General features: G+C 33.0%; 3 protein-coding genes and 1 pseudogene across 8 annotated transcripts; 2 read left to right on the top strand and 2 right to left on the bottom strand.

Moving 5' to 3' along the window:
- Nucleotides 1-4,899: 4,899 nt before the first annotated feature.
- LOC103487269 (germin-like protein subfamily 1 member 17) lies at nucleotides 4,900-6,943 on the bottom strand. Its single transcript, XM_008445532.3, has 2 exons — nucleotides 6,751-6,943; nucleotides 4,900-5,592 (listed from the first exon to the last, which is right to left on the bottom strand). The coding sequence occupies exons 1-2, from the start codon at nucleotides 6,881-6,883 to the stop codon at nucleotides 5,054-5,056; spliced, it is 672 nt and encodes a 223-aa protein (XP_008443754.1). The 5' UTR covers nucleotides 6,884-6,943; the 3' UTR covers nucleotides 4,900-5,053.
- Nucleotides 6,944-33,919: 26,976 nt separating this feature from the next.
- On the bottom strand, nucleotides 33,920-41,278 carry LOC103503268 (probable methylenetetrahydrofolate reductase). The gene is made up of 8 exons (XM_051081754.1): nucleotides 41,015-41,278; nucleotides 37,965-38,011; nucleotides 36,658-36,769; nucleotides 36,151-36,231; nucleotides 35,888-36,065; nucleotides 35,027-35,361; nucleotides 34,659-34,811; nucleotides 33,920-34,084 (listed from the first exon to the last, which is right to left on the bottom strand). The coding sequence occupies exons 1-7, from the start codon at nucleotides 41,276-41,278 to the stop codon at nucleotides 34,728-34,730; spliced, it is 1,101 nt and encodes a 366-aa protein (XP_050937711.1). The 3' UTR covers nucleotides 33,920-34,084; nucleotides 34,659-34,727.
- Nucleotides 41,279-51,461: 10,183 nt separating this feature from the next.
- On the top strand, nucleotides 51,462-56,520 carry LOC103487266 (U11/U12 small nuclear ribonucleoprotein 48 kDa protein). 6 transcript variants are annotated; one of them, XM_051081643.1, is made up of 6 exons: nucleotides 51,463-52,908; nucleotides 53,641-53,755; nucleotides 54,133-54,240; nucleotides 54,503-55,119; nucleotides 55,228-55,280; nucleotides 55,378-56,520. In XM_051081643.1, exons 1-5 carry the CDS (start codon nucleotides 51,554-51,556, stop codon nucleotides 55,256-55,258), a joined length of 2,226 nt encoding a protein of 741 aa, XP_050937600.1. In that variant the 5' UTR covers nucleotides 51,463-51,553; the 3' UTR covers nucleotides 55,259-55,280; nucleotides 55,378-56,520. The 6 variants fall into 6 exon arrangements, 4 of the variants coding, with proteins under 4 accessions (XP_050937600.1, XP_050937598.1, XP_050937597.1 ...); XM_051081641.1 differs by having other exon boundaries at nucleotides 51,471-52,908; nucleotides 54,130-54,240; nucleotides 56,069-56,520; XM_051081640.1 differs by having other exon boundaries at nucleotides 51,471-52,908; nucleotides 54,130-54,240.
- On the top strand, nucleotides 53,195-53,305 carry LOC127148329 (U6 spliceosomal RNA; annotated as a pseudogene).
- Nucleotides 56,521-72,089: the final 15,569 nt, after the last annotated feature.

The raw sequence follows: 72,089 nt of genomic DNA, 5'->3' as shown, positions 1-72,089 counted from the left end.
GTTCATAGTTAGCTCAGGGTTAAAATTAAGTTACCTAGGTCATCATAATTGAAATAGTTAGTTTATATAGTCAACAGTGTTATAACTTAAAAGTGACTATTTCATGGTTTCAGTCTTGTGTAAACTCTTTACATAGGATGCCACCACTCCCATGTCTCTACATAAACGATTCAGGATCACATCGTTTGTACTAACTATAGAGCGAGTTGCATCCATAGTATTCGGAATAAGGTGCCCAACCTTATTCATATACTATAGACTGTTTGGGCTATAGACTCAAACTTGATCCACATTTATGTCTCTACATAAAGTTCAAGTCTACACCAGATAGCCTCGGGACCTTTGTTAATTGGATCCAAGATTATAGTATTCTATTTTCACTAATAAGTCCTCAATAACCACTTTATTCAATATAATATAATTTTAACTACAAACTACGATTTTTAGGACATAAATTCCAACACATTTTAGTGGCCACTATTATCTCGCATAGCATGTAGAAGCTAGGCGAGAAGAGTCAAGTCGTCTATTTGAATCTACTATGTTTCTTTTGAAAGACTTGTGTACTAAGAATCAAATGTACCCCTGCGATTTGTTTATCAAAGAAGCTTTCTCGTTTCATTCAAGTTCAAATTTCGCATTTAAATTTGTGGTTTAAGTTGTTCTACTTACTAGGCGTTCAACGTGCTATCTCACAGAGAGATACGTGTTGAGTGACTAGGAGACACACCTTCACTTGGTCGCATGAGGTGACATTTAGGATGGGACGTGACGTGATCTAAACGATCGCTTACCATCGCAACACAATCGTTTAGTCTGGCCAACACGATCATTTAAATTTGGACCTATTTTTCCATTGTTTAAAAAAAACTACACGATCAGGTGAATATGATTTAAACGATTGCTTACCATAACAACACCATCATTTAGCATCATCAACACAATCGTTTAGATTTGAAGCTCTTTTTCCATTGTTAAAAAGAACTACATGATCATGTATGATGATCGTTTAGAAGATGATTACATACGTGCGTATGGACAATTAATCTCGCGTGTTGACTGAGGCATTTTTGGTATTTTCCATTGTGAGTCTATATGCTTTTTTCGTTTTTAGAATTGTTTTATACGGTGTAAATATTAACTGGTTTGTTATATTGTTTTAAAAGACCCCTAGTTTTGACTTAGTTATCAATATTAATATTTTGGGTATGTTCTTTTCTAACTATTACTATTAACATTTAAATACTTTTAGTATATATTTATCTTCAAAATTATAATTTATTTTCATATAGCTTTGCATATGCATTGTAAATGTCTTGTATATTTAAGTGTACATACAAGGCTTACTATTTCGAATTTAGATTAGTACAAGAATTTGAACCTCCCGATTACCTCTATCACATTATGTAACAAATTTAATTGCATAGATGAACCATTTTAATGGCCCAAAATGTAAAATGTATTAGGAAATAAATCAAATCTCCTAAATCTCCTTTCATAATTTAAGCCCCTAATCGTAAATTATTTATAATTAATTGTTATTATTTTCTACCATATTTATCTCATTGTAATTGTATAAGTGTTAAGATCTATCAATGAAAATAATTAAGTAATTCAGTATAATTTCTTTTACAGTCCTTATATGGTATCAGAGCTTCTCTCAAACTAAAGTTTTTTCTACATACCTCTTCTCAATGGCCACCTCCAACTCCCAAAATGATCCAATCACCACTGAAATTCCTACCAATGTCATTTCTACAGTACCATCACTATAAAATCAAATTGTTCCTACTTCTACCCTCTTCTTGCTATGGAAGTACCAAGTTTCTTCCAGTCTCAAAGCTCATTCCCTTTTTGGCCACATTGACGATTCCTTTCCCTGCCCTCTAGAATTCTTACCTACATCGGCTGCTGAAACCAATCCAAAACATCTTCAATGGCTCTCACGTGACCAAGCCCTCATCACCCTCATGAACGCAACCTTATCACCCTCTGCCCTTCCTCATGTCATTGGCTTAACCTCTTCCAAATCATTATGGTTGTCTCTAGAAAAGAGATATTCTTCCAATACCAGAGTCAATATCCTCGACCTCAAATCTTCACTTTACACCATTAAAAAAATGTGTCTGAAACAATTGAACAATATACTTCTCGAATCAAAGCACTTGTTGGCAAGCTTGCCGCCGCCTTTGTTTCTCTAGCAGAAGAAGAAATCTTAATTCATACCTTAAATGGTTTTTCTGCAGCTTTTAATGCCTTTCGCACATCAATTAGAAGTCGAAGTGGCATCATCTTCCTTGAAGAGCTTCACACCTTACTCATCTCAAAAGAATCCACCATAGCAAAATCATCTGCCATTGAAGCTTTTCCCACTGCCATAGCTACTGCACAGAATTTTCACACATCTCATGGAAGCTGTGGAAGAGGAAGAAAGAATGGTAACCCTAATTTTATTCCCAAAATAACTCTCAATTTTGTAGGTCTTCAAGAAATGGATCAGGTGGATTAAATAATTATGGAGAAAATAATTATGGGCCACATGGCGTCAACAACATCTCACAGCCCAATTACCATCATTCAAGGCCCAATTATTCCAACCCAAATCGTAGGCCATCAAATTTCTCTCCATCTCCCTATTCTAATTTCTCAATTCCAGCCAACTCTCACAGTGGGCTTATTCGGCCTATTCCTACACATGGGTTTAATTTTGGCAATGATAATAATTCTCGAATTTGACACATATTTTGTCAAATATGCAAAAAACAAGGACATGAAGTTCAATCGATTGTTGTAATCGCATGAATTTCTCCTATCAAGACCGACACCTACCCTCCCAATTAGCAGTGATGGCGGTAAACTCTATGAATTCTCAATCTTCTGAAAATACTAATAATTTCTGGTTATCTGACAGTGGATGTAACATTCATATGACGAATGAGTTGACAAATCTTAACCTATTTAACAATTATAATGGTGAGGAAATTGTCACAGTGAGAATTGACCGACCTTTAAATATTCAAAATATCGGCAATGGTAAACACTCAACTCCTTCTCATACCTTTAATCTTTTCAAAATACTCCATGCTCCACGACTTGCTATAAATCTCTTATCTGTTCATAAATTTTATCTTGATAATAATTGTATTTTCATTTTTTTTATGCTGACTGGTTCCTCATTCAAGATAAAGTCACCAGCCACACTCTGTATACTGGTACCCTATTTCCAATATTTCTACTCTACCCGCACCTGCCATGCATTCAAAAATTTTAAATTTTTATGCAAAACAGGAGAATTCATTATTATGACATTTTCGTTTGGGTCAAGTTCAATTTTATCTCACATTCGTCTTTCTCTGTCTTCTTCTCTTTCTATTTGCAATTGCACTAGTTGTCTAAAAAAAATGAAAAAATTACTCTTTCTTATGTCTTTATCTACTTCTCTTGCACCACTTGCACTTGTTCACAATGATGTTTGGGGTTCATCTCCAGTAATCTCTCTTAACGAAAATCGATATTATGTCAGTTTTATTCACAATTTTAGCTAATTTACTTGACTCTTTCCTATTGCTTATAAATAAGATGTTCCTTCTATTGTTCAAAAATTTGTTTTCTTTACGGAAAATCAACTATCTCAGGAAATGAAAGTTTTTCAATCCGACGGTGGTGGCGAATTCTTCAACAATTCTTTGCAATTTTTTTTTAATCCAAAGATATTTCTCATAAAAAATCATGTCCTTATACCTGTGAACAAAATGACATTGCATAATGTAAACATCGTCACATTGTTGAAACTGCAATGTCTTTAATTTTTTATTCCTCCATTAATCTTGAATTTTGGCCTTATCCCTTTTTTACTGCAGTTTTTCTTATTAATCGAATGTCTTCACCCTCTCTTCAAATTTCCCAAATCTCTCCTTCCATAATTTAAGCCCCAATTGTAAATTAATTGTAATTACTTGTCATTATTTTCTACCATATTTATCTCATTGTAATTAAAAATAATTAAGCAATTCAGTATAATTTTTTTTACGATCCTTATAACATTACATAATTCTTTAAAACAAAAAGTCAAATAACCCTTTGATGATATTCATGACTGCGTGAAAATATACATTTCCCTTTCCTTATTGATTTAGGTTTATCTTTTTTCTTCTTCTTCCTTCCACAACTCTCTTCTTCAGCATATCACACAACTGCTCCATCTCTGACACAATACAATTTCAAGCCTAATCTCCAACGCGACTTCTCCATCTCCGCCTGCGGAGTGGCTTCTCTAACACCATCCGCAGGACCTCAACGACACAAGAATCGAGCCACACCATGCAACAACCCAGCAGAGAGCGAGCCGCTAAAGATGAGCAAGAGTGACACTACGGAGACCAAGCATGACACCATGGTTGGGCGAGAAAGACACCGAGCGGGACAACAAGAGATTGGGTGAGAGGGAGACTGCTTTTTCCCGTGCGTTAGAACATATTGTTAGCTAATTCCACTCGAATTTGACATCACCAAAGGGTCGTCATTCGACATTTTTTCCAAAAATTGAGTCATTTGACACTTTCTCCTTGATTTTCAGGTCAATCATCACACGGAGTCTTTATATGCAGCTTATGTGTATTTGTTTTTAGATTTGTTTTTATTTATTTTCCACAATTATTAGTAGGGTTAGGTAGAAGCTAAAGGTTATTTCCAAAAAATATTTACACTGTTGTTCTGCTTTTGGAAAAGAAGAATGTACTATATATTTTTCTATTTATTAGCCTGATTTTGTTAATAAAATTATATTCAAGAGAGAAAAAACTCAGGAAGTATTCGATGATAGCCGTATACTACATAAAATACGCTGTAGAAATTCTTTTGAAAAAGTAGTAGGGGCAAGAAAAAATAATACCAAACCTCTATTCCAAATATTATATATATTATTATGTTTGCCAAAAAAGCGACGATCACAACACAAATACAACACAAGCAATAGAAACTTATAGAGATAATCATAAATTCAAATACATGATATGCATTATTAAGAAAAAGCTATACTTTGTAAATTGTGTTTTTAGGCTTTAAATTGTTTCATGAGAGCGTGAATGACATTGTTGTCAACTTGGAAAGCCTTGGTGAGAACATCAATCGAGATTGGGGGATCCGACCCGAAAACAGCATTAGCAATGGTAATAACACCTGGGTTTTGGCTGCTAAGTCCAGCAAATGCAAGAGCTGGGTAATGTCCAACATTAAATTGAAAGTGAATGAGGCCAACAGGGAACACAAAAACATCTCCTTTGTTCAAAACTTTTGTGAAGAGTTTGTTGGGATTGGATGTGACAAAGCCAACGAGGAGAGTGCCTTCCACAACCACGAGAATTTCTGTGGCTCTCGGGTGGGTATGGGGTGGGTTTAGCCCATTCGGGGCGTAGTCAATGCGAGCCAAAGAGATGCCAAGAGTGTTAAGTCCTGGGAGTCGGTCTACGTTTACAAGAGTCACGTTTGAGCCTTGTTTGTTCATGGTGTTTCCAGCTATGTTGAGCCCACGAAAAAGAAAGTCTTCTGCTCTCACAAACTTTGGGTTCTTGCAGAACTTCCCATTCACAAATACTACATTCAAACAAAAACCATGGAAATATATTTCAATTTTGAGTTTATATAAATACTATATTAACGTTGGGACCTATTTCATGTTGATTTTGCCTCCATTGAGAATTAATTTATTTTTTATTTTTGAAAATTAAATTTACTTCCACTTAGGTAAAAAAAGAGTTTAGTTTTTTTGTAAAATTAAAAAGAAAAAATTATATAGAAACAAGTTGGTAACAACTATTATTTTCAGTTTTGAAAACTTTGGTGGGTTACTTACAACCAGTCGCAAAGCATGAAAATTAGAAAATTAGAAGATTAGAGGTGAAACGTGTTTGTATTTATAAGCTTTAACTTTCAAAAACTAAAAATTCAAGTTAAATGATTATCAAATCAGGCTTTTATTTTTAGATTTACTTTATTCTAGCTTTTTATTAATTTTAGAATTTTATATTTATTTTCTCTCCATGGTTCCATTATAGCTCTTCACCTATATTAATAATATATATATATATATATATATATTCTTTTGGCATAGTTTTGAAAAAGAAAATTTTGTTTCTAAGATGTGAATTAATAATGGTTAACTAAATATAGAAACTAAAGTATACCAATAATGCATATAATCCTAATTTTAGAAACCAAATTGTTATTAAATAGACGCATGGTCCCAGGTTTCTTGTTCGATCTAATTTGTGAAAAATGTATCTAATATTACAAAAGGTAGAAGTTAAAGGGTGCATTCTCTGCCTGATCTATTACCACTAACTTCTTTGTTTTTTCTTCTTCACAGTAAGAAAATAATTTTCTAATCAATTTTTTTTAATTTGGCCTTTTATATTATATATTAAAAAAAGATTATTTTGACTCAACCAAATAAACATTTCTAAATATAATAAAATATACTAATTATATAACAAAATATTAGATTTTATCAATCACAGACACTAAAGCTAATATGACTGATATAATCTGAAATTTGTTATATGTTTATAGATATTTTGTCGATTTTGTCATTTTTGACAATTACCTTTGAACAAACGAGAATAAATTTTTAAAAGCGTTATATTATATATAAAAAAATAATTTTAAAAATGAGAAATAAGAAACTTGTTGAAGTTACAATTTAGTTTATTAGAATGAAAGATATGAGATGATAAAATAGAAATAAAAGTATACCAGCAGATTTAGGCTCATCAACTGCAACACAAAAGTCCTGAAGAGGACTTGGATCAAAAGCAGAGGCAACAAAAATTGTTTCTTGCAAAACCAAAAGAAAAGCAGCTGAAAGAAAACCAACACTGATTGTCATTTTTTTTCTCTCTTTGTTTTTTTGTTCAATAGGTTTTTTTTTTTAAATTGTTTAATTGATGAGAAAATTTTGTAATGGATTGAGTTGCATTTATAGAGATAGATGGGATTGAATTGGTCAAGCTTTTTTCATTGGAAGTAGATCAAAAGCTAAGAAAATTAAATCTTCCAACTTTACCCACTCAATTGAATAATGTTACAACCATGAACCTTTCTTCAACTACTCCATTTAAATTAGTCATTAGTTTGAAAGTTATGAATACTAATTAATCTCTACCTAAGATTATCAAAATAATAAGAATAATCATCTTAACCTAACCGAGATTTATAATTTTCATTTATAAGCTCCCAGCTTGTTCAAATAAAGTTGGGTTCTGATAACTACGCATTTTTTATATGTTTTTCCTACTGAACTTTGTATTTAATATAGTACGATTTATGAGAAATAAGAACTAACTCTATTGTTAAAATGATGAGTATAATTTAACTGACATAGTGTTTATATTATCAAAGCACATATTACAAGTTTTAGTTCTAATTCAATATGTGCCTATGAAACAAAAAAGGAAAAGAAAAACCAGCCCAATTGCCATTCAAAAACTGTGTCAAAATCAAAATATAATCATATATAACCTGAGATTACTTGACTGTGTTAAGAATATTTGAATATGATAGATATTTAATGTTAACACATGTTCTATCACGATAAACTGTTGTTGTCATGAAATTTCAAGTAATCTTTTGTTGTGATAGACTTTTATATATATTATCAGTATAATATCTATCTTGATAGTTTGTTGTTTTCTTAAACCTTCTCATTACACACAATAATTTTCATCACCAACTAGTTTTATTTTAACACAAAATACGAAAAAACATTATATAACTTTCATATATAAAAATAAAGTTAAAACATTTTTAGAAAGAAACTAAATACAAGAAAGCTATCGAATGACCTTGAACGAACAAATACAAGCAAACTAATAATCAAATTTGGTAAATCTTTTTACAAATAAGACAAATAATATAAGGTATTGCCACGAGTAACTATATTATTACGAGTTTTTGTCGCTATGGTAGCTTCACCATTTCAGTGAGTTCATGCAACACCTAATAAAATACCAACATTAAACCTTAATTAGTTTAACACTATAAATCAGTCTCAAACTACAACAAAGTGTTTCCAAGAGTTAAAAATAATAGTTAGTAGATTTGCTGTGAAACTCACGTTATGGAATAGAAGTTGTGAGGAAGGAGGCTGTTAATTATTAAGTATAAGGCTTAGACGTTTTGGGGTAAGGTTTTAAGGATTTGGCATTTTAAAGGGTGTACACATTCTAGCTAGGCGAGGCGAGGAAAAAAGATGAGTTTTGAGTTAGGCAAGGAAAGAAAGTTAGGAAATTTAGGAGGACTTATTAATCTGGATGAGTCAAGCAAGTTACGTGTTGGGTTAAAGTTAAGCATGATTAGAGGAAATATTAAACCTACACGAGTAAGTCACAAGGAAGGAGCTAGCAAACGAGGATGGGTTTAAGGATGACTAATCTGGTTTAGGATTAGTATAAAAAAGCATTGTAAGCTCTAAGGAAAAGTTTCAAAGAAGTGCTAAGCTTAAGTTCAATCAAAGAAAGAACAAGCTTGAAGAGGAAACTTTGAAGTCAGGCGATAGGAAGGGAGTAGAAGGGAAGGAAGTGAGTTTTGTGAGTGGCCTTTCTAAAAAGAAAGAGTACAAATTATTTCCAAAGCGTTACTTTCAAAGTCAAGTTAAGTTATGTACAGTATTATGCATGTATAAACGTGTTTATGTTTATAAGAAAAACATGACTCTTTGGAAGTATGATTTCCAAGTTGAGTGTTTCCAAGCTTCACTACAAGAAATTGTGTTTTTAGTGGCGCACCAAAAAGGTCACTAAAGCTAAAAAACACGTCGCTAAAAGTATTAGCAACGTAAAGCCATTTGTCGCTAGGACTGTCGCTGATTCCGCGTCGTTAAAAGTTTTAGCGACGCAACAATTACGCGTCGCAAATGATATACTTTTAGTGACATTTCCGCGTTACTAAAAACCTACTTTTAGTAACATATATTATATTACTATTTATTTTTTATAGCGACGTATTATACTTGCCACTAAAGGTGAAGTTTTAGTGACAAATAATGTTGTTGCTAAAGGTTAATTTGGGACCATTACAAATATCTTTTGTGACGTATTGAAGTGCATCACTAAAAATTCCTACAGTTTTTTTTAATAACCAATATTTTTTAAAAGTATTTTATTATATAAAAAATAATATCTAATTTATTTTATAAACTTGTTATACAATGTCAAATATAATTATATTGCATCTGTTTTGCAGTCTAACAATGATATACAACGTGATCAACTCAAACAACACATAAGCAAGAATTTAAGCTTTTTGTCAATTGAACTATTTAAGTTTCTTGAATCAACCCAATCTTTCAATCAAAGAACTAACAAATTGAATATATATATCATTGAACATACATATAGTTGGTCATTACAATACTAGTTGTTCAATAAACACAAACTTAAATAAAGAAGCTTGAAACTCAATGACCTTGTATGAACTTGGATTCCACAACCTAAACGAAAATACAACGTAAAGTTAAAAATAAGCAATCAATTAGAGCAAAACTTAGAACAGATAAGCAATCACTGGTTTTGTTCGGCTTGTGAAATCTAAAACTCACCAGAAAATTCTTGGAAGTGATTCTGTGAACCCCAATGAGGAACTCAATAACAACTTGTCCATCAGGACCATCACCAAAGAAAAATACAAATTCCAAATGTCATCAAAATAAAAGGCCTAAAAATAGCAAATAGAGGAGAGATCATCAGTTGGGCCCCTCAGTTTCATATATCAATCCTTTCGCATAAACCAACTAGACAGATTCAATAAGAGAAAGATAAAAATAGAAAAAGGATGTAAAGTCATAGTTACTTTAAAGTGTCTAGCCGCATCAAAAGTAGGCAGATAGTTGATGATGAACTTTACGGTGAGCTCAGAATATTAGACTTTCTTAGCAATATATACTATGCTTCTTTTAGCAATAGATAGGCATTTTTAACAAATCCACCAACTAAAACAAAAGAATTACCTTGCACTTGGTAGCCCACCCACAGTAAAGAAGACATTTGACTCATGTAGCCTGTTTCAAAAAAAAAAATTGATTCAACTTATTAAATATACGATAGTAGCATTCAACTTCTAGTTCAATTATGGGTGCTAATTTAGGTAACCCTTTTCATGTGACCTTTAACAAGTTGATATAAAACCCATCTGGCAGTTTAAGCATCTTGTTTGATTATTTATTTGATTTACCAGCTTGGAATTTAACATCATTTCAATTTAAGAAAAATGACATGAACTCGCTCAAGAGAAAGTCGCCTATGATAAAGAGAAGCATAAACTGGGTTTCTCTCCATCTTAATAATGAAAAAAGAAAAGCACCTCAACTAGAGCTAGGGTATTCAAGTTAGGAGTCAACGTTGGCTTTACTCCTGTGTTTGCAAAGACTTCTTTTGGTGTCCTATTACAAAGGCAAGAATAATTGTAGTAGCAAATTAAATCTGCAACATTGAAGTGAAGGAGAAACTATTTGTCAATACTGTTTCCAGAATATTATCAGCAAAGCTACCAAAGATCAATGAATAAACTTAGCAAACTTTGCTAAAATAGACATTGGTCTCAGTCTATCGTCTGGATCACTACAATATGATAGAACAATGAAAAGTTCATAAAAATGGCATTGGAAAAACATGAAATGAAAACCATTTTGTTCAATACTAATAGACATAAACATGAAATCTCCCTTTGGCCTTGATTTCCTAATTCAAACAAACAAAAATCAATTAAAAATCATCCAAATGCTTCACTGAGGCATTTCATCAGACACATTGTAAGCTACCAAACACATGTAAACTTAGACAAACCTTGCTAAAATAGGTCTTCATCTTGGTCTATCCTCTGGATCACTACATTATGATAGAACAATGAAAGTTTACAAATGGCATTAGAAAAACATGAAATGAAGACCATCTTGTTCAATACTAATAGACATAACCATGAAATCTCCCTTTGCCTTGATTTTCTAATTCGAACAAACAAAAAAGCAATTAAAAATCTAAATAGTAATCAAGACTTTGCAAACATTACAAGGATGAAGCCCAATCTTAAAACTAATTAAGAGAATAAATATTCAACAAATCAAAATCCAAATACATCACCCAAAAAATTTTAAAACTTAAGCATCTCACCAGAATGTCTTGGGCGTGGAGCAAAAGTGTTTAAGGAAGTTAGAGCAGAATCGTAGGGCCGTTCGCGAGAAGCAGCTTTTGGGACCGTTTGAGGTTGGTGACCATCGGGTGGTTCATGCAGTTGGTCGTGGCGTGCTTCGCATGGTTCGTTCGGCGTGGTTCGTCCAGCGTGGCCGTAGAAGCATCGTGCAGTTCGTTCGGTCATAGAAGCGTCGTCGTACTTCGTCGTCAGCTTCCTCAGTTCGTGCAGATGGGTGGTTCGGCGATGGAGAACTTTTGGGTGGAGATGAGAGGAGAGGAGGTGGAGATGGAGAGCTTTCGGGTTGGGTAATGAGAAGAGGGAAAGGGTTTTTTAATTAAAATTGTTTAATGAAAAAGAGGAGGGAAATAAAATGGGGAAATTTTTTAGGACTTTTAGCGACATCTATTTTTGTTGCTAAAGCTATTACATTTTTAGTGACATTATTATTGTGTTGCTAATTCTTTTAGTGACGCAAATTTAAAACGTGTCGTTAATAATAATTTTTTGTGACACATTTTTTCTGCGTCGCTATAAACGACCTTTTACTGACAAAAATTTGTTACGTCATTAAAAATTTGTCACTGAATAACAATTTTCTTGTAGTGCTTGTATGAAATGCTTGTATGTGAGTAAACCATTAACTTTATTCCTATCATGAGTTAGCTATATTATATGCCAATAAGATTAGAGGCTATCTTGTGTTGAGTGGTCCGCTTGGTAGAAGGATGGTTGAATGGGTTGAGTAGTCTGTATTTTAGTCTATCGCTAGAGCAACTGATTTGAACGAGGTTCTGTAGAGATATTAGAGAGATGAGCCATCTTAGTCTATGCGTTGAGGAAGTTCAATGTTCAAGCGAGAAGAATAAGTAGATGCTAATGTAATTTGCATTATTTAAATGCATAACATGCCATTATGAAGTTTCTGAAAATAAGAAAGTTTATTGTATGTTAATTATTCCCCCTAAAAGGCTTTCCTAAAATGTCCTTCGCTAAGCATTAGACTTAAGTTTTAAGTTTTCATTTGTCACACCCCATCTTGGAGCACCTCCTCACTAACCCGAGATGTGGTGTAAAGTTGGCCGACGTCGTTATTCTTCTAATAATGTCTGTCAACCCTACTTAACCTGTAGCTCTTATCTAAATCCTTTACGACTTTAAACATTAAATGTGGAAGAAAATGTTTGACTTGAAATTAACGAATTTCAAATCTTTGTAAAACATCCTCAGGTTTACTCAACCAATGGACAGCCTATTCAACATTCTTATATAGACAAAATGAAGTTCAGAGCCCCAACCAAACAACACTATTACAAAACTCAACAATTCAAAACTTTTATACTAGTCTATTACAAACAATGATAACTAAGTCTTCTACTAGCTTAATTACAAGTTATCGTGCATGCATGGAATGAGCCGTACAAAAATCTTTAATAGGCTCTTGAACCATAATATCTACCTTTAAGGGAATTAAACATTCAAAAGCCCCATGCGTGTCAACTTTTAAAGTAAAACATGTTTACTGAATCAAGTATGTAACACATATAATACAATCTTACACAGTACTTTTCTAGGCAAATATTTCTCACAAGGAAACTCATGACTTAGGACAACTAGTTTGACTTTACTACATTGTGGTAAGGGATGTTGTTGGGTCTAGTAGAATAGCTCAACTATTTCATGTCTAATTGTTTTACCATAGCATACATATATTCATTTTCTTCATATTTTTATGCAAATTATGAAAACTAGGCTCTGATTATCACGCCTCACCCCAAAAGTCACCTTTTGTAACCAGATAGGGGTGTGTCTCTTAGACACCCAACGCATACCTCAGTATGAGATGTCACGTTGAACGCCTAGTAAGAGGAACAACTCACTTATCTCATTGTGAAGTCTTCACTTAGAAGTTTAAAGACTTGCTCATTGCAACGGTAAGTATGTAACCTTTAGACTTTACTCCATCGCCTAGTACCATTTACCATATCACATATTCATTTACTAGGCGGTAAGAACAATTAATAATGCAACGAAATAAATATAACTTCTTCTTTTATTAACTTAACACTTTACACAAGGTTCACAGTTAACAGTTACAATTCTTTTCTCGTAAGGCACAAACACAAACCTATGTTCTATCCACACGTCTTTCTTCATCTACCAAGGTGTTACTCTTCACACTGATGTCTTTAGGGGTGTAAGTCCTCATTTTTGTCATTCTCCTCAGTCGCCCAACAACTATTTTAGGGACAACCTTTAGAGCTTCCTTTCCTTGGCTCGGTTCTTCCTCTGCCTAGCTCATTGACTTAGTTCTACCACTCATCATCTTCGGCCTCATAAAATTGTGTTGCTTAACCTTTACACATTTTTAGAACTTAGTTGTAGCCCCTGGCGTTAAGGAGTGAAGTTCTTACCTACTGACTCCTTAAACTCAATATGGAATGACACAGCTTGCTCACCGCATAAATTTACATAACAAACCATCTTCCCCTCCTTTACTTGGCTTCCTCGCCTGACATCCATTCTTTTCTTGGCTTCAACGCCTAACAACATAGGGAGGGGAAACTTAAAATGTAAGTCAAAGACTTAGTGAGTGTAGTTTGAGAAATACCTTTATGGGGAATACAATAGTCTCAAATACAACAAGAATACTAAAACACATAAATATAAGCTTTTATCACCTCAACACATCCACAATAATCACAATAATTCCACACAATGAAAATCATCAAATCGTTCACTACTCCTTGTCGGGACCTTGGATTCTCTCATAGCTTGGACTTGAGATTCACTTCACCGCATCTCGTGATATACTTGAGATTTCCTACCAGCGTCTCACAATGTTCATTCTTTTCTCAGACCTGCGATTTGCCTTCACCAGCACCTCATTGCTTAGACTTGGAAATCACTTCCACCAGCATCTCACGATAGACCTGGGATTAGCTTTCACCAGCATCTCACATTTTATTCCTTGCCTAGATCTGAGATTTGCATTCACTAGCATCTAGCATCAAGAACGCAAATCAATTTTGCTCAGACTTGGGATTTACTTTCACTTACCTGTCTAGGCCTACAATTCACTTCCACCAACGCCTCGCGTTAAACTTGGTTTTCTACCAGCGTCTTTTGATAAATCAGTTACCATTACTCGTTATACAAACAACACCAACATCTAATGAGAAGCATTAGGTCAACAGATCACTTCAGACACATAATATCGATTTTATATAACAAGCATCAACAAAAGGATTGTGAAGGAAAGTTTTTCATACAAACTTCATACAATACTTTCTTTGTTCGCAAAGATCATAACTACAATGTTTCGATGATAAACAACATGCATTCATTTAGAAAGATCATTCATTCATGAAATCATTCACAAACAATCATTCATTTATAAGGATCACTCACAGCAACACTTAGCCTCAACTCTTTTCCCTTTGGCTTTCGGTTTTCTTTTCTTGCCTAGTGGTTTCCCTCAACCAGCTTTTCAATACTCTTAAATCTTCTCCTAATAACTCAGTAAAACGTTTAACATTTTTCCACCCTTTTCTTCTAGTCTATAGTTTTATTTATAGTGACCTTTCACATCCATGGTCACTTTTCCATGCTTTACACATTTTACCTTATCGTATCGCAACACTATGAACCCAACTCAAACTCGACATGTAAGCCCAATGACAGTTGCGATTAGACATTTCTCTTTAGATGCTAACCTTATCTTCTTGAAAAGCTAAACTTCTTTAATCGTCTGACTCTCTTCTCGGGAAGTACATTTACTTTCCTTAAAGGATCGTCTAATCACCTCGATCGAACACCTACCTCATCGCCACATTCTTAGGCGTAGGTACTTCTCCCCGCATTGTTACCCCAAACACCTAGTTCTTAGTGTTAAACGCAAGCTTCCTCTTCGCTATAAACTTTAATGCATTACCTACTTCAACACGATGGCTCTCAAACTCAAATATTTCTCTTCTCATCACCCTTCCTCCAATCGCCTCCTTCTCTGCAGAATACCTCTTTATACTTGGTCAAAACTAGCCTATCTCAACGTAGCTCTTCTTCAATAGGATTTCCTTTTGGATCAAGGCCTCAAATCGATACAAGAACAATACAATGATAACCAGGAGCTCAAATGAAAAAGAACAGGAGAAATGAAGTTTGAGGGTAAAATTGTAATTAAATGGAAGAAATTCATCATAATTCACATTTCTCTCAATTTTTGTACAATTTTCCTCTTAAGAAAATAAATTTCTGCCAAATCATTTTTTCAGCAAAATTGATTGATCCAAATGTAGGGGTAAATTCTTTATGAGGTAAAGGTCATTAACTAAGGAAAAAGAAGTTAGATGCATGAATGGACTAGCCAAATGTGGTATAGAGGGACCAAAACCTAGAGAGCTCGATTAGAGCTGGCGAAAAGGACTAGCCTTTCCACCTTCTATAAAAGTTCATCCTCTTCTTCGAACAATCTTATAAGTGAGAGCTTAGAGAGAGATTAAAAAGAGATTCCATCATCTTTTTCTCCCTAACTTGTAAAAGAGCCAAATAATGCTTAGGCATTCTACGGCTCAGCTTATCCCCCTTCTTACATTCCACTTTTGCATTTGTTCATTGTAATGTATCATGTTTATATTGCACAGTGGCTGAAGGCCAACATTTTTTTTATACACTGCAAGTTTATCTCTTTTCAATCCATCATGCCTTTACTATTCATTTGTCAAAGCGTTATAAGTAGTTTAGGCTTGTGGTAAGTTCTTGATAAGAAGTATAACTTATAAGGTTTGTTGCGTTAGTTGAGCTATACTCCATCACTTGGCCAACGTTTGTCGCCAACTGCTTGAGAGAGTAAGTAGCAAAGATATAGCTAACATGCACAAGAGGGATTTTGGAGACAAACTCCACCTTGGTTATTAAATTACCTCTATCATTTGTATCTTGAAAGGAGAACAAGTGTGGTAACTTGGCACCAAGAGGTTGTCACCCTTAAAAGAGAGGTAATATGAATCTTTTAAGCAACAACTTATAGATAGATGTCAATTAACTAGGCTTTATCATTTGCATCCCAAGATGCGAGCAAGTGTGGTATTTAAGGCACCGAGAGGTGCTCACCTTAATTAAGAGATAGTTAACTTATTTCTATCATATTGAGTGCTACCGTGTAGATTAATTGCTTACAACACGTAGATCTTCTTTCACACCTTCTTAACACAAGTTAGTTCACTTTCCACTTTTATCCCACTTTTTCTCATCTTTTACTGAATCTCTTGTTTAGATATTAGAATTAGTACATATACTTACTTTTACTTTTTACTGTATAGAGTTTGTATATCGCCTAGATGAGAAGTAAGCTTTATCACTAAGATTTGATAACAATTACTTGTGTTCGACCCTGGCTTACCTAGGAAACCTATCCTTTTGCTTAAACGTGGACAAGTGATAAGAAACTTGTACCAAACGAGGATTTGGTGACTACACCAGGACAAGAGCTTGCACCTTTTATTGCATAGTCTAACCTAGAGACATAGTGAACATCTTGCATGCAATGACCATGACTCGTCGCGTAGAGAGGTTGTCAAAATGAATTTAACTTACACATTTTAATCGTGTAAACCAAGACTACAAATGAAACACTACACTAAACACTAAATCTGGAATCACAATTCTACCAACAACTAATGCCCTGCTCTAACACCGAGATTTGCTTATTGTTTTCCATCTTGCTCGACATTGCAAAAAGCTGGCTCTAGATTCTCACTTCTACCTCTTCTCTGCATTTTCTCTCAACTGAACAGGACCAAGTATTAGTACCTCTGCTCGAAGATTTCTCTTCAAGTACTTTCTTTAATTCAATCTATCCCAGCCGGGATGCTATCTCGAGATCCTTGACTTAGCTCAAGACTCTTTGACAAACTCCTAGCTTATCTTCTTAACTTCCTAGCAAGTAAATAGGATAAAAGATACGGGTGTTACAACTCTCCTCCTCTTTTGGAAATTTTGTCCTCGAAATTTGAAATTCTTAGTTAAAGAGTAAGAGATACTTGCTCTTCACCTTGTCTTCCGTCTCCCAAGTTGCTTCTTCTATCGCGTGGTTCCTTCAAAGGACCTTTTCTAACGAGATGGTCTTATTTCTTAGCACTTCCTCTTTCCTATCAAGGATTTGCATAAGCTCTTCCTCATAACTTAGATCTTCTCTCAATTTAACTGGTTGCGATTGCAAAATATGAGAAGGATTTGGAACGTACTTTCTTAGAATGGATATATGGAACACATCATGTATCCGACCAAGTTCTAAAGACAACTCAAGCCTGTAAGCTGCTAGCCCAACTCGTCCTATTATCACATAAGGACCGATGTATCTAGGGCTTAGCTTTACCCTTCCAAAACAAAGCATACCCTTCCAAGGAGATGACCTTAACAAGGAAGACTTGATCTCCTACTTCGAACTCAAGATCTCTTCGCTCTTGTCAACATAACTTTTTTTCTTGTCTTGAGTTGTCTTTAGATTTTCTTTGATCAACTTAACCTTCTCAATCAAAACTTTAACCAACTCTAGCCAACTAATTGACTGTCTCCCACTTCATTCCAATACACTGGAGTTCTGCAAGGTCTACCATACAAAGCCTCAAAAGATGTCATTCCAATACTAGAATAGTAGCTATTGTTGTAGGCAAACTCCATGAGTGATAAGTGGGTATCCCAACTTCCCTTAAACTGAAAGACACAAGCTCTCAACATGTCCTCTAAGGTCTGAATGGTCTTTTTTTACTGTAGATGAAAAGCAATATTGAACTTCAACTTAGTTACCAATGCCTTCTGCAAACCAAGTTGAAACTTAGAGATAAACCTCAGATCTCTATATGAAACTAGGGCGACTGGCACTCTATACTAGCTCAATATCCTGTCAACGTACAACTTAGCTAGCTGATCTAGCATAAACATCGCTCTGATGGATACAAATCGCACTATCTTGGTGAGTCTATCAAGTATTAACCAAATACCATCTGTTCATTGGAGGAACGAGGTAGCTCAAAGAGAAAATTCATGGTTATATGCTCTCACTTCCACTCTGGCACTAGCTGTGGATTGAGCAGCCCTCTTAACCTCTAAAGTACTGACTTAACTTACTGAAAAATCGGACATCTATCAACAAACTCTTCTATCTCTCACTTTATTCTAGGCCAGTAGTATGTTTTCTTCGTGGTCCTATACATCTTGGTACTGCCTGGATGTAGAGCATATACTGAACTGTAACCTTCTCTAAAGATAGCATCCTTCAACTCTCTAACACTTGGAACATATAGTCTGTCTTGCTTAACTATGGTTCCATCTAATCTCAACTGAAACTTGGCTTTTTGGCCTTGCTTGGACTTTCCAAGCCCTTTCTGAAGTTGACTGTGCTCTAAATGCATTCTCACAATCTCAGCTACTAGGGAAGACCTAACCTGAAATGAAGCTAACAAGCTCGTTGAATTCTCTACACTCACAACTGTCATGGAACACTTTAGCTCTCTCTACAAAGCTAGTTGAGCGGTGTAAAAGGCACTCTTTAGAAGTTTGGACTTCCTACTTAAGCCACCTTCCACTGCACTAGCCTTGCCTGGGTAGTACTCTATGGTGAAATCATAATCCTTGTCTGACTCTATGTAAACCCGATATTTTCTTGGTTTAATTTCTTTAAATGTAGAAAGAAAAAAAGAAAAAGAAAATGGAAATTAAGTGTATATATATATATATATATATATATATATATATATATATGTATTTATATATTAAATAGTTTTATTAAATAAAGTAAAGAAAAGAAAGAAAAGAAAGGATAAAAAGAAGAAAAGGAGAAGAAAATTTCATTTTTTCTTTTCTTCTTCTTCTTCTCTTCCCTACACCGCCAAGAATTTTGAAGACATCCAACTTCCATTTTTTTTTCTTTTTCCTTCTTCAATTTTCAGAGAACTTCTAAGAGAGAGTTTGGAAGAAGAAGAGAAATTTTACTAGAATTTTGAGGTTGAAGAAGAGGAGGAGAACTCAAGCAAAGTGTATCCATGGCTGAATTTTAGTTCATTCTACACATCACTGGTTTTTAATTCGGTTTGAACTCTTCAAAAGGAATTAAGAGGTGAGATTTACATTTACTGAAAGTTAACTCATTTTCAAACAAACTTTATGAAGAACGTTGGAGCAAATTCGGATATTCATTTGGTGCTTTTTGATGAAGAAAACAGGGCAGTTGGTTTTCACTCGAAGTCAGGAGGTCTCTGGTTTTTCTTGTATTTCAGAGTGTATCGGTAGAATTAGAATCTCTATTTGGTATGGTTGGAAAGCTTATTCGATTTACTACAACTTTCATGAAGAAATTGTAAACCAAAAACGACTAAAAATCAGTTAAAGTGTAGGGACAAGTTAAAGAGGTCGTGTGCGCGCGATTCTGGAAGTGGTTCTGTTTTGAGGGTTATATGTGTTTATGCACGGAGAATCAGATTTATATGTCTTCAGGTAAGTTTTAGAGGATCTCAAAATGAAGAATATGATATAAAGAACACTCATTTTGGTTAAGTATTGAGAAAGTTATAGTCCTTTGAAGTTTATGTTAGAAATCTGGAAATTTTAGAGAATTGTTGAAATAGGATTTTATTTCTTAAGCTTTGTTTTCGTGAGCGTCATCTTTGGTGTGACATGTTATGTATATCTTTAGGAAACCAGAATGTTTAGAGTTTTAATACTCGGTTGGGTTGGTGGCAGGCCGAGAAGAATTAAACCGAGCTTATAGACCAAGGATCTAGCCCAAGACTGTGAGTGACAAAACCAACTTTGAAATATTTTCCATAATTGTTATTATGATTGAATGCGATAAATGTTTATTTACGAAGCCATGAAAGGTATTTGAATTTCATGACTATTTTCAAGTATACATTTGGAGACTAGATTTCTTAAAGAAATTTATGCTAGCACGTAGATATTAAATGTTTGGAAAGTATTTAAACCACAATATTTTAAGCAAAGCATGAATTAGTATGAAGTTTTGTTTTAAGAACTACAATTTTCCACGAAAGAGCTGAGTAAAGTTCGAGCTCTGTGTAAAATTATAAGCAGGCATGTTTTAATATTTTAAGATGATTTATGAAATTTTCATTAACTACATGACTAAGATCTTGAGCCTGAGGCTAGAGATTACCGTGTGCACACTGGTTAGATTTCGTTGTTGACGTTGAGTGTACTCCGTAACAACGATGCGAGTGTTGGGATAAAAGATTGCGGGCCCCACTACGACAAAGACGATGGGAGTGCTGGGCGGGCCCCACTACATCGTAGTGCTTGTAAACGTTGTTGTACTAGGTGTACCCTACACAACGTAGATTCGTCATGTTAGTTAAAATGCTTCGATATACTTGATATGCCTTGCTAGATTTCAATGATGAACATGCTGAGTATTTAAGGAAGCTATTCTTACTACTACACATTTACATTTAAGACTTGTATAAACAGATTTATATGTGTAAAGTTTTCACGTGCTCTTATCTTTAAATTCATAGTTTTAAACTGAGTCACTCACTGAGCTTCATAGCTCACCCTTTTCAAAATGTTTTACCCATTTTCCAGGTAGAGATCGACTTCCCGGTGCCTGATAGATTGCCTTAGTCTGCGGAAGCTTCATTATCGATTGCCAGTACGTGTTTTGAGTTGGGCATAGAGTCTGTTGTGTTGTGATGTATATACACCCTTGTATGTTATAGATACTCCACGGTTTGTATAAGATTTAGGAGCTGGAGTTGTGTAAATTTTGTTGGTTATATTTTGATTAAGGTGTCTTTAGGTTTACTCGTGAAATCGGTAAACTTTGAGGTACACTTCATGTATGTGTTTGACTAGCTGTGTTTGACTAGCCTAGGATCCGCTGTGTTTTGTGGCATGTACAATAGTTTATATACTAGATTGGCAAGTTCATCACATGAAAGTTTTAAGTAAAGTCGACAAATACAGGTACAGAAAAGCGTTGTTCGTCGGCTTCACGCCATCTTTCGGTCTAAGGTAGCAGGTAGTCCGGGAGGGGGTGTGACACTCTAACCCTTTCTTTTGCCTTAAGTTTAGTTCATTTTGATCAAATAAATATATCAAACTCTTGTGGACTGTGAAAATGAGGCACTTTTCACCAAACAGGTAACATCTCCATATTTTCAAAGCCAATACTACTACCGCTAACTCAAGGTCATGAGTAGGGTAATTACACTCGTGCTTTTTCAACTGCCTCGAAGCATAAGCTACTACCTTTTCTTCTTGCATAAGCACATACCCTAGACCTTGTCTTGAAGCATCACAATAATCTGTGAGCTTTTTTCTCATAATAGGAAGTATCAAGATGGGCTTTGAGACGAACCTTTTCTTTAACTCTTGAAAGCTTTGCTCGTACTTTTCTGACCAAAAATACTTAGCATTCTTCCTAGTCAAGGATGACAAAGGTAATGCTAACTTGAAGAAATCCTCAACAAACTGCCAAAAAAGCCAAGGAATGCATAAGAATGCATTCTGCGGCTCGACTCCTTCTTTACTTTTCGTTTTTGCATATATCAATGTATTGTTTTGACTTTTATATTTTTATGGTCGAGAGGTATACATCAATTAATACAATACATGTTTATCCACTGCCATTCTATCACTTCTTTATTATTCATCTTTTTGTCATGTTATAAGCAGTTTAAGCATTTGATAAGTACTTGATAAGGGATCTTTAGTTATCATGTCCATCATTTTTACTCTAAACTACATCCTATCGTGTTATTCTCTTTAAAAAAAGGAATCAAGTGTTTTTTGCTAACTACTTGAGAGAATAAGTAGCGAAGAACACGATAAACATGCGTGGAAAGGGGTTTGGCAACAAGCTCAGTTCTGGCATTTGGCTTCCATCATTTCTATCCCGAAAGGAGAACAAGAGTTGTATTCAAACACAGAAATCTTGTCCACCTTAAATGAAGAGGCAATGTGATTCTTACAAATAAGGAAATCTAGACAGCTACAACATAATTATCTTTGTCATTTGTATCCAAGGTGAACAAGTGTGGTGTTTAGGCACCGAGAGGTTGCTCACCTTAATTAGAAGATGGTTATGTAATATCTATCGCATCAAGTACCGAAATGGCTTAATCGCCTATTGGTTCGCAATTCTATTTATATATTTTACATTTTTACAAGTATCATGCTCGTAGGTTTAACATGAGGGGCTCTAAATGAGTGACTATTAGGCAACTAAATAGGGTGATGGGATAAAAGATGCATTCATATTCATGTGTTGCTAAGCTAAGAAAAATAAACGTTATCGCACAAGTTTTTCTCTCTATTGCCCAAGTATAAGCGAACAAAGGTTTCCTGGTAAGTCTAGGGTCAAACACAGGGAATTTAAGCTCCTAATCTATCCTATCACGCATTGAATCTTACGGTACAAGCTATATAGTATAATTATGAACAATATACTAATTATCCTAACTATTTACACTATTGTGCTTGGCGGTGCAAGGTGAACAAGGCAAGATGGAACAATGGAATATGAACTCATTATAAGCATGGCGAAAAAGGAAAAGCTTAGTTATCTAAACATAATAATTTGTGTTTTAATACTTCAAGGCGATATAAAGCATGTATTAACTAAGAATTAGGGCGAGCAACCTTTTAGTGCTTTTACCATACTTGTTCGCCTTTCAGGATACAAGTACACAAAGTTAAGCTATGATTTGTATCTGATCATCTTAAATGTTTTATTAGTGATTTATCCTTAATAAAGACAAGTAACTACTTAGTGCTTTCGCCACACATAGTATCCTTTCGATAATATATGCAAAGGATGAGTTTGGTTATAAGATCATATTACTACAATCTTCTTGCCACTCACTTAGTTAAATGGTTCTCACTTGTCAGGTGATTATGATCTATAACATTGCTCTTCTCTTGAATGCATAATATTAAGATATTCACGTTTAACTCAGCAACACTCGTAGCACATCCATTCTGATTCTCTAAGTATCGAAAACACAGTTTATTACTAATTAGCTATCCAAACAAATTGAACATGGAAAGAATATGAAATATAGGAGAATGGAAGAAGAAATGCATTGCTTTAATTCAAACAACTTTAGGCCTCTCGGCCATGGTGTTCATTTTACAAAACAACACAACCAAAATACAAACTGAAATACAACAGAAGATGTTACACCGCAGATTTTGATTTCTCATACTCTTTGGCTCTAATTTTTCCCTATTGATAAGGAAAAAGATAAAGGGGATGATTCTCTCTCTCTCTTTTATTCTAAGCTCTCACCTAAAATTCAAGAGAAGGGAGAAGATGAAAGATGTAAGAACTTGCTCTTTGGCTAAAAATGTTCACACTCTGTTCTTGAGTGAGAGACTCTATTTAAAGGCGAGAGTTGATGCTGACTGGACGCTATGCACCATTAAGACCTTTGAAAAGGTGAAACGGCATTGTGCAGACATCCTTTCATCGTTTTTCTGAATTTTTTACCAACCACTTTTGTTAGCTAGTGCCTTAGATGCCTAGCTTGTACTTCTTTTCTTTGTAAAGGTTGAACAGGTCTTCTCGTGTAAGTATGATATCATGAGCTTCACTCCTTTTTGCCTAGAATCATGAGAAAAGAGATAGTAAAATAGGGATAAGATTCTTTTATATCATGCATTTCGTAGAATAATCAAATCGCCTACTTTTTCCTCTGTGTTCTTCTATTTTCATGCGATAAGACTTCATTATTTTACTTAAAAGACTATAATAACTTGTATTTCTACAAGTTATCACCTACAATGCAGCGACCTTCCCTTCCTACATATTTTTTTAATACAAGTTAGTTCGCTTTTTCATAATCACGTCATTCCATGCCACCTTCTACAGAATCTCTAGTTTACATTGTAGGATTAATATACATTCACATTATAGTGTATAGAATTTATATCGCCTGGAAGAGACGTAAGCATTATAACTAAGCTTTAACAAAAATTCCCTACTTTAGACCCTAGCTTACCCAGGAAACCTCTCATTTCACTTACACTTGGACAAGCTTGAGGAAAACTTGTACTAAACGTTTATCATTATGTATGAAAAAGCGTATAGGTAGGGTATGCATCTTTTATCTCATTATCCTATTCTAGCCGCTTACTAAGTCGCTCAATTAGAGCTTAGCATGACATACCTTTAAAGCAATGTCTATAATGGAAAATGCATAATAATAATAATAAACAAGCAATGAACCCCTATTTCATCAAGAGGGAAATGATGAGTTTGTCCTAGACCCATGCGACGACTTTGTCTACGATCAACCACTCACAAATGAATAAATTCTTGGCTTTATTTTCAGAAAAACTGTACATTGCATACTTGAAAAAAATGGTAAATTGAATTCAATCAAAGTCAACCAAAAAAGTGTTGGGACCAAATTCAATTATGCATAAAAGTGAAGCAATTCTTACAAGATCCCAAGTTACACTTATGTTTCAAGAATTGTTATTAAAATTCTAACAAGAATTGTGAAGTCAATTCAACAAAACTCAACATTAATTTCTCAAAGAATATATATTGCATACAAAGAGGGACGAGATGCTTCAAGAATTCAAAAATTCAAAAATCAAATTCAATCAATTAATTTGGAAACAAAAAATACATAAAAATTGAATTAAAATTCTTGAAAGAAATTAAAGGAATTTCTACAATAATTCTTAACCAAATTGATGAAAACCCCTCAAAAGATTAACAATTCCAATGCCCCTTACCTCACAAACTACTTACTATTTGTTTGTCTCGAGATGTTTGTCATTTTGTTTTACGACGTACGTGAGGTGTAGATTTTAATATTTCTATTGCAAACCCCTCTTTGTAGAATCAAAGGGGGCAAAAATAACTCTTCACAATGGGGTACACGATCGTTAATGTAATCCTACATGATAGGATACATGATCATTTACGCATCTCTCATCGACTTAATAATAAATTCGTTGATGCGTCATTGAGATTCTATGTCTGTGACTACTCTACACGATAACACATGATCGTTGCATGCAATATGCTCTCTATGTCTCTAGGCGAGGATCATGCAATAAAGGATACACATCCTTTCCATGCGTAACTACTTAATCTGCGTTGAGTACAAGTTTTCTGATCGCTTGCCCAAGTATAAGGAAAGCGATAGGTTTTCTGGGTAAGGTAGGTTTGAACATAGGGAATTTCTATCAAACTTAACTATAACGTCTACTTATCATTCTAGGCGATATATATCTAGAAAGTGAAAGGTATGTATATGTGTGTATTAATTCTACTATTTACACTACAGATTATGTATAAGGTCACATGGAATGGTATGATGGTGAATAATGATCTAACTTATGATAAGGAAATGTGCGCGAAGGTCTCTGCGTTGTAGGCGATTAAGCCATGCGATGGTCCTTGATACAATAGACATCACTTAACCATCTTCTAATTAAGGAGGGCAACCTCTCGGAGCTTAAACGCTATGTTTTGACTTAGTTACTTTCTTTGCATCTACAAATGTATCTAGTAACTGATATGCTACATTTTGCAATGAAATTCTTTTCTAAACTTCAAGTTCAATTCATCTGTTGAAGATCTAAATGAGACAATAAGGATAAATTGCATGTAATTTCTTTTTCCAACTTCTGAATTCTCCTCATCTCTCTAGTGTTTGAAAATTTGTCTCATTAAAATGACAATCAGGAAATTGTGCAGTAAATACATCATCCGTTAGGGGTTCAAGATATTTAATAATAATTGATGAAGAATCATATCCAACATATATTCCTAGCCTCCTTTGATGACTCATTTTAGTGTGTTATGGTGGAGGAATTACAACGTAAAATGCATACCCAATAATTCTCAAATGAGAATATTTAGCTCATGGTCAAATGCTAATTGTAATGGTGAGTAGTTGTGATAAGCTCTGGTCTTATATGCACAAGTGACGCAACATGCAAAATAGCTACTCTGTATAGATGTAGGAAGCTTAGCTCAAGAAGCAATGGTCTAGCATTAATTGCAAACGTTTTATAGATAATTTTGCTAAATCATTTTGTGTATGAACATGAGCTACAAGATGTTCAACACTTATCCCAATTGACATATAATAATTATCAAACTATGGGATATAAAGTCATCAACATTATCAAGTCGAATATTTTTAATTGTATAATCAGGAAATTATGCTCTTAAATTAATTATTTGCGGAATTAATCTTATGCAAAATTTCGATTTGATAATAAGCACACACGTGTGACCATCTGTTGGATGCATGAATTAAAACCATGAAACACTTAAATGGTCCACTTGGTAGGCTAAGAGGTCCACATATATCACCACTAATTCATTCTAAAAATACAGGTGATTCAATTCCTACGGTGATGGTTTGATTTTTAATTTTCCTCAAGAACAAGCATCACATAATAATTTATTAGATTAAAGAATTTTATGGTTTGTCATGCCCCGCCCCCCACGCATTCAAACCTCACAATGTGGTATGCAACGTGACTTGAACAGCCTTGATGCCTCAAGATGAAACGCCAAAATGCTCAACTTAAGCTCTTGAATTTTGGCTTTATCGTCTAATTCAACTTAACTCCATTGGCTACTAAGCGATAAGAACAACATAACACAGTGGAAATAACAAAACAACAATACGTATTCCAAAATACAATATACATGCTTTCTCTTTACAATAAGACTTAAAATAACTTTAGGCCTTCAACACCTAAAGAAACTTATCGAGCTTAAACTTAGATCACCTTACTAATGCCTCATCGCATAGAAATTCGCCCAACTCTTCATAACTTGACCTTAACAACTTGTCACGCCTATGAAAGGGAAACTTTACACATAAGTCCAATATTTAGAGATTGATATTTTGAAATCCTTTTGGGGAAAACAATACATTCAATAAACACAGTTCGTAAAACAGGCTCTCACACCTCATTTGAGAAACATAAACCACACATTAGTCTTTAAACATTCTATTGCCAAGAACATGAATCCTTCTCACGCATAGACTACTTTGATCATCGCATCATTATCAGCATCTCTTGAGAATTTTTTAATTCATTCCGTGTTGCTTCGGTTGCTAACACAACTACATTGGTTAGCCTCTTACAACCATGTAGTCCTTTTCTACATGGCTCCCATGTAATACTTATGTGTATATAATAGTTAACTCAATGATGGGTATTAGACTAATGGTTTACTTGTAAACATAACATACATTCAACCAACATAAACCTTTCTTAAAGCATAACACAAAGCTTTCTTAAGAAATCAATCTTTCATAAACATAAATGTTTGAAAAACATTAGAAAATCAACATGAAACTTAGAAGAAAGTTTTTTAAAGTCTTTAAATGTTTTGGAAAGTCACTCACTGCTCTAAGTTCCCCTTTTTCTCAGAACACCTAGCTTCAAGTTCCCCCTTCTTGACTAACACTTCTTCTTTCCGGTAGAGTAACACTTTAAGAGTTTTAGCTTAATCATTCTTTCTATTGACCTTCTTCACTTATTTATGCTAATCCTAAATTAGATTAGTCATCCTTAAGTTCTTATTAACTCGTCAGCTCCTACTGAAATTGATTTACGTGTAAGATTATTAGCATCCTAAAGCATGCTTAGCTTAAACTTTGACATGTAGCCCACCAATTAAGCTTTAATAGGAAATTTCCCAAAAAATTCATGTCTTTCCATGTCTGGACTCTTCTCACCTTGCATCAACACACCTTGCTTCTTCCTTGCGTTGCCTATCTTTAACACCAGCTAACACTCAGAACGCCTATCACAAACGTCCTTCCCAAAATGCCTAATTCAAAACTCATTCAAAACAAACTATTATTTCATTTGACCTTTCTATTCCAAACACAAGTCTCACAGGTTCTTCAATGGATGTCCATGTGAATTTTCAATAATTCTTTTCATCATTATAGATCTTGGATAACCTAATTGATTATGTCAAATTGTAAATATGTCTAAATACATAAACTTCAGGTTCATTGTCGCATATGTTTCAATAACTCATATATAAATACAATATAATCCAAATGATAAAGCAGACAACATTTTTCATTTGAGACAGTAGATATTATATAAAGATATTCCATCTTATTCTTTCTAAAAGTCTCAATATGATAACCATTACAACGTATATCTTTAAAACTCAATAGATTTCTCTTTGAGCCTAGAGAACAATGCATATCAATTGTAAATTTTGATCCTCTAGGAAAAATAATATTTGATTTTCCAAATCCTTCTATTAGGTTTGCAGAACCTAATATTGTATTGGCTTTTGCTTCCAATATTATCAGTTTAGAAACTTTCTTTACTTGTCAGTATTCTGTGCATAGTTGTGCTTTCTGCTAAACATATATCTTCATTGCTCATTTTAGGCCATTCAACGTAATAAAATCATTCATGCTTCCTCATTAAACAAAATATATAATTACCAATGAGAAAAATAAACTTAGAATATAAAAAAAAAACAGAGAGAGAGAGATAAACAACATTAACTATTATATAATCACAAAAGAAACCTTTACTCTTTTTTCAAATATGTCAAATTTCTCTTCTGGAGATTCAAAACGTTACCTCATCCAAACTTGTCATACTGGATAGACCAAATATATTATTAATCTAATGTAAAAATCTACTTCCACATTTTTCTCTTTTGTTATGAGTTTTCTTTTTATGATCATCATTTCGTGCGATTTTTTTGAAATTTGGATGATTATAATGACCAACCACAAAAAATAATTATTTCTTTTTTACTACGGTTATAACCTCAATTATAATAATTGTCAAATTCACAACATTCACTTTAGAGAATAAGATTGTTCTAGCTGATCAACATTCTTAATATTTCATCCACCATCATTAAAGTTTACAACATTCACGTCAGAAAATGTTGGTTCTTTTTTAATCAATTACTCGATATTTCATAATTCATCCACGAGAAGACATTAGATAAGTACATAATATTCTTCAAAATATTTCTCTCGATAGTTGCTATAGCATGAGCATATCTGAAACATATTTTTTTTAGCATATATTGATATTTAAAATTTTGGAGCCTCAAATGCATCCATTTCTAACGAGCTTTAAGGAAGAGTAATTGCTTTTTGATGATCATATTTTAATGACATGTCTGTATATTTAGCATCAAGCATCAATGATAAACAATAATAATTATTATTAGTATCATACTAGAAATTGTAATTTTGTAACATTTTTTGAGGTAATATTATTATGTAATTATATTAAAATTTTAATACATATATCAAGCATGTAAACTAATATTTATTTTATTAATTATAATAAAGTGGGAAGAACCTGCCTTTAACAGAGCAAATGCACGGAGCTCGTGCTGATAAAGTGTGATAAAAATAAGCCACAACCGAAAATCAAGAAAATATAATATATAAATAAAATAAAACAAATAAGAAACTAGAAAATAAGAAAGTAAGAAATTAGAAAACTCTCAACAAAATCTACTTTCAAAACCCACCAAATGTTATTATTTATAGGCAATTTCGGAAGCATGACGTATGTTACGTGGCCATTAAAGGTTGACCTCTTCGAAACACATGGCATAGTAATTAGATATGAGGGAAAGTGATAGGTGGGCATATCGATGCCTAAGCATATATAATAATGGATATAATGGACATCTTTTATTAATAATATTTATAATAATATATATTATTTGGTCAGAACAAGATATAATTTCTTTGCAAAGCGGGTAGAAGATTGAGTACTTGGACAAGAAAAGACTACCTTTCGAACTTCTGATTATTAATCATTTAACAAATAAAAATATGAGGCTAGTGTCTTTGATTGCTCTCCACGTTATATATATACTTGTTTATTTATTTATATTAGGTAAAAGATAGGGAAATTTTCATAAATATAACAAACGAGTAAAGTATTTACGTCCCGTGTAACAAAATGAAGCTCATGAAGTTGGCCAATCTTTTTAAATATTTCAAGTTTGCCCTTCCCTTTTATCGTCTTTCTTCTCTTCTTCCTGTGTGATTTTTTTTCTTTCCATTGTCTTTCTTCTCTTCCTCTTTCTTTTTTCCAAACTGTTATTTGGTTGTTCAAGATCGTGTAGTAAATGTAAAAGATCTTGAAAAAATGTTGTAAATTTAAACAATCGTGTACAAAAAACTAAACGATTGTGTAGCAACGATCGTGTAAAAAAAAACGATCATGTACTAAAGAATCTTGAAAAAAATCGTTTAGATTTGTCTATCCAAATCTAAACAATCGTGTACCAAATCTAAACGATCATATAACCAAATTAAACAATTGTAATCAAATTAAACGATCGTGTACAAAGAATCTTGAAAAAAAATCGTTTAGATTTGACTATCCAAATCTAGACGATCGTGTAACCAAATTAAACAATAGCGTACAAAGAATCTTTAAAAAGATTGTTTAGATTTGGCTATCCAAATATAAACAATCGTGTACTAAACAATAACCAAATCTAAACTATCGTATATCAAATATATTACGTGCGTATGTGGGCATGTGGCTTTTTTTCGTTTAGATTTTCCATTATGGACATGTGGGCTTTTTTCGTTTTCGAAACTATTCTTTTGAAAAGTATTTTTTCTTTTTGTTATAGTTTTGAAAAGACCCTAAAAGATAAGGAGATATATTCAAAGCTACATAGTAAGAAAATTTTTAGCATTTAGCAAAGTTTGATGGATATAACTATTTTTAGATTTTAACATCCACCTCATGCAAGTTTTAATGAACAAAGAATTCAAGGTTTGAAAAATATTTCATGTTTAACCAATATAGAATTTAATGTTATAAGTTTAATTAATATCGGTGAAAACAAAAAATCTATATATTATAAATGGTATGATATTGAGAAATAATAATGGAAAATTTTCATAAATATAACAAATCGACAAAATATTTACGGCTCATGTAAAAAAATGAAAAAATTCATGAAGGTGGCCCTTCCTTTTCATCATCTTTCTTCTATTCATCTTCAACGATTTTTTTTTGCTGACAAGAGGAATAGCAAAATAGAAGATTTATTTTAGATAAATAACATTTTTATTTAAATTGATAAAATAGCAAAATCAAAAAATATGAAAAATAAATTGCTAGAACAATGTTTTAAATGCTTCTACTAAGTGAAAAAATTGAATCCTAAATATAATTATATTCAAGAAACTACAAATACCCTATAATTAAAATCAAACTCCCAACACAATTAACACCTATCACCATCAAAGCTCTACATAATTTCTGCAGTTGTCTCATATCTTCTTAAAATCGTGCACGTTTAGGCATTTAAACATTCAGCCAAAAAAAATTGGAGCTAGCTATCAACCTCGTCCCCTTCAAATCCTTCAAAATCTTCATACATTTGACGCAAATCAAGGGATTTTTTTTGTTGGCTCCTCCGATCGAAGTGTGAAACTCTCTGGAAATGTCATTCCATCCTTCTATCCTCCTGTCCATGGCTAAACCTGTGAAAGTCAACACTCTGACGTCTTCCTCTCCGTCGGCAACACTTTTCTCCTTTCTTGTTTGCAAGAAAAACTTTCTCCCTCTCACCGTGTTTGTCTCTTGCGTCGGCTTTCCCCTCTCTCTCAATCTCCTTCTTTTCTTCTCTCAAATAAAACCTAAAAGAAGGAAATTCAAATAATTACAAAAATGTCATCGAGGCATAATTACAAGTTTAAAATTTAAATTCAAATTGTTACTAAAAATATATATTATGTACTATTTAATAAATTGTTTAAAATATAAAAAAAAAAAAAAAAAAAAAAAAAAAAAAAAAACTTAAAAATCTTGTAATTATATTTGGCATTATTTTAGGGGAGGATCTAAAATTTAAATTCAAATTGTTATTAAAAATATATATCATGTATTATTTAATAAATTGTTTAAAATATAACAAAGCTAAAAATCTTGTATATATTTGTTATCATTATAGGGGAGGTTGCTGCAATCTTGGCCAGCAACAAAATAGCAGATTTAGTTAAGATTTACCAAATTTGAATGTTGTTTGTAAAATACACTATCTTCGTGCTATTTCCAATATCCTGTTTTATTTTTTGAGCTATTCAAATACACTGTATTTGGAATATATGGATTATCCTATATCGAAGGAATGATACTATATCTTGATGACCACATTTTTTACCTTTTTGTGTGTATCTCAAATCTATTGTTTATAACATCATTCATACTCGACGTATACTATGCTTGGAAAATCTTAATTCTATTCGTTATCATAAAGTTCGGTTAGTCAACAAACCGTGATTATGATTCAATGACACTATTTAAGAAATCATTCTTATTCTTGATTTTGTAACAAAACCATCTTAATGTTAAGTTTTTTGGATTGGAAAAGTATATGATTATATGAGCAAATAAATATTAATATTTGAATATGTTATCATGATATAAAAGAAATAGTTTATCACATTATTTAAAAGCATAAATTACAATGTAATCGTGTCAGCAACATATGCTATACATTCTGTCAAATACTGTGGATCTAATATGGAAATAATAATATTGTCATGTAGTATGTACAAATACACCGTAACTCTATAGAAAATCAACGCAATCAAACCTGACCAATTTAACAAATAAATCGATTTTGTTAAATTAAGAAAAAAAAACAAACAATAAACAAATGAAGCACATTAAATATATTCAAATTTATAGTTTTCTTATATTTTCCAAACAATATTTTCAAGTAGGTTAGTGAAATATATTTATTTACTAACCATAAAAATATTTTCAAGGAGCTCAATGAAATATTTTGGATTATAAGTTGTTAATCAAACTAAATGGTTGTTATGAAAAAAATACTAAAACTAATAAAATTCCAATTTCAAATTTCAAATTTTCACATTTCTCTCAAGCTTGTTATAAAAAAAAAATTAATTAATTAATTTTAAATTCAAATTGTTATTAAAAATTTGTATTATGTTTTATTTAATAAATTTTGATAAATATTTTGGAATATAAGTTGTTAAAATTTAAACTATAACAATTTGAATTTTAAATTTTAAATTTTAAATTCAAATTGTTATTAAGAATTTGTCTTTGCCATTATTTTAGGGATATTATGTAAGATTAGAATTCAAATTGACAATTTGAGGGGATGTTGTAAAATCTAAATTCAAATTGTTATTAAAAGTATGTATTATGTATTATTTAATAAAGTTTTGATAAATACTATGAAATATCACTACAAGAAATTTGGCCTTTAATGTCGGTTTAAAACCGACATTAAAGGCCTTTAATGTCGCTTAGCAACCGACATCTTTGCGAGCGTTATTAAAGGGCTTTAATGTCGGTTGGGCTTCAATGTCGGTTTATAACCGACATTAAAGACATCTTTAATGTCGGTTATAAACCGACATTAAAGCCCTTCAATGTCGGTTATAAACCGACATCTTTGAAGGTGTTATTGAAGGCCTTTAATGTTGGTTCATCTTTAATGTCGGTGGATAACCGACATTAAATATGTCTTTAATGTCACTTATGATACATCTTTAATGTCGTTTTTCCACCGACATTAAAGATGTCTTTAATTTTTTTTTAACCGACATTAAAGTTGTCTTTAATGTCGTTTTTTCAAATTTATTTTTATTAAATCCTTGCATTATTGTCCATTTTGTATGACACCAAATAGTTAAAAATGAAATCTTTTACTTGTACATATACAAAATGAAATCTTAATAATGTGACATTTATATACAACTTGGATCCAAACACAGAAATTATGAAGCTTAATTATTACACTGATCATCCTTTGGAAAAAAAAAAGAAAGAAAGAAAAAGAATATATTGAGACCATTTCTTCTATTGCAGTCATTTGTTTAGTGATAACTCCCTGTAAAAGACATCAAGATGGGTGAATTGATAAGTAACAATGTTATGACCTAGTTGCTAGTAGAAATATCAAAATATCAAAATATCAGAACAAACAATCTCTCTTCTCATTAACATCTCGTCGATGTGGACCTGCCATTTCTCAAAACAACCCCATATAAATGGTCACAACAAAGCAAGGAATCTTTTCATGAACATGTAAAGCATAAAAGAAAACATATTGTTACGATAATAATAGGATTATTCTTTCTTTCCCAACCAGGGGCCGGAATTTTTTCCCCTATTTTTAACAAGACACAGAGACTATCATCTAAAGATGCAAAACTCAAACGAGATATATATTTCTAGGTGAGCTCATCCAGTCATATAATCTGACCATTCAACTATTTTTCTTTTATTCTATTAGCAACTTTTTCTCGTTGAAAAGTAGAAACCAAGGCAATCTAATATGGGCAAGGTAACTATACTTCACATATCCAAACCAGCAAGATTTGCTAGTGGGGTTGGCCTTAGAGTTGGACAAGTCAAGATACTGCATGCAGAGGAAAGATCAAGATGCTCAAAAATCAACAAACCTGAGCAGGGAGAAAAATATGATGATGCTCAAAAAGCTAGAATCATGGAAAGGAATAGCAGAGCTCATCTCAGAAGTCCTCCAAAATAGCAAAGAGGTCGGAATTGATATAATCGTTATCCACCAGACTCACCAAGTAGTAGCTGCTCTGTATCTGAAACAAATAACATAGCTTCGTCATCAATAATAATCCTCCACATACCTTCTCATCTTCTATCATTATATATATTAATAACCTTGTAGATAAAACAACATTTAATCTTTTTACTAATTAAGCCTTTCAATCACACATAACATTGGATGTTATTTTTTAGGAAATATTAAACCAAAATTAATTGAGCACTGAAAAGATATAGCAAGTGTACCAACCTCATCAAGCAATTTTCGGGACCAGTCGCCCTCAGGATACAAGGCAGCCCATCCCCTTGACCAAATCTCAAACGCCTCATCTTTCCACACAAGAAAACTGGCAGGATCGACAACGGTTGGCTGGATGATCTCTTTGGCTGGGAAAACACTCCATGTTACAGCATTCACATCCTTTTGAGTGACGTTGGATACCCAAATGCCTTCCTTATTCACCGCCATGTAGGTGAGAGATGGAAGGGCCCTGCATTTGTCAACAATAGCATCCAACTTTTCCCTGGAACAGAAAAACTCAATGTACGCCTTTTGATAAACGTAACCTCCTGGCCCACCCCATCATGTAAATCATTATCAATCGTCCCAACATTGGTCAGATTACTAAACATTTTGCCACCATTTAGCACAGATTTCAGAAGTTAGAACCTAATGAGATCACTACAAAAAGAGTAGAGACCAAGTGTTGAATTTTCCAACAAGAAAATAATAATTCCCCTACACTACATAAGGGCGACTCATGCATGATGATTGTATTGTTAAGATGTTATATTCGTGGTTAAAGTTTACATACCATCTACACGTGTTTCATCCCTTCAAATGACCATTAACTGTCTTTTGACAGATGGGCCCTATACAGGTTTCTGATTTCAAGAAGAATATGAATAGAAACTGAAGTGGGCTTCATTCCCTTGGGGATATTAAATTTACTCCCTCCAATATGTAACTTGGCAAATAATATATTGTCTTTCATTTTTATTAATATCTAGTTCAGTTTTTGTTTTGAAGTACTTTTCCTACTTTTTCAAACACTTGGTCAGTTGGGCTGTCAAAAAAGTTAATTGTACAAATGCATTAACTTGTATTTACCTACGGAAGGAGAATCAGATCTTTCTCCATTAACTGCTGGTTGGCTGTTGATAGAAAGAAAGCCTTTCATGTTAATTTTCCCAAGCTGTTCACTTATCATCCTTGTCTCAGCCTGAAGACCTTCTAATTCAGACCACGGACTGCTTCTCAACTTTCCAAGGCAGTACTTCATAAATTTCTGATACAAAAAAAGTCTAAACATTACTAGTTGATCGCTAGCAGTTGTAACAAAATTTCTCTACGCTCTTGGTTAGGAACAGTACCTCATAAACATCTTCAATGCTTTTCAATGGGAGTGCCCATTCCTCAAGAAGCTTCTTGTCACGTGCCCGTGGCCGCATAAACTTAAGTGGAAAACAAAGCAAAAATAACTCTGATTAAACTTCTAACAAATCATCTAACCAGCTTGGCAATAATAACACTAAAAACAAACACGTTATTTGGGGGCAAAAGTCTACCAAAAGCTTCCAACAGGAGTTGTTACTGACTTTCTAGAAAATTATCTTTTCCTAAAATCATAAGCTTCATTCGACTCAACAGAATTATATTGTGATTATGTTATGGTGTCAGACTAATCAAAGACAATTTTTAAGTCCTGAGTTAATGTAGATGTTTTCTGGCGGTCAACAAGAAGTCGGATGTAAAAGGAAATCTCCTCCCTACAGCTCTCTCTCTCTCTCACACATATAACTAATATAAACATAGAGCATGTATTAATGAACGGCACTCACAAAGATTATGTATTAAAAGTTCTAGTTCGTTATTCATACCTGATAGTCAGTCAATGCCCCATATGAAGGATTTCTAGAATCACTCCATCTACCATGGGGGTACTGGTCCCAACCTATGGTCCTTGATATGTAGCTTTGAGGACGATTAGCCCTGTAATCAACAACTAAATAGATCAGCTCTATCTCAATATTAACCTAGTGTAAAAAAAAATTTATGCACCCAAAAACCATTAGGAATGCATCCTTGGTTTGCAATAAGCAGAAGAAATTACAAAGGTTCACAATAACTAAATCGACCAAAAACCATTAGGAATGCATTCTTTAGTTCACATTTCCATCCATCCTTACCTAAGTTCACAATAATGTATACTTTTTTGGATCAAATGAACTAAATCGACCAATGTTGTTTTTCCAATCTTCACATTCCTTTTCCTCTTCCTTTTTTCGGTCACTCAGTTTCCCCCTATCAATTACAAAGGTTTCTTTTCCATCTTATACTCTCTTTTTTTTAATATTTCTTTTTCTCTTTCTCTTTCTTTTTCTTTTTTCTCTTTTCTGTAAACAAGAGAAACTTCTTTTCTTTTATTTTGATCTTTTTTTCCTTCAATTTGTTTCAAACACACATAAATTTTCTTTCTTTTACTGCTTGAATACAATCTTAATGACACAATAAGTAATTTTCCTAATAGAATTATATTGCAATCATCCCAGAGCAAATACTGAGAACTTCGGGTAAAATGAATGACCCTGCGATCATAGCGAGACAAACAAGTTAAACATCTACTCTGACATGGTGAAGAAGCACATCCACAACATAACAAAGGAATAAAGAAAAAAGAAAAACCTAGGGCAAGAATTCTAGTAAAATGGATACATCAATACTTAACCCTTTAAGTTAAAACTAAACGTAGCAAGAGTCCAAATAGCGCACACAACGCAGGGATCAAAATAATATATCTAAAAACTCTCGCTTCCAAGCCTTCAAGTGATACATGATTGCAATATCTCTGACTTGAGCTCGTAGAACCCTCAATACCATAAGAAAGGAAAAGGAACCCAAAACCATTTTATCAAACCCTAATTAGATTTGACTGGACACAGATTAAAGGTGTAAGTTAAGACAGCAATTGCTTTGCAGGAACAAGTGACATCTACGTAAACCTAATCTTCGCCTAGGATATGCTCATCTACAGAAATTAACAACAAAACAACTTAGCAAGTAGTGTAAACTAAATTTGTCAGGTTGCAAAAGAAATATTATCAAGATCAGCATGCTTGTGAAATAGCATTTGACCAACTACACGAAGAATAACGTGCTTATATCAAGACCATAGATCTCATCTCACGTTGCCAACAAATACAGATCGCGAATCTGCCTCTTCTTTGCTTTCTTCTACAGCCGAACCAGCAGGATCTGTATAAGAAATTATAATCAGGCAGATTGAAGATGCTACAGTAGCTTCATACGAACTTCAAAATCAAGTTAGTCGAAGGTAATTCGAGATGGAGGTAAACCTTGAACGCCGACAAGTCGATTGATATCCCTGTGGTGGCGCGGCCAAAGCTTGTACGTGAACGTCGTCTGTGATGGTCGAATGTCGTCTGTGCGTGAACGTCTGGTGGTGGAACGTCAGCCGAAGCTTGTGCGTAACATCATCTGTGCGTGAAATTGGCGGTCGACGAGCTTGGGTGGAGGAAGGACAGGAAGAAGAAAGGGAAAAAGAAAAGAAAGAACGTATGGGAGGGAAAGACGACCCTAGGGTTTTTGCTGAATTAAATTGGGGAAAAAAAGAGAGAGAAACCATTGACTTTTTACAATATTAAAAAAAAATTAAAAATAAGCTTTAATGTCACTTTTAAAAAAGGGAGAATGTTTAATGTCGGTTTTAAACTGACATAAAAGCTTCTGCTTTAATGTCGGTTTTAAACCAACATTAAACATCCGCTTTTTGAAAAGCGACATTAAAGTTCATTTTTCATTTTTTCCACCTGACATTAAAGCCCAGATTTCTTCTAGTGTATAAAGAATCTCAACCTATTGAATTTATATTTGTCATTATTTTAGAGTATCTAAAATTTGAATTCAAATCATTATTAAACATATATATTATGAATTATAGAAATAAATATTTAGTTAATTGATTTAAATCCTACAAATCCAAAAATTTGTTAGAAATTACAACCATATTTTTAGGGGTTGTTGGTGTAATCTTCTCCAGCAAGAAAATATCATGTTTAGTTAAGATTTATCAAAACTAAATGTTCTTTACAAATACATTGTATTCGTGATCTGTGATATTCTACCTCATTTTTTAACCTATCCAAATATGTGGTTGTATCTGTAAGTAATGAATTGTAATATATAAAGGGGTATAATCGTACATAAAAAAAAAAGTCTACAGCCGACGGTTTTCCTATAAATCAAAAGATTACCAGGATTTGCTATTTTTCTCTTTGTTATTTACTATTTTGCTATTTACACAATTCTCTCTTTTTTTTCTTTCCATCCTCTTTCTTCTCTTCCTTTTTATTTTCAAACTGTTATTTGGTTCAAGATCGTATACTAAATATAAAATATCTATTTTTTATTTTTTTCAAATTGTTATTTGGTTGTTCAAGATTATGTACTAAATATAAAAGGTCTTGAAAAAAACGTCATTTACTTTTGGGTAGTCAAATCTAAACGATCGAGTACTAAATTTAAATGATCATGTACTAAATAATAACCAAATCTAAACGATTGTATACCAAATATATTACGCATGTTGTTGACAACATTGTTGACGGGAGCATTTTTGCTATTTTCCATTGTGAGCCTGTGGGCTCTTTCCATTTTTGAAAATTATTTTATACAGTATAAATATTTTGTCGCTTTGCTATATTTTTTAAAAGACCCCTTTAAAAAAGTTTCACCAAACATGTTAAAAAAGTAATTAATAATAGTTTAATACAAAAACTAAAGGGATGAGATCAAATTTTTCTCTCTCGAAATTTAATTTCTTAATGTACATAGTTGAAAAATGAAATACTTAGTTACAACTATGTCTTCAACTTTATGTTCTCAATTTGTCTATTGACAAGCTTCTAGACATGTTGCTATTTTTTAAAATATGATAAGTAGAGAACAAATTGAATACTTTAAGGGAGGGTTGTCACTGTGGGGTTAGGTTTAGTTAAACCTAACCCCCGTTTGGGGAAAGGATTATGGAAACCCTAGTTTTAGGGTTTCCATAAACCCGTTTTTACCCTTCAATCTTTCCATTAACCCTATTCACTTCTCCATTCAACACGTCTTCACCCATCCCTTCAACCTGTATTGGATATTTGATTTTCCTTCCATCACAAATCCCTCGTTTCTTCTTCTTTTTTCTTCTTCTTCTCCCTGTTTGCCTTCGATTTCCCTTATGACATTTTTTTCTGCTACGACATCTTCCCATCACAGATCCCTCATTTTTTTCCTCTAAACGACCATGTACCAAATTGGAAGAAGAAAATATCGTCCCAAATTTAAACGATCCTGTATAAAGAATCTTGCAAAAAAACCCTTTAAATGATCATGTATAAAGATTGGAGTAGGCAACTGTAGACAATTGTTCTAGAAAATAGACCATATTGATTGCAAATCTCAATGATCGTGTATGAAATAATTTTAATTAAATCGTGTAGCCAAATGTCAACAATCGTGTACTATAGAATCCTAAAAAATAAACGATCGTGTAAACCAATGTACCCGATGGTGTAAATTTTGTTTTTACGATCGCCTACCAAATGTACACGATGGTGGAAAAATGATCGTAAAAACAAACGTACACTATCTTGTACTATTTTATCTAAAATGTAAACGATCGTGTATGATCTTTTGAAAAAACAATTGTCTCAAATCTTATTCGATCGTGTAACCAAATTAAACGATCGAATTGAAAAAATAAATTTCATCCAAATTTAAAAGATCATTTACCTTTGGATAGCCAAATCTAATCGATCGTGTACCAAATATATTTCACGCGCGTTGTTGACAGTGTGGTTGACGAAACATTTTTTTAATTTTCCACTATGGGCCTGTGTCATACACATCACAGATCCCTCGTTTCTTCTTCTTCCTTCTTTCTTTCTTCTTTTTCTTTCCCTGTTTCGATATTTTAATCTATCTTTCTTTCTTCCACTCTCTCCTTTGGTGCTCTGTCAATTTGTCTCCCTCGCAATTCTTCTTCAACCCCTCTTCACGAATCTTTTCAACCCGTCTTCACGTATCTATTCAATCTGTCTTGCATGTCCATTCATCTTTTTCCTTACCTCATCTATTTCTTGTTCCTTCTTCATGCATCGCCTTGGTTCTTCTTGTTATCCCTATTTCTTTCAAGTCTGACTTCAAGTGACTTTTGTAATAGTCGGATACATAAATCCCTATGTTGGACAGCAAAATCAACCTCCTTTCATCCGAAAACCTCATTTCAACCACGTCATTTCCATCTCTCACTCTTTCCTCATCGTCTCCCTCACTGTCCAAATATCGAATGAACCGTTGAAGTCTTGGTTCAAAGGTCTTGCCTCTAAAGCGTTTCAATTTATGGGTTTCGTTTATCGACGAGGAGCATTCGTTGCCTTGGAAATCCTCACTTGGATCAGACGTCTTAGATCCGACTTCTCCTTGAACATGCATGTTCGGATTTAGCCGATTCGAACTCCCCTTGCTGCTCCACTTGCCAATTTGTCGTTCGATGTTAGCCTTATCGATTCACATTTCCTTTTACTGATTTCAAACCAATGCTACACGCCACACCGTTTTATGGCAATCGGTGCGGGTGGAGCATGGTAGGGAGGTAACACTAGTGTTTTTGTATTTTATTTATTTATCTATTTATTTTTGGATAGTCAATGATGAATACTGCTATTGCGGATTGAATTAGTTTAACGAATTTGCATTATTTATTTCATTTCTTACAAGTTTCGTTGTGATATTTCTTCCTTTTGGTTGAAAAAAAAAATTCATGTATGTCTGTTCTCATGTATTTTGCTTGTAAAAACTTTTGCTTCAATTCTAGTAAAAAAAATTGTTTGCAATGGTTGTTTGTAAAAAAATTTCTTCAATTCTTCTTTGTTTCGGCTCTGTGAGGATCATACCTTTTAGCCCATTCTGCCTCTGATTGTTATTTCCATTGACTGCCATTATGTACTTTCTTCTTTTTTTTATTCATGTCTTGACTGACTCTTGTTATGTGGAGAAATATTGGCCGCCCAAACCTACCATTTGCAAATTGTTTTGTCCCTTCAATGTATATGGCAATCTACCCTTTCTGTGGAAAATAGAGTACTAGCAATGGTTAGGGTTTGACCAAAGTTGTCACTTTTATATGCTTTTACACTGTCCTTTGTAAAGATTCCTAGACTTTTTGTGTATGGTCATTCAAGGCATATTAACTTCCCTTAAACGCCCCTATATATTCACCTTTCCTCTTTTGTTTTACCATGCATTTTTGTGATTTCTATTGCTGCCTTGTTCTGTCTTTTGTTACTTTCTATTCTATATGTAATTTTTTTCCCATATTCGCATCATTGTCAATCTGTGTTATCCTTCTTCTGCCTTGTTCTGTCTTATGGAATTCATTTTACAAATCTTTTGTCTGTACGTATGTTTCTGTCTTCTTTTCTCACGTATGTTTGTGTCTTGGTTTCTCACATTCCACATTTCCTTATTTGGTACTGACGTATGTTTTGGTGTATTCTCACGTAAGTTCTTTCCATATTTACATATTTCCATACTCACGTAAGCTATTGATATTCACTTTATTTCATGTCTTGCGTGCATTGTTTGCCATTCATTTGCCTGCTCATATGCTTTGTTCTATGTTTTTCCTACCTCCTCATTAATGTTTCCACGACTATGGAATCTGGTTCAACTTATTGAACCGATTTATTAACTCTAAGGCTGCTTAACATATATTTTGAAAAATGATTTTTAGGCATAAAATCTTTTTTTTAACAATCATCATTGAATCATCATTTTGGGTCCTTGCTTCTACGTACAAGGTATGTGATCCTCCGTTTTAGATTTATTTCTCTTCACGTATCCTGCGTTTAAATTGCTTGACCTATTTTCGGCGTTTTTCGTATCGTAACTTATTTACGTTTAGTATGCAGAACGTTTGCGGTCATCCCACCCTTGTAAGAGGTATTAAGGATTCGCCTTTGTTGTAGACTCAAATTTCATATTGTAAAGTATGCAATTTCACACTATTTGCAGTGTACAAACTATCGGTTTTGTAATTAATTTTGGTATGGACATTTCATCTTTTTAATGAAAGGCATATTTATTTTGTATTTTTTTCTACGCTTACCAAGTTAGAAATTTTTGTTCGTTTGTTACATGGACGTGGAATACAGTTTCTTTTAAATCTTACAACCCCAATTTCAAATTGTTCAGTAGGTTTTTTTTTTTCTTTCCTACTACCTTATCATACCAATCATAGCTGTAAAACATGAATTTTGTTCATTGAAACGTAATAGAAATGAGGATTATACATATTTTTCGCATAACAATTTTGGAAGTATAGTACATTTAAGACGTAGTTTACTACACATTTCCCTCACATTATAATACCTGTTTAACTAAGTTGTGAGAAAAATCAAACTTCGGTTCTTAAAAACGTGGTGAAGTAGTAATTACATAGTTGCATTTTTAAACAATTTAATTGCTACACCCTTTTAAAACAAGGTTTCAAATAACTTATGCTGTTAAAATGAAAATGAATGACTGTCCCCAATCAAATATTTTTCATATGTTTGATTTTGAAATTTTCATTTATGTGGAAATTGGAAAATTTTCTTCAATGTATATTTTTTAGGAAATTTTCGGTACTTTCATATGGATCAACAAACCGTTATTGGAGTTCTATCTGCATTCACATTGGCCCAACATCAGATGCTCCAAACGTTCGATGCATTAATGAACGATAATAAGTGTATCCCACATACCCTGTCTGATACTAGGCATAGAATTAGGTAGCTTGCGTACTTTCGGATGATACACGAGTCTGATTTTGTATGTCGACAACGCACCTGCATGGACAGGCGAACATTCGCTATTCTATGCCATATGCTTAGAACTGCAACTGGTCTTTCTTCACAGAGATTGTCGATGTTGAGGAAATGGTTGCGATGTTCTTGCACATTCTTGCCCATGACGTAAAGAACCGCGTAATTCAGCGAAAATTTGTACAGTCAGGTGAGACAGTATCCCAACATTTTAGCCTCGTCTTGTTGGCTATGCTTCGTCTCCACAACGAGTTGATAAAGAAACCTGTGCCAATAATAAAGAAACATGTGCCAATAATTTTTTATATTCCAAATATTTAAAAACAAAAGGACAAATACGGTTATTCGTTTGCACCAAAAGACATCTGCTTGATTAACCATTAGATCTAGAAATGTTAGTTAATAAATAAAATATATTTATCCTTTGTTTAATACAAGTAAAAATACTAACAACCTCTGACTTTTAAGTAAATGTTTAGAAATAATTTTTGACAAATCTTCAACGGATTGGTTTACATGTCATCCCATGATTAGTTGATTCAAAAGAAAACATATTATGTTTGTGGTGAACAAATCAATTCAAACAATCATCATCATCATTATCATCATCAACATCATCATTATCATCAACATTGGAAGTTTTTCGACATGCATGTAGTAGAAGTATATTGTATGTTACGCATCAATACAGAAACCTAATGTAGGTGCATTCCTTTTAACTTCTAAAATTGCCTTTGGGTGTTGGATGGGACGTACATCAAGGTCAACGTTCCCGCAGCAGATCGCCCTACGTTCAGAACGCGTAAAGGGAAAATTATGACTAATGTACTCGGCGTTTGCAACATTAAAGGGGATTTCATATGCATCCTTACCAGTTAGGAAGGATCTGTAGCAGACTCGCGGATTCTATCGGATGCCCTTGTACGACCCAGCAGATAACATGTGCCAAAGGGTATTTATGATTTTGATTTTACGAATGAGTCATTTCGAAAGTGCATATCCAACGCGCATAATCCACGTGTTTTCGTGTTTAGGATATTATTATATGTGCGATGCGAGTTATCCAAACGTTGAGGGATTTCTTGCCCCATACAGAGGCCAGAGGTACCACTTGTAAGAGTGGCATGGTGCTGGAAATGCTTTAACCACTGCAAAAGGAATACTTCAATATGAAGCACTCTTCTACGAGGAATGTGTTTGAGCGCGCGTTCGGTCTTCTAAAGGGTTGTTGGGCAATACTTCGTGTGAAGTCGTACTATCCCCTTCAAGTGTAGTGTCGCACCATCCTAGCATGTTGCCTGCTGCACAATTTGATAAACAAGGAAATGCCCAATTGCGATGACATTTACGACTTTAGCGAGGGTGATTCCACATACGCCACGACCAACGCTAGAGAAGACATTCAGTACATTGAGACCACAAATGAGTGGTCTCGGTGGCATAACGAATTGGCTGAAGTGATATTCATCGAATGACAGTTGCGTAATGCTTAAATTAAAACCTTTGCGATTGTATACCAGTTTAAATGACATGTACTTTGTCCTTTTTTATATCTAATGTATGCATGCATGATTTACAGCAATAATTATAGGTAATAATATATGTTATTTGTGCTTCTCAGTATGGTAACCTCATCCCTTACCCTAAAACATGTATAGACGCCTGAGGAGGAGGACACTCTCATAAAGTGTTTAGTGGAGCTGGTGTCCAATGGAGGATGAAAGTCCTACAATGGTACGTTCCGACCAGGTTACCTGGCTCAACTGGTACGTATGATGGCCGATAAATTACTTGGATGTCGTGTTCGCGCAACCACTATAATCGATTGCATAAAGTTTACCAAGCATTCCCCTAACTTGTAAAAGAGCCAATGAATGCATAACAATGCATTTTGCCACTTGAGCCCCTTCTTTACTTTCCATTTTTGTAATTTTAATGTAATATTTTGACTTTCATATTTCCATGGCAGAAAGGCCTACATCAATCAATACTTTGCATCTTTATTTACTATCATTCTATCATTTCTTTTCTATTCATCTTGTTGAAGTGTTATAAGTAGTTTAAGTGTGTGATAAGTGCTTGATAAGGGCTCTTTACTCATAAGGTTCATCATGTTTAATTGAGCTTGATTCCATCGCTTGGTCAACATTCATTGACAACTGCTCGAGAGAGTAGGTAGTAAGGACAACTAGATAGACACAGAAGGGAGTTTGAAAATAAACTTCATTCTAGCGTTTGACCTCCATCACTTGTATCCTAGAAGGAGAACAAGTGTGGTGTTTAGGAGCTGAGAGGTTGTCCACCTTAAATAGAGAGACAATGTTACCATTACAAGTAAGGAATCTAAATATCTATCGCCTAATGTATGTTTATCATTTGTATCCCGAAAGGTGAACAAGTGTGGTGCTTAGGCGCTAGAGGTTGCTCGCCTTAATTACAAGATTGTTAAGTTATGTCTATCGCGTAAGGACCACCGCATGGCTTAATCGCCTATAATGTGGGGACCTTCCTTCACATTCCTTTAATATAAGTTAGTTCACCTTCCATAATCATGTCATTCCATGCCACCTTCTACATAACCTCTAGTGTAAACAGTAGAATTAATACGTACATACATCATACTGTAGAGTTATTAATGTTGTCTGGTTGAGAAAAGGAGAATATAGCCCCACTTGGTAGAAATTTCTTGTGTTCGACCCTTGCTTACCCAAGAAACCTCTTGCTTTGCGGGGAAAACTTGTACTCAACGCAGAGTAAGTACTTACGCATAGAAAGGATGTGTACCTTTTATTGCATGATCCTCGCCTAGAAACATAGTGAGCATATCACATGACGCATACGATGACCATGCCTCTTTGCGTAGTGTTGTTGCAGATATATAACATAATTAAGTTGATATGAGGTGTGTTAATCATCACGTGCCCCATCTTGCATAGATATGCTTATCCCATTGATTTTGCGAAGAGAGGGTTGCGATAAAATTATTAAAATGACAAATTTACCACCCATATCCATTATAAACTAAATTTATCAGACGTCTCTCTCTTCATTGAATGAGACATGACTACTAACGATATAAACCATGGACCCAAGACTCTTTAAGTCTCTAAGAAACCCAAGAGGAGTTTAGGGTTTGAGGTAAGTTGGAGAAACATGGTTGAAGATTCGCTCTACAAGAAAGATTAGAAAGAAAAATTATAATAAGATTGAATAGAATGTTTAAGTTTTATAGAAGATATGTCATTATTTTTAAGGTGACAAAATAAAAGTGTCATCATAACTAAGTGTACATAACAAATGTTTTAAGTTTTGGCTAAGTGTTGACTATGCATATAGCATACTCTAAGTGACCAAGAGAGTCAAGAGAACCTCTAAAGGTAAAGAACTTGACAACCTAAAGGTGGAGGTGTTGTGAGGCCGAGAGGTGTCAAGACAACCTCTATAAGATAAGGCTAGACAGCTAAAAGCATAGTTTGACATGTATGCTAGACAAGAAGCCTAAGCATTTTAGAAGTGTCAAGAACCTCTAAAGAGGTTATCATGCGCCCAAAAGACAAAAGACAAGGGCCATGCAGCCATAAGGCCATGTGGCCAAAAGAGTTATGCAACCAAGAGAGATGTCAAGCGACCATAGGCCATGCGACCAAGAACATGCCACCAAAGGCTATTGCTTGGGACAACATGTTTTGTTGAAGGTACTGTTATATGATGGGGATTTAGGCGAGTAAAAGGAAATACTAGATGTTATATGAAACATGAATTTACTAATTGAACCCTCATGGAAAAAGGGATAGACGTCTAAGGATAACCTAAACAATATGAGGTAAGATCTGAGACAAAATACAAGTGAACAATATGCAAGACACATAAGTTTTGCCAAGTAGGAGGTGTAAAGTAAGCAATATAAGGTGGAAAGTGACCGGTATGGGGGTAAGAGATGAGAAGAAAAGTTTCAATCAAGGATCATGCAAGGATTACTATATAAAAACAACTTTTGATGACTGGTGTTCATAATCCGCTCATGCCAGTTGGGTAATTCTATTTGAAAAATCCCTTAAATTGAGTCTAGTATCAAGGGAAGGGCTTTTAGGAAGCAAAAACACGAAGATGGAAGGCATTGCTGAAGAAAGACTCAAAGGTCATTTTGAAAAAAAACTAAGCGATGCTGAATATTTTAGAGCTACAGAACACAATACATGAAGTTGGTTGGTGAAGTTTGGAGGTAAGCTAGTTAAGACATTGCTAAACAAGTTGGTATGAGGAAGTTTGTTGATTTGAGTTCTTGATTTTAAGTTATTAAGCTCCAAATTCAAGTAAAGTTTCTGGTTGAAAATCATGTTTGTTGGTAAAGCCAAGGGTGGGCCAAGTGCTAGGTTGACATAGGGAGATGTGGGAGCAAAATAAGCATTACAGGTTATTTAAGCCTTGGGTCATGCGAGGAGTATGTCCATCACACGGCCAGGCAGCATCAGTTGAGCGTCTAGGCCATGTAGGTCTCATGTGCGCGCAAACAGGTCATAATGTGCAAATGCATGATGCAAGACATACGCAAGACAAACAACATTCTCGAGGCATGCATTGTGCAAGAGCATGCGAGGTTAGCATATGACTAAGCCTTTGGACTTATGCGCATGTGTGTAGCTTGCCACCCATGCCCTTTACACCAACTAGCCTACTTGACAATTTTGGTCATTTTGGATGATTTAGCAATTTTTGCTTAGAGTTTAGGTATTGTTTTATTATTAGAGACTAAATGGAGTATAAATACCCTATTTTCAAGACAAGTGAAGTTTGTTGATTATCAAGTAGTTTCTTATTACCATCGAATTATCATATGACATTTTTTTGTTAATTGCTAAGGATTTTTTCTTTTACATTATGATTGTGATCTGATTATCTTAATTTTTTTTGTTAATTTCTCTGCAGTTTCTAATTATTCTTCATTTTTGTAATCTACATAACATTGTCGATCATCTCATTACCACTATGAAAATGACCATGGGAAGCTTAACCACAACGACAAAATACTGAGATAGTATCACTTGATTACCTTCTGATTGTCATTTGAGTATCCTTTTTTTTTTTACTTTAGTTAGCTTTATTACATAGACATTTGATTACCATTTGACTTTTACATTTTATTTTTAAAATTTGTTCCACTGTAGTTAGCCTTCTGAAATAATCATTTAATTTGATTGTCTTCTGATTGTCATATAATTACCTTCTAATTGTCACAAAATTTCCAAGTCCAACAAAGTGGATTAAGCAAAATCCAAATCCCTCCTCCACCACCGTCATTGCTGCTTTGTCAATATAAATGGTGTAACCAAAGAGAAATCAAAAGCTTGAAGTCTTAAAGAACTGGCAAAGAAGCGGTTCAGAGATTTCAATCTCAAGTCTGCTCTCAAAGTACACCAAGTGAGCCTATCGCCTCGATCCAAACCTTAATGGTGCCACCGAAATCGTCACTTCCTTTTAGATTCTTTGAGTTCTATCGACTCTCCAGACAATTGGTACTAGATTCTTCAAGTGGAATCATTAGCTCGCAACAAACACACTAAAAAAAATACAAGAAGCTCGCTCTACTATTGTATCCAGATAAAAATCTCTATTTCAATTTCGAGGAGGCGTTCAAGCACGTAGACAAGGTGTATCATTTTTTTATCCGATAAGGTTAGGAGGAAGGAAATGGGGTAACTTTGTTATCTATAAAAATAAATTATCATTTTTTATTTGTTTAATATTATTGATAATTTTTACCATATTTGCAATATACTAAATAGAGATGATATGGGCTTAATTTTATTGAAAGATTGTGATGTCTGGTGCAAATTTTCTATTATTAATTAACTTTCCTCCTCTTAGTATAATAGCTATTTATCATAAATCGTACACTAATTATTAATAATCAATAATAAGTAGAATTATAAAGCTTTCAACCATATTGTAAAAGTACCCTAATGGTATTTTTTTCAATTAAGAACTAAAAAATATGTTAAGTTTTATACTAAAACAATATAATTAAAATTAAAAATTAAAAGACCAAAAAGATAAATTTTCTAGTTAATTACATAAAAGATTATAGTTTAATTATATTTTGAAAGATTAATTGCATTTTCCGAAGGAAGGAAATGGTGTAACTTTGGTATTTATAAAAATAAATGGGGCGTTTGCAAAAATAACAATCTCTTTTATGATAATACGGCTCATGTCAGTGCATTTTCTAAATTGCAAAAGTAGCAAATCTAAAAGCAGATAGCCTTCGATAGCTTCTGATAGTCCTTTGATATATCTAATTACTTGTCATATTTGCAAGGAAAATTGCATCAGATGACAAAAAAATTTAGAAAAAAACGGCTTAGAGTACCTCTTTTTTGCATATTGCAAATATGACAAGTAATTAGATATGTTAGACGTCTATCAAAGGACTATAAAAAGGGCTATCATATGGCTACCAAATATTACAAATATGACAAGTAATTAAATATATTAGATGTCTATCAAAGGGCTATCATATGGCTATCAGAGGCTATCTATTTTTAAATTTGCTACTTTTGCAATTTAGAAAATGTAGTGACATAGACCATATTATCATAATTTTTTTTTTCTATTTTTGCAAACGTCCATATTTGCATTATGCAAAAAAATGGGTTATGAGCGACTTTTTTCTAAGTTTTTTTTTGTCATTTAGTATAATTTTTTAAAGTATATTTTACGTTTTTTTTAGAGAAACTTACATACATCTCACAAAACACCAAACTATTTATGACTCTGTAACAAGCCCATAAAATTAGTAATTTTTTTAAAATATTTCAGGTTTGCCCTTCTATCTTTCTTCTCTTTCTCGCGATGGAATCGTCTTCTTCCTCCTACGATTTCTTTCATTGTCTTTCTTCTTTTCCTCTTATTTTTTTCTGCGATTTCTTTTCATAATCATTCTTTTTTTTACATCGTTAAATCTTTCCATCGTCTTTCTTTTTTTTTCTCTTTTTTTCACTGCGATTTCTTTCCATCATCTTTCTTCTTTTCTGATTTTGTGATTTCTTTCAATCGTCTTTTTTTATTTTTTTTTACGTCTTTTAATCTTTCAATCGTCTTTCTCTTATTTTTTTCGCTGTGATTTCTTTCCATCGTCTTTCTTTTTTTCCTCTTCTTTTTTATAAGCTGTTTAATTTGGATAACCAAATCTAAACGATCGTGTAAAAAAAAAATAGCAAAATCTACAAAATCGTGTTTAAAAAATCTCGAAAAAATCATTTAGATTGGAGTAGCCAAATGTAAATGATCGTGTAAAAAAAATAAATCTAAACAATCGTTTAGCAAAAGAATTAAAAAAAATCGTTTAGCCAAATCTAAAAGATGGTGTAGACAAATCTCAACGATCCTATAAAAAAGAAAAACGATCGTGTAGTAAAAGAATATAAAAAAATTGTTTAATTAGCCAAATCTAAATACCAAACAATAGCTGAATCCAAATCTAAACGATCAAATCTAAATGTGTAACCAAATTAAAGATATAATTAAGAAATAAATTATAACAATACCTGTGTAGGAAATAATAGCCAAATCTAAACGATCGTAAATATATTAATGCCTTGTTGACAACTTATTTTTGTTATTTTACGCGGTAGACATCTTGCTTTATTCATTTTTGAAATTTTCCTATACAATGTATACTTTACCCTTTTTTATATTTTTCAAAAAATCTCCATTTTTTATTTATCTAATATTATTAATAAATTTTACCGTATTTAGAGGTGACAAGTTCATTTTATTGGAAGATTCTGTGATGTGATACAAATTCTCAATTAAAATTGTGGAATCACGAAGATTAAGTTCTGAGTGTGAGTTCCACACTTTTGGCTCCATCAGTTAGTCTCAGAAAGCTCCCACGAATTTCAGAATGAGAGCCGTCAACCCTTCCCTTCCATTTCCTCCTAACCAAACTTTCCCCAGTTTCCTTCCTCCAAACCCTAACCCTAATTCCCATATCCATGATTCTTCGCATTCTGAATCTCAACATCCTTCTCTCGACTTGCCTTCTTCCTTTTCCTCCCTCAATACCCTCATCCATCTCGCTAATCAAACCCTTGAATCTCTCTCCTACCTCACCCCATCTGTTTTCGCGAACCATTCTCGTCTCCTTCACTGCTATTTTGATCGGCGCCACCGTGTCCCCCCGCATTCTCTCTTCCGTCACTCCCTCCTCTGCCCTTCTGCTTCCCTGCATCCTATTGACCCCACCCAACTTTTTCAATCCTTGCTTTACCCCCAAACGCTTCATTCATCTCATCAATTGGTTAATGAAAACCGCTTCTCTCAAGTTCTCCCGGATTCGGATGCAGACCTTTGCTTTTCTCTCACTGATTATACTGATGCCACTTCCAATTTCTTCTATGCTGATTGCCCTGGCGTCGTTGCATTGTCTAACCTTGATGAAATGTCCAAAGTCTTCACACTTCCCCGTGTTTTGGCCGTTCATTGTGCTAATTTTGTCGGTAATGACCATTTAGAGATGAATAGTACTTTGAATGGGATACGAATACTTCCTTCTGACTTGTGGATTCTTAGAAGTGAGGTAGAAATTTGGAATGACTATCCCAATAAGTATTCGTTTGTTGTGCTTCGGTCCATATTGGGCTCAGAGATGCTTTTGAACAGCCATTTGATGACATGGATCATTGAAAATTCGCCTCGGTATGGTGTTGTTATTGATGTTGCTTTGAGGGATCATATATTTTTGCTGTTTAGGTTGTGTTTTATGGCAATCTATAAGGAAGCTTTGGGGTTTCAAGTTGCCTTGGAAAAAGGTAACGGAATGGAGGGTGGATCAGTGAATAGCTGTTTTAAGTGTCCGATTTTGATTCAAGTATTGATGTGGCTAGCATCGCAGCTTTCCGTGTTGTACGGGGAAACAAACGGGAAATTCTTTGCTGTTAACATGCTTAGACAATGTATACTAGATGCTGCATTGCGGTTGCTTTTACCATCCGAACAAAAATCTACGGAGGGTCTGACTTTAGGAAAGGGTTGTCATGATCTCGAAATTAGTTGTAGTGACATACAGAGTGTGAAGATGAACGAATTGGATCAGAAAGTTGTGAATAATGGCAATGTTACTGGAGGAGAAACGGTCAATTGTAGGGTGATTCTTGTGTCCCAAGTTGCTGCAGCTGTTGCAGCATTGCATGAGCGTTTCCTACTGGAAGAAAAGATCAAAGCTTTACGCTTTGCTCATCTGCAAACAAAATATCAGCGGTATGTTCTACAATTACTAGTTCTGTTCTTCGTGTAGGTACTAGTTTTGATCAAGTTGATGTTGTCCCTAGTGTTATGATTGTGATATCATGTGTACAACAAATTTATGCTTGTTTTCTATTTTAGAAAGAAAAATAGTTGTTAGAAGACTTTAAAGGTAATGGGTCTAAGTCCATTGTGGTCTCCTACCTACGATAGTAAACTTTTGGTGAGGGTTCCTGTGAAAGGCATGGAAGTATGTCTCGACTTTCTTAGATATTAAGTGAAATAAGATGACCAAAGGCGGGTCCCTTTGGGGACATCCGATAAAATTGGAATGATACAGAGAAATTTAGCATGGTCCCTATCACCCTGTGCAAGGATGAGATGCACAAAAAATGATGACCAAAAGGATTCTAGAGTCTGTGTCTTTGGGGCATAATACAGATAAAGAAAACTACAGAGAGGAAAGTGAGGCAGCCTCTTGATTTTATTTATTGTAACTTCTTAAAGTTAAAACGGAACCTTTCCTATCCAAAAAAAAAAAAGTAAACAAAACTATTGATTGAGGTATTGAATCTAACTTCAATCAAATTAATAAAGATTAGAGTAGTTTACCTGAATTTGTAGAGTCTCGGTTATTTACTGCATGCCTTTTATTTAATCATAATGATTTCTGTAAAAGTAAATGGAATCTCACTTTTCAAGTAGGCAATTTTTGGAATCAGACTAATCCATTCTTAACTATTTTAGGGTTTCTGAGTATAATTATATCTCTCAAAGAGCTTGTGAAGAGCGCAAGAGACGTTGCAACTATAGACCTATAATTGAGCATGATGGACTCCCAAAGCAGCAGTCTTATAATGAGGTATTTCTGAACTCTTTACTGTTCTGGTTATTAATCATGCAATTGTCAATTTTTTTCTGCCCGTCAATTTTTTCTGTTCATTTATTGATAATTTTAAATCTCATGAATTCTTCCTATTGACTGCTCTGAATTGGGATACCATGGGAATAGAACATAAAAATTTGTAGATTCTCTATTCCAATAGGAGCTTATGAGATGACTGTTTTGTGATTCTTTTCCTGCATTTTGTGCACCTCCTTAATCCTTCCATATTATTTTATATATAAAAGAATAAACCTCCTGTAGCAATAAATGATGAAGCAGCAGCAGCAGCTGGCAGACTGCTTAATGTTCAGTGGCCCATGATGTTTCTTGTTTGTTTGTTTTATAAAAAGCAGGATGCAAACAAGACCAAAACAAGGGAGGAATTGTTGGCTGAAGAAAGGGATTATAAACGTCGAAGAATGTCATACCGTGGAAAGAAGGCAAAGCGATCAACTTTACAGGTATCAGCTTGTTAGATTTTTCTCTTGTAGGATGATTCTTATTCATATACTTTCAACATTGCTTTTGTTATCTCTCTATTCTGTAGTAGTTATTGGAATAGGGTCTAACTATGGCATAACAATTCCTTTTCTTATAATCTTTTATGGAAAAATGTGAGATTATATATGTTTTCTAGCTTCTGCTTCAACTTTTGCCACCAGAAGTTTTTATGTCAGGTGATATCCTCACTCAAGATTTTGCTAATTTTACTTTCCGTGGAAGGTTACGAGAGATATTATTGAGGAATACATGGAGGAGATTATGAAAGCTGGAGGAATTGGGTGCTTTGTCAAGGGACCTGAAGAGAGAGGAATAAAATCTGAACAACCAAGTGATCATAATATTACAAGAAATATTGTTGCTGACGTGCACACAAGAGGAAGCAACGACCCATGTGGAGATGCCAGACATAGCTCAGGTCATTCCAAGAAGCAGTCTTTTCATGATAGTAGATACTTGGTTTCTGATAAGCCACAAAAAGGTCATTATGAGCAATATGGCTCCCCGGAAGATGAAAGGAAAATTTCCCATAAGGACAAATATGATCGAGATCACTATCATAGGTTCTCAGATCAAAGCAGTATTCCTAGCCAGTCACACAAATGGAAGAGATATCCAAATGATCGAGATGATGAGGTGCCAGCAGAAACCAGGCATCATGAAACTAAAAAGCTGGCTTCTAGCAGCTCCCATGGAAGATCATCTTCATCCTCAAGATCTGGGAATGGTTCAAGTGCAAGGAAGGATAGCCATAAGTTGAGAGCCAGTGATAGTTGGAAGAGGAACACGGCTGATAATCACAGTTCAGAGCATTTGGTGTCTAATTCATTCAGTGATAGGTATACCCCATCTGAATGTCATGACGAATTGGAAGATGAGTACTCCACTGTGAGCAGATTATCTAAATCCAGATGAACATTAATTTTATGATCATTGAACGATGATAGGGTGTGCTGCATGCTGTGCTTTACTTTTTAACCTAACAAATCTCTACCTTGTGGTAAGTTTTCTTTTATGCTACATCCCAAGAATCTTTAGCTGTGCGTTCTTCTATTACAGTTTTTTCTTTAACATTTTTTATTCACACAACCTTGCAGCATGAAGTTTTATCTGGCTTCAGAAATTTTATCCTCACCTGTATCCTCCATAGTATCCTTGAAGTTTATATCCCATTTTCTTATACATTGAATCTTGTCTGAACCTCTATTCTTTCATTTATGTTTCTGAGAGATTTGCTACGAACTATGTTGCACTTGCATTTATTTGATTTAAATCATCATCGTATAAAAGATGCCAATTTTACATCCACTTTTTCTGTTCTAGGGTTGTCTTATAATTCTAGATTAATTGGCAGATTAATGAAGTCGTCAGAAAAATGATTCATTAATCACATTTTATGGAGGGTGCAACCAACTGTTAGTTATGGTTATGAAATTACCATGTTATGCGGTTGTTTCTTTTTGTACTCCTTGTTTGCTATGGTTCACACAATTTGGTGTTGCATCACTTGACCTTTACCTCTTCTTTTCGGTTGCAATTGGAGTTGGTCATTCAAAATCTTACTTGGAAAATTTAAAAATTGAAAAAAAAAGATCGTATAGGTTAGGCATTATAAACTGGTTACTCAGGCAATATCATTGAATAAGCCAAAGTTGTTTCCGGTCTATTCGTAGTGAGATGAAAGATTAATCTAGCAACTTGATAAACATTTTAGGCAATTACACTGGGTACTAGAACTCAACCTTATTACTGATGTTCTATTAGTTCTAACTTTTGTATTGTATTTAGTGTTTTGACCAACAGCCCAGTTTATCAGTGAAGTATTGAAGGCAGTCTGTCGATTAAGTTGATCCGTGGCCTACAACCCGCAGCATTTCAGATTGTCTTTTGCCGGTCGCTTCATCCTACATTTATGCTCATAGTACGTACTTTTGGATTTATGAAGGTATGAATTTGGCTTCTTTGTATGTCTTCTGTCTTTTCCATTTTGGCTGCCCATGAGAGTGGGATATAAGTAAACATTGTTGGAAAAGCTGGAAAGAAGTGGTTGGAGAACTATTTATTTATTTACTTATAGAAGCATGTTAGGAAGATGATTGTTTAATCATATCATTTTCTGTATGGTGTGTGTGGTCTTTTAGAACAACATTGTGTGGATATTGCTTGTATTTCTCCCTAGGAGACAAGCATGCTGATGCGTGAATTAAAAAAGAAGTGATTTGCAAGGCTTTCTTATGCAATACCAAGCTATTCATGGATTTACAAAACTGACTGTTTAAGAACAATCTTCTTTTTTACCTTTATCTAAATTTGCATTTTAATTCTTTTTTTCTTGAGAACACTTTGCTTATGATAAAAAAGCTATTTTGGCCCCTTATTCATCGATGCTGAATTTAATTCTAACATTAAATTATCTACCTAAACATACTCAAGTTATCTAACATGAAGGGGAGTTCCCCAAACTACCCTCTCAAAGTTCACTTTATCAAATAAAACCTTTTTTGAAAAGTCGTCGAACTAGTTTTTTTTTGGTGTTTCTCGCTCGAGACTGAGTACTGATATTACCTTAGAAACTCAACTTTTTCAATGTTATTAATTATTTTTGGCTTTCTTGATGAAATTTTGGGTAGTATTAACATCGACAGTTTACTAGTTTTTTCCAATATACATAATATTTCAAAATTTTATACAAAATCTTAATTAATTTTTCAAAATTTTTGCAAATTTGATTATCTATATTAGATCTTATATCAATTTTTGTACAAATTTTCTAAAATCTTTATCCTAATTTACGAGTTCCATAATTATATAAATTATCAATTTAATTTACCATTTTCATATGAAATTTAAGAAGATTACAATAGAAAAGTTAATGAGAGTTCTTGGTAAAAGATTGCAAAATATTTGAAAGAGATTCTGTTGATTTGGATTCATTTCAAGTAAAATTGCATCGAGAGTTCAAAATCATCTTTTTAGGCTCTTGATACAATTTTGCCGGAAAGAATCTAATTCTATGTATTTTATTTTTCAAATATCTGTCATCTACGTAGTTTACCAAATTTTCTTAAATAGTTGATAGTATAATTTTTACATTTTGGAAAGATTAAAAAAAAAAACTAGTTAGTATTTGAAAAAATCATGTGAATCGTGGTAATCATGATTGATGAGATTGAGACGGGACAAACGAATTTATAGTTTTAAATGAACTTGAGAAAAAAGTTTAGAGTGCGTTTGGGGGAAGGGTTGATGTTATGATAAGACTAGTGTTTTGATAAGACTATTTTTAGGATAAAACTATTATTACGATAAACCTAGTTTTGTCATAATCCTTGTTTGGAGAAAGGGTTTATAGAAATGTTTTATGATAAGAGATGTTTGGGGAGAGGGGGGGGGCGGGGTTATGGGGATTTTATGTTAAGATGTGTTTGGGCGAAGGGTTAGGTGGATAGTTGTATGAGAATTTTATTATAAGATGTGTTTGGGAGAAAGATTAGGTGGGTAGGTTTATGTGGAATTTATGATAAAATTTATTTGGGGAAAGTGTTATGAACGGTTATGAATATATTTTTTTATGTAGTAATTTTTTTAAATGACATTGTAAATATAAGTAAGAAATTATTATTGCAGATTTTTTTATGAAAGCATCGAACCCCTCTAATTGGAAATAATTTTTTCTATGTGTAATGTTATTAAATTAGCAAAAACAGTTGTCCAATTTCAAAATAATTTGTTTACAAATTGTACTAATTTTATTTTAAATCATTTTTTAGAAATATAAATTATTTATTGTCTATTTGTAATTAGCGATAGCGACGTATTTTTGTTTTTAACATATATAATTACGTGGTCTAATGCATGAGTTCATATTTATAATTATTCATTAAATTAGTTATTATGTAGCAGTTAAACGTCATATTGCTCAAATTTTTACTATTTTTGTTAATTTTAAAAAATATTTTCAATGGAATTGAAGGGATATAGAAGTAAGAAAAATATAACATATGCATAAAAGGTCAAGTACATAAAAATAAAGTTGTGTATAATAGAAAAAAGAAATAATAGTCAATAACATAGTGGAAAGAAAAGTAAGGAAAGAAAAAAAAGCAAGCCAGTGAAAGAAACATAAATAAAAGTACACAAGCTGTCTAATTCTATGTCTTGTATCGTAAGGTGTCTATGGGAGATGTTTATTGTCGTTCATTAGTGTCTCCAACGTTAGAAGCATCTGACGTTGGACCATTGTGAAAGCAGTTAGGACTCCAAACAGGGTTTGTTGATCCATTATGAAGTATGTAATGTTTCCTAAAACATATGTACTAAGTGAATTAATACAATATCGATATACATTGTGAAAACATCACTAATGAACATTTAAATTCCTAATGGAAGCTTATTATGTACTAGTAAAACCCTAAACTTAGTTTGTGTAACATACAACAAATAACTTGTTTATAACATTATGTTAAAATACTGGTTGCGGTATAATTTTATGAAATTGTAAGTACAATTCTATGTGTGATAGGTATTATAGAAATAATATGTGGTAGAAGTGTGTACTTGTGAAAATAATATTTAAAAATACTATGTTTGACAATTGCATGTGTTATAGTGAATGACAAATTTCAATTAGTTAAACACATTTTTACATGTTATTAAATGTGTAATCAATTACCTTTTACACATAATTTAACGACTATCGAATCTTATGATCATATTTTAAAAACACTACTAATTTTCAAGTTACAAAGTTATTTGTATTACTTCGAATTATTGTTAAAAAAATGTATAACTTTTTTCACTTAAAGAAATTGCGAAGTTATCAACCCTATTACATACAAGATTGAAAATCCCTTTTTAGCCTATTATTGTTATGATATGGTAGTAGGAAAGTTTTTATATTTTTAAAATGAGAATTGTTGTGAATTAATTGGAAAGTCATAGTAATGAAAATGAAGACATTGGTATGGTCATTTTTTCAAAAAATTGTGTTGCATGTGAAAGTTAAAAATAAACACAAATTTAAAACATAAAATGAAAGATAAATACTATTAATTCATTAAATAAATGAAATGTCCTCGAAAAGAATTTATTACAAACCAATACTGTATAGTCTATAAATAAGCCTTAACTACATAATTTCTATTGTAATGACATAAACAAATACATTATCAAAATTTCATGTACATATAGTTAAGCCATAATACCTCTTATAAGGGTTGGATGATCGCAGACGTTTTGAAATAATAAAAATAAAAAGTTATCATACAAATAAGGTCGAAATCATGACACGTTCTTTTAATGTAACATAATTGAAGAAAAATAAATGACAAAAGGAAGGATAGCATACCTTGTACGTAGAAGTGCTGACCCGAAATTTAAACGTTAAAAAAAACAACATTCAAAACAAAAAATCAATTTTGAAAACAAATGTTAAGTAGCCTCAAAGTATATAAATCGATTCAATAACTTGAACCAGATTTCATGGTTATAGAAATATCAATTAAGAGGGATTAAAAACAAAGAAAAAAGGCAGAAACATATGTAACAAAAGAAAATAGAAAGTACAACAAATAGAAGGCAGAAACATAATTCAAAAAACAGGGCATAACATACAAAAGAGAGCGGAAACATAGGTGACAAACAAGGGCAGAAACCGTGGGAACATAAGGCATATAAACGGGGAGAAAAAAGGTAGAATCATAAGTTGAAAAAATAGGGCACAAAAATGGACAAGAGGGCAGCAAAATAAGAAAGAATGGCAGAAACCGTGAGAAACACAATGCATAAACATAGGAGAGAAAAAAAGTCATAAATATAGGTCATAAAACAGTGCACAAACATACTTTGCCGCCCTCTTGTCCGTGAGAGAAGAAGGCACTATCATGAGAAAAAAGAATGAAAAACTTAGAAGCATTTACCTACGAAAGATAGATTTGGAAAACAAAGGAACAAGGCAAGCAATGACAAATGGAAGTGGTAAATAATAACAAGAGATGAGGTTTATATAGGAGGATATGATGACTAAATATGCAAATAAATGACTACACCAAGAAAAGGCAGAGGGAATCTCTGCAAAATCGACCTAAAAGATAAGTCCAACCATAGTCAAAAGTAGGTATTGGAAGCTAGAGAAGTCAAGTACACCATGAAAAGATAAGACAATTGCTTGAAGGGATAAAACAATATTGAGCAGAAATGAATACATTTTCCCAAAAGACTAAAATAGAGATTCAAGTGCAGAAATAGTCATCACAATGCAGAAGGCAGGGGATTTTCATTAATTCAGACAAATGTAGTCAACTGATATATGTAAAAAATGAATAAATATATCATCAAGCACATTTGATATAAACCAAATCAGTGAATCAAAATCAGCAAAAAAAATTCAGAATTGTAACATGGATTCAATACTCATCATCGACTGTGTTTCAAAAAAAGAGTAATAAGACAGAAGTATTCCTCCCTACCATGCTTGGGTAAGACCAATTGCCAGCGAAGGCAAAGCGTCGAATCTGTTCTACATCAGTTTAGGGCAACGTCAAACGGCAAATTGAACACTGAGCGGCAAGGAAGGCTTGCTTCAAGGGTAACACACACATACGTGTTCACACAGACACGCAAACAAAGAGAAAACGGGAAGCGGTTTGGAGGCAGCGCTGGTGGAGGGCCGCCTTCAACAAACCAACTTTTGTTTTTGGAAATTAGAGAGACGGATGAGAGAGATTAAGATCAAAGTCCAAACGGTGTATGAAACCCTTTTACGAAAATAACGGGGATAAGCAGGTTTTCAGGAAAAATTTCGCCACCGGTCGACCTACCCTTCAACGAATCAACCAAAATCAAACATACAAGTGAATCCAGAGAAGAATAAACGAAAGAAATCGGAAGTCAAAAAGAAGAAAAAAGATTGACGAACGAAGGCACAATGACGAAGGCGTAAACACGGAGGCCTAAAACGAACATAATACATACAATAATGAAAGGGAGGCATAAGTAAAGGAAGAAGATTGACGAACAGACGCGCAAACACAGTTGAAGGAAGGCGGAAACACGGGTTGAAGGGAGGCGACAATACGGGTTGAAGGGAGGCGCAACACAAATTGAAAACGGATTTCGTCGAAAATGGTTTGGGAAGAAAAGATTGGAATTAAACTGGTTTATAGAAAACCTCACACTAGGGTTTTCATAAACCGTGTGCCAAACGGGGTTTAGGGTTGGGTTAACCTAAATCCACAGTGTTAACCTTAATTCCAAACAGCCCTTTATAGTTTTAGATGAACTTGAGAAAAAAGTTAAACTTTTACGCAATATCTTGATCTCGATCTTAGGCAAGATGCATGGAGAAAAACTAATTGAATTAGTTTACAAAAAAGGTAAGTGAAAACTTGATTATGCATCACGTGCCTCTTTCCTCCTCTAAATATTTGCGAGGAAAAGTTTGGAAGCCTTAAATCTAATGGTTTGAGAGTATAAGTTTTTAAAGGAAGATGAAGGGACTAAAAATGAAGAGTTTTTTTTTGGGTTACTCGTTGACAAGTTAGTAAATGTGAATTGATTATTTACAACACGCTAATTGACCATTTTGATCCATAAACCATAAACTCTCGCCACATGGTCTTAATCTCTTCATCTTATATCTAAATCACTTTTATTAACATGTCGGTGTGCTTTTGTACATGATAGGAACAAACGACCGTTTAATAACCTACACGATATTGTAATATATTGTAATCTAAACGATCTTGTCATTTATATATTAACGATCTTCTAATAACATCTAAACGATCGTGTTATTGAACCTGAATGGTTAAGTTGTTAAACTTAAACGATCTTGTTGTTGAATCTAAACGATCGTGTAGTTAAGTCAAAACGATCTTTGAGTACATCTAAATGATCTTGTAATTACATGTAAATTCTAAACCGTCAAAGATTTTGTCATTACATGTAAACGATCTACTAATAACATCTAAACGGTCACGTTGCTAAAACTAAAAAATCATGTTAATTAATCTAAACATTTGTTTAGTTAAGTCAAAATGATCTTTGATTACATCTAAATGATTGTTTATCGTGTTGCTAAAACTAAATGATCGTTTAGGTATTAAAGAATATAAGAATAAGATCTAAATGATCTTCCAATAATGTCAAAATGATCATGTTAATTAATCTAAACGATTGTTTAGTTATTAGAATTAAACGATCTTTGATTACATAGATCTAAACGACCTTGCCATTAGATTTAAACGCTAAACATTAAACCTTAAACTGTAGACGATCTTGTTATTACATGTAATCGATATTTTAATAACATCTAAACAATCATGTTGTTGAACTTACACGATCCTGTAGTGTACCGTAAACAATCGTTTATGTAAGTAAAATAATGTATAAACATACAAAAAAAGTATATAAAACACAAAAATGTTCAAAAGTTCTTATACATTTATTGTAAACATTATTGCAGGTAAATGTTACAAAACATGTAAATCTTATCTGTCTTCGTGAATGTAATTAATAAATGTAAATGTTACGGAATGTGTAGTACATGTTATCTGCCTTCTATCTAGTCTTTTATAAACATCTTTGAAATCACGATCACAATTTCTAACCAACCGAGATCCAAATGAAAACTTGAAGAAATATGTGACAGAGTTGGAGAAATTTGACATAAGTGGTCTTATTGAATCTAAAGTAGAATCACGGTTGTTTATGGACGAAGTGCACGTATAATTTCCTCGATCTATCATCGAAATATTTATACGCATGCTTTACCAGAAACACTGGAGGAATCGCAACATCTTGAACCTTATTTTGTCAGAATCACATGCCTCTTTGCTCCTTTAAATATTTGAGAGGAAAAGTTTGGAAACCGAAAATGATGATTTTGAGAGTAATTGTTTGAGATCACGGGTTTTAAATAAGATGAAGGATTCGAAAATAAAGAGTTTTTTTGTGTTACTCGCTTACAAATTAATAAATTTAAATTGATTATTTACAATTGATCATTTTGCACCATAAACCTTAAACTCTTCGCATGGTCGCTACATAGCCTTAATCTCTTAGTATGGTCCCATGTGACCTTAATCTCTTCACATGGCCGCGAGGATATATGTAAACGATCGTATAATAACCAAAAGATCATGTCATAATCTACACGATATTGTAATAAGTTACATCTTAACCAAGACCAACGATTTTCTTCAAATTTAAACGATCATGCTGCTAAATATAAACGATATTGTTATTCATTTTACACAATCGTGTAGGGTATCATTTAAACAATTTTGTAGTTACATTTTAACCAAAGATCGTGCTACTAAATGTAAATGATGTTGTAAATTAAATAAATAAGTGAAGAAAATAGGACATAGGGATGATAGTATGTTAAAAGAGATAAAAAAAAAATTATGAAAGGAAATAATGATAATGATATAAGAATAAAAATAGCAAAAAGTTTTTTTTAAAAAATCATAAATATAAAAACACTAAATAAATAAATAAATAAAGTTATATATAAAAAACATTAAAAAAAAAGAAGGTTAAATATATATATAATAATAATAATAATAAAATTACAAATAAAATTAAATTTAAATAAGTAAATAAATAAATTAAAAAAAGAAAGAAAAAAAAAAAAGGAAACAGAGGGTGACGGCAAGGTTTGCCGCCACCCTAAAAGAGAATATATATATATATATATATATAATAATAATAATAATAATAAAAAAAAAAATGATAATAATAGAAATTTTCTTTTGTTTATAAATTTTCTTTTTCTCTATCGTTTTAGAGAGAAGAAAAATGTTAAAAGATCCTTTTTTTTCTTTTAGCATGATGATAAAAAGGTAGTAAAAATAAAAAAAGAAATTTTCCTTATATATTTTTTTTCTTTCTCTTTACATTTGAAAAGAGAAGAACAAAGATAAGGATTCAATCCCGAAGAAAATTACTTGTTGTATGAGGTGCGGATCATTGGGAGTAAACCCTACCTAATGCAACCTCCAATAAGTTTTTTCTTCCTTATGGGATTAGAATTAGGATAAAAAAAAACGATATGAAGATAAAAATAAAAACAATAAAGCGAAAAAGCTAATGACCCACCTTTATGCAGAGGAATACGTTTCTTCAAATTCTCTATAAACACTTTTTTTTCGTATAGATTCTCTCTAAAACAATTTTTTCTCAAGACTTTCTCTAAAACAATTTCTTCTCCCCCTTTTCCAAATGACAAAAGATCCTATTTATAGACCCGGGGTGTGCTGCAAATTAGGAAAATTTAATAAGTAAAAAAATCAAATTAGATATTATGTAATTTTATTAATTTTCTTTTTTCTAAATTAGTAAAAATATGATATTGAAAGATTTTTGTTCAAAATAAATTTTTTGTTTTTTTCCTAAAGTGATAAAGATAAGTCAAATATGGTATTAAAAGAATTTTGTATAAAATAAATTATTTACTTTTCCTAATATGATAAATCAAAATAGATTTTGTATACATAAATTAATTTGCTTTTTTTTCCTAAAGTGATAAGATAAATCAAATATGGTATTAAAGAATTTTGTATAAAATAAATTATTTGCTTTTCCTAATATGATAAATCAAAATAGATTTTGTATACATAAATTAATTTGCTTTTTTTTTTTTCCTAAAGTGATAAGATAAATCAAATATGGTATTAAAGAATTTTGTATAAAATAAATTATTTTGCTTTTCCTAATCAAAATAGATTTTGTATACATAAATTAATTTGCCTTTTTCCTAAAGTGATAAGTCAAAATAATATGAATTGTTTTGTAAATAATAGATATTCTCATTAATGACTTTATTTTCCATTTTAATAAAAAGATTAAAAACATAAAACTTCATATTATTACAACAAGATTTTACCTTTTTCTTTTTTTTAACAAAATAAATGAGTAAAATATCTTAACCATTTCTACAATTAATAAATTTTTTTTTAAAAAAAATGTAGGATAAAAATAGGTGGCTACATCTGAAACTTCTAGATACAAGCCATATAACATTTACATGTAAAGGATGTGTAGTTTACATGTTCTGTAACATTGACATGTAATAACATTTACATTTGCATGTAATGGAAAGTTGTTTTGATGAAGGCAGATAACATTTACATATTCTGTAACACTTGGATGTAATAACATTTACAATAAACCTAATAGAACTTTTGAACATTTTTTGTTTATAATTTAGTAATTTAAAAGTTTCTTTCTACTCTGGTTTACAAGTTTCATATTGTGTGATCTTTATACTTACAAACTACAATTTTGGCTTGTATTAGAATGGTACAAATATCTTTGTATTATTTGTCTCATCTAAATCTGATCGCTTAACTTCTATAACAACATCGCTTAGATATAATAAAATGATCGTTTACAATAATTAACATGATCAATTAGATGTTATTACGAGATCGTTTATTTAATGAAAGAAGGGAAATAAAAAGTATAAAATACTTTTTGTTTTTATATTTTTATACTTTTTATATTTGATATTTTAAAAACATTTTTAAAATGTCAAATAAAAATGTTAACTATACTAGACGTTATTTCCACGTCAAGTAAATGTTAACTATACTTGAAATGAAACAAACATCAAGTAAAATCTACACTATACTTGACATTAAAAAAACCGTCAAGTAAAAGCTAACGTAAAATAATTCAAAAAATTTGGTAAAAATTTTGTTTTTTTCAAACTATACTTGACATGTTTTTCACGTCAAGTAAATGTTCAGTATTCTTGACACAAGTACAATGTTAAGTAAAATCTCCCTTATACTTAATGCAAAAAAATGTCAAGTAAAAGCTAGCATAAAATAGTTCGAAAAATTCCGTGAAAACTCCGCTTTTTAGACTATACTTGACGTTTTTTCCTTTAAAATGGTCAATACTTTTTTCCTTTTATTAAAAAAAAAAAGTTAAGTATGTTAAAGTAGCTAGTATCAAGTAAAGTAGATTTTGTAGTAGTGAGCTCAACGATGCTCGCCCAATAAGCCTTTCATTTCAAGGGTAAGACCGGGTGGATGTCTAGGGACATAGGGTGCAAGACAGAATTCACTCCTACCCACTTTAGGGTTAGTAGATAGGTTGTTCCCTTAAAACCAATTGTTCAATAGTGGATCAATGAGACTTAAGGAGAAAGATCTAATCTTGGGGGTAAAACGATATTTGCACCAAGTGGAAGTTATGAACAACCTGCGAAGGATTAACTTACTGATCATGATTATATTAGATGGACACAAATATATCTATAGTGAGGGGAGTGCAACTGTGGGACTTTAGTGGAATGACCCTTTAGTTATTGAATGTTGATTAGCTCGATCTAAAAGGGTTTAACCAGTTCATCCTGGATCATTGGAGCCCATGATCTATAGGTCCATTAGGTTTTCCTACTAGTCCATATGAAGTAACTTAGAACAATATGTTGGAATAATTCAAATTATTCGAATTAGGTAAAGAGAGAGAAACTGTTGGTCATAACTTTATGATAGAGCTTTATGTTTACATTCGATTTAAATACTAAAAATATAAATACAGATTCATATTCGAAAGCTTGTAATTGATGGAAATGGTCAAAGTTGTGAAAAGTCAAAATGTTGACTTTTGACTTTGAAAAGTCAAACTTTGCCATGGTTTATATTCAAATATGATTTTGTGGATTCATGCTCGGGAGGTCGAAATTAATCTACACAGATAAAATGGTAAAAAGTCAAAATGTTGACTTTTGACTTGAAAAAGTCAAAGTTTAACTTTGACTGGAAAACTTTCACTTGAATGGTCAAATAACTATATTGCCCTTGGACTAAGGTTAGTGGGAAAATTCAATATTTTGTTCGATGAGGGGCATCCTATGTAAAGAGTTTACATAAAACTAGAACCATAAGATAGTCGCTTTTAAATTATAATATCGTTGACTGTATAAAATTGACTATTTCAATTATTGATGACTTAACTAACTTAATCTTAATCTTGAGCTAATTAACTATGAACTTCTGTTCAAACAGTATTATCCTTAGATATGCATAGGTGAGGGCAGCTCAACGGCGCTAGCCTAACAAGCCTCTCATTTCAAATGTAAGCCGAGTGGATGACTAGAGACATAAGATACAAGACGGAATTCACTCCTACTTACGTTTTAGGATTAGTAGATAGGTTGTTCTCTTAAGCACTAAATCCAAGTCTTGAACAAGGGGCCCTACCCTCTCATTGGTTTGAGTAGGATTCGATTTATAAGTTAAACTTTAAACCAATTGTTCAATAGTGGATCAGTGGGACTTAAGGAACAAGATGTAATCTCAAGGGTAAAATAGTATTTTGACCCAGCCGAGGTTGCGAACAACCTCTGAAGGATTAACTTATTGGTCATGGTTATATCAGATGGATATAAATATATTTATAGTGAGAGAAGTGCAACTACAGGACTTTAGTGAAATCACTCGTTAGTTAACAAATGTTAATTTGCTCGGTCTAAAAGTGTTTAGCCAGTTAATCTCAGATCCTTGGAGTCCATGATCTATAGGTTCCTTAGGTTCCCCTGCTAGCTCATACTAAATTAACTTAGAACAATACGTTGGAATAATTTGAATTGTTCTAATTAGGTAAAGAGAGAGAAACCGACAAGTATATGTGATATAATCATCATCAGTTTTAGATAGAACTTTATGTTTAAATGTGATTTAAAAAATAAAAATATGAATACGAATTCATATTCGAAAGCTCGAAATTGATGGAAATGTCAAAGTTGTAAACAGTCAAAATGTTGACTTTTAACTTTGAAAAGTCAAACTTTTAAGCGATTTTATATTCAAATTATTCAAATGTGATTTGAATTCTAAAAAAAAAGAATGTGGATTCATGCTCGGGAGGTCGAAATTAGTCAAGATAGACAAAATGGTAAAAAGTCAAAATGTTGACTTTTGACTTGAAAAAATCAAAGTTTGATTTTGACTTGAATGGTCAAATGACCATATTACCCATGGACTAAAGTTAGTGAGAAAATCCAACATTTTGTTGGATAATTCCACTAACACTTAGTGTGATTAGGTGACTACATGAGGTGTAAACACCTTGCTCACTAAGTTCCACTAATGGTTAGTGGATTATTAGGTGTTGAGATTTAATATACTAAATTACATGCAATTTTGCATGTAATTAGTTTATTTAAAGGATATTTTGAATTTTGAATTTTTTTGCCATTTTTGTAATTTTAAAAATTATCTTTCTCTCTATCTCAACCCTTAAACTCTCCCTCCAATTTTCATCTCTTTCTTAAATTCCTTCACCTAATCGGGTCCCACAACCTAGTTCTATGTTTGCAAAATACTGGTTAACACTAGTGGTGGTCCCGATTCAAGTTTGTGAGGAGATTAACAAGGAACAAGAGTCTTCGGAGGTATGTTTTCACTAACCCTAATTTCGTTTTAATTTGATCTTCATATGCATGTTAATCTCCCCAGTTGTTTAGATGCAATTAAAGTTTTTTTTTCGATTCTTAATTTTGCTCCATTTGTATGCTTTCCATCAATGTTTATATGAGAATTGTGTAGTCCTTTGCATTAATTTTTTGTTTCTTATTTAATATTATGCATTGTAGAAAATACCCAAACAACAAACATCCATCAAAAGAAGGAAGCTGAATAAATTGTCAACAATTTAGAAGAAGAGGCAAAAAAAGCTTATGATGGTCAAAAACCGGTTGAGGATAAAAAAAAAAGATGAAACAGTTACTGACAAACCGGTTGACGATCAAAAGAAAAGTCAAGTAGTAACTGAGCAACCGGTTGAAGTTCAAAAGGAAGATGAAGCCCTGACTGAGATACAAACTTTGACAATCCACGAGGTGTAACCATCTATTTCTACTGTAAATGAAGAATCTCAATTGGTATGTATATATGAGAACTATGTAATCTTTTGCATTAATTTTATGTTTCTTATTTAATATTATCCATTGTAGGAAATACCAAACAACAAACACCTATAAAGAGAAGGAAGCTGAATAAATTGTCAACAATTGAGGAGAAGAGGCAAATGAAAGCTTCTAATGGTCAGCAACCAATTGAGGATAAAAAAAAAAAAAAAGATGAAGTAGTTACTGCAAATCAGTTGACGATCAAAAGAAACTCAAGTAGTACATGAGAAACCAATTGAAGTTCAAAGAAAAAGATGAAGCATTGACTGAGAAACAAACTTTGACAATTCATAAGGTGCAGTCATCTATTTTCGTTGTAAATGAAAAATCTCAATCCATATGTATATATGAGAACTGTGTAATTCTTTGCATTAATTATTTGTTTCTTATTTAATATTATGTATTGTAAGAAATACCCAAACAACAAACACCCATCAAGAGAAGGAAGTTGAATAAATTGTCAACATTTGAGGAGAAGAGGCAAAAGTAAGCTTCTGATGGTCAGCAACTGGTTGAGATTAAAAAGAAAAGATGAAGCAGTTTCTAAGAAACCAGTTAAGGTTCAAAATAAACATCAAGTAGTGACTCACAAATCGGATGAAGTTTAAAAAAAAAAAGATGTAAAACCTTAGAAAACAGTTTAGTTCAAAAAATAGATGAAGTAGTGCATGTCCCACGAGTTAATCCACTCAAATCAACTACTGAAGTCGTATCAAAGCTTATAGTACCCATCCCAGACATCGTATTGAGAGATGTAGGTCAATAGATCCCATGTGGTCAGTGGATCAAAAATTGCGAAAGTAGTGTAGAAGAAATCTACAAAAACAAAAGATGGAGAGAGGACTATAGTCTTCTCATTCCGAAAGAATGAGGTTTTCAAAACGTTTGAACAAAACACATGGGTAACACGAGATGTAAATACTCTTTACAAATTTCAATTTATATGTACAAAATTCTCTATGTAACTAAACGCTTGTGTATGTATAGTACACAATTGCTTAGTTTCGAAACGAATGTTGTGCATGGTCACTTGTATTTGCTAAGTGATCGCTTGAATTATCCTAAGCGATCGTTTGTATCTACTAAACGATCTCTTACCTTATCTTACACTATCTGTATTGTCATTTTATTTTATTTTATTTGTAGACCATGGATGTGTTATTGTATCACATGCAGAATAAGTTGTTATCAAGATAACATCTTTGCAAGTTTCATTATGCAATAATAGATTCATCATTTATAGTTAGTTATTCTTCTTTAAACCTTTTTATATACAAATTAAATTGTATAATCATATTTTGGCTAAATTATTTTATTTGATGTTTAAGTCTAGCATCAATAATGAACCAACGCTTAAAGAACTACCTTTTGATGATCGTGTGCTAACAGAAGAGAAAGAGGAGGTTGAATGTTATAATGGTTATAATGTATGGTATGCATGTTAATTAATTAATATGGATATTAATTAATTGAGTTAATTTTGATTAAATATGATTTAATAAATTTAATAAATAAATTAATTAATTTTTTTATTTAACTTAATTAAATATATTTTAATTAAAAGTCAAATAAATCAAATTAAATAATGCGCCTGCTTGTCTATCTTGAGTAACGTTCCCTTTAGAGGGTTGTATTATAGGATTCAGAATACTGCCAACTCCATACATGGATAGGGCCACTTAGATCGATTTTCATATTGTCTTTTCACTTTCGGGTGCATAATGAATCTTATCTCTGAGATTTGAAAATGGAGGGTTACAGTTACATAAATAACTAAGTTGTTAGTATATTCTCGACCGAAGTAACGATAACTAAGTGCTAAGAAAATATGAGATATTCAGAAGTTAGCATTTGGTCAAGATTGTCTTGGTTCAAAGGAGGAATAATCGACTACCTTTCAGTGGAGGTTATTCTAAACCTTTGAAATATCGTTGCAAAACATAATAATAATGGGTACGTTATTAATATTTGCCAAATTCATTCGTTTTTAAAGGATTATAGTTTTTTCACTAAATAGAGTATCTTTTATTTTTCAGCATGAATAGCTCAATAGTATAACTCTTAGCTTCTAAAAAACTTAATGGCGACAACTATGCGACTTGGAAATCAAACATAACTACAATACTAGTCTAGATTATTTAAGGGTTTTTCTTAACTGAGGAACGTCATCAAGCTCCAACCTTAAATGCTAATCGAAATGTTCGGAAAACATATGATCGATGGGTTAAGGCCAATGGAAAGGCCTGTGTCTTTATTCTTGCCAGCATGTCTGATGTTTTGGCAAAGAAACATGAATCCTTAGCCATGCCTAAAGAGATCATGGATTCATTGAGGGAGACGTTTGATCAGCTTTCATGGTCCCTCAAGAAGCAATTAAATACATTTACACTAAGCAAATGAAGGAAGAGACATCTGTTAGAGAACGTGTTCTAGACATGATGATGCACTTCAATATTGCTAAGATAAATGGCGGTTCCATCAATGAGGAAAATCAGGTGAGCTTTATTTTACAATCTCTTTCGAAGAGTTTTGTACCGTTTCAAATGAACGAGTCTCTGAATAAAATAGAGTTCACCTTAACCACTCTTTTAAATGAGCTCCAGCAATTCCAGAACCTTACCATGGTAAGAGGACGGAAGTGGAAGCAAATGTTGCTACCACAAAGAAAGAGTTAGTGGGAGGATCGTCCTCTAAAACTAGAGTTGGACCTTTACAAATAACGAAGAAAAGAAAGGGGAAGAGTCCCAAGAATAGCAAACGAAAGAAAGTTGCTAAAGGTAAATGCTACCACAGCAAGGAGACGAACATTGGTTGAGAAATTGCCCAAAGTACCTTGCTGAGAAGAAAGCAAAGAAGGAAGTACAAGGTAAATACGATTTACTA

Source organism: Cucumis melo, chromosome 2, assembly GCF_025177605.1.
Source record: "Cucumis melo cultivar AY chromosome 2, USDA_Cmelo_AY_1.0, whole genome shotgun sequence".
In the NCBI taxonomy this organism is placed as follows: Eukaryota; Viridiplantae; Streptophyta; class Magnoliopsida; order Cucurbitales; family Cucurbitaceae; genus Cucumis; species Cucumis melo.
Note: the sequence above shows the minus strand (reverse complement) of the source record. Positions and strands in the feature narration are given on the sequence as shown.

Coding starts and splice junctions, on each gene's coding strand:
- LOC103487269 (XM_008445532.3), bottom strand. CDS start 6,883: ATGACAATCAGTGTTGGTTTTCTTTCAGCTGCTTTTCTTTTGGTTTTG. Junction 5,593..6,750: donor TGATGAGCCTAAATCTGCTG/GTATACTTTTAT, acceptor GTTTGAATGTAG/TATTTGTGAATGGGAAGTTC.
- LOC103503268 (XM_051081754.1), bottom strand. CDS start 41,278: ATGCATGTTCAAGGAGAAGTCGGATCTAAGACGTCTGATCCAAGTGAG. Junction 35,362..35,887: donor ATCTGATTCTCCTTCCGTAG/GTAAATACAAGT, acceptor AATGATTTACAT/GATGGGGTGGGCCAGGAGGT. Junction 34,812..35,026: donor CCCGAAAATTGCTTGATGAG/GTTGGTACACTT, acceptor TATTTGTTTCAG/ATACAGAGCAGCTACTACTT.
- LOC103487266 (XM_051081642.1), top strand. CDS start 51,554: ATGAGAGCCGTCAACCCTTCCCTTCCATTTCCTCCTAACCAAACTTTC. Junction 52,909..53,640: donor CTGCAAACAAAATATCAGCG/GTATGTTCTACA, acceptor TAACTATTTTAG/GGTTTCTGAGTATAATTATA. Junction 54,241..54,502: donor CAAAGCGATCAACTTTACAG/GTATCAGCTTGT, acceptor TTTCCGTGGAAG/GTTACGAGAGATATTATTGA.